At 35.5% G+C, this 60,118-nt stretch overlaps 3 protein-coding genes, 1 non-coding gene and 1 pseudogene across 4 annotated transcripts; 1 reads left to right on the top strand and 4 right to left on the bottom strand.

The window, feature by feature from the left end:
- Nucleotides 1-18,793: 18,793 nt before the first annotated feature.
- LOC110719534 lies at nucleotides 18,794-29,068 on the bottom strand (annotated as a pseudogene).
- A 4,743-nt stretch (nucleotides 29,069-33,811) lies between these two features.
- LOC110719208 lies at nucleotides 33,812-34,546 on the bottom strand. Its single transcript, XM_021898108.1, has one exon. It carries the CDS (start codon nucleotides 34,544-34,546, stop codon nucleotides 33,812-33,814), a length of 735 nt encoding a protein of 244 aa, XP_021753800.1.
- A 3,876-nt stretch (nucleotides 34,547-38,422) lies between these two features.
- Nucleotides 38,423-38,495, bottom strand: TRNAA-CGC. Its single transcript has one exon. It is a non-coding gene; the product is annotated as a tRNA-Ala (tRNA).
- A 1,370-nt stretch (nucleotides 38,496-39,865) lies between these two features.
- On the bottom strand, nucleotides 39,866-45,106 carry LOC110719206 (zinc finger MYM-type protein 1-like). Its single transcript, XM_021898107.1, has 5 exons — nucleotides 45,055-45,106; nucleotides 42,631-42,743; nucleotides 42,316-42,439; nucleotides 40,675-41,829; nucleotides 39,866-40,614 (listed from the first exon to the last, which is right to left on the bottom strand). The coding sequence occupies exons 1-5, from the start codon at nucleotides 45,104-45,106 to the stop codon at nucleotides 39,866-39,868; spliced, it is 2,193 nt and encodes a 730-aa protein (XP_021753799.1).
- Nucleotides 45,107-46,477: 1,371 nt separating this feature from the next.
- Nucleotides 46,478-49,904, top strand: LOC110719205. Its single transcript, XM_021898106.1, has 7 exons — nucleotides 46,478-46,636; nucleotides 46,904-46,990; nucleotides 47,202-47,423; nucleotides 47,827-47,985; nucleotides 48,068-48,118; nucleotides 48,293-48,439; nucleotides 48,553-49,904. The coding sequence occupies exons 1-7, from the start codon at nucleotides 46,478-46,480 to the stop codon at nucleotides 48,952-48,954; spliced, it is 1,227 nt and encodes a 408-aa protein (XP_021753798.1). The 3' UTR covers nucleotides 48,955-49,904.
- Nucleotides 49,905-60,118: the final 10,214 nt, after the last annotated feature.

Genomic DNA, 60,118 nt, shown 5'->3' with positions numbered 1-60,118 from the left:
ATTCTAAATCATCCCTCAAGAACAGCTTATTAGTAATTTATTTGAATGTGATTATTCGATAAAATGATCAAATTTGACATCTTATTTGATTGAGTCATAGGGGTGTAAGTGTGCTAATAAGATTGTCATAATAAGATAGTCAATAAACGAACAACTTAATTAGGCTTAAGCTCGACTAAATCTTGCTAGTACGTTTATGTTCATTTATAATAAAGGAATCAAGCTTAGCTGAAACAATTTTAGGAGCTCATTAATAAATGGGCTTGAATGCCTGAGCTTGATCGAACATGAATATGAACATGGTTATACTCAGCTTGTTCATATGTATAAGCTCATGAACAAATTGTTTATTTATGTATGTTCATGTATGTATGTTCATGAACAAAATTGTCTGATTTACAAGATAAAACTTGTTTAATCAACTTATTCACAATTGTTGTTATTTTTAATTTAGTTGGTTTAACAAATAAAATGTAAACTATTATTTTTTTTTTTAATTTGGAATTGATTATTATGTTTAAGGAAAATTTGCTTAAAATAATCCCAACTATTAACGATGTGTGCAAAATAATACAACCTCAACTATTTGATATCAGCGCCAACCATCAAAGAAGGCATCTTAAGGAATATTCCGTCCATATTCATTATTATATATTTTTTTAATTATAATTTTTTTAAATGAAATATTTTTTTTTCAAAATGCATTTTACGTTAATAATTTTCTCCTACCCAAATTAACAATGCCCCGCCCCTTTGTTAGGCTAATATTAATTTCTGTAAAGAAAAAAATTTCTACAATCAAACAAAAGTAAATAGGGTATTTAAATGCTTTATTATATTGATATAATTAGTTTCAAAAAATATTTTAAAAACCAAAATTAACACAATATTTCCTTTTTTTACACTTACAACATACCTTTTTTTGACATGCTAAGCTATTTGAAAAAGTGATTAGACTATATATATGTAAGCGGACAAAGTATGCTATAAATTAAATTTAAATCGTAGCAACTTAACACTTTCTTTTTTAAATAACACTTTCTTCTTATTGGTGATAAAAATTTGTTAATTAATTTGTCTGTTTATCTAGTCTAATATCTCTCTTAAAGTGTGTGTCATGTCAAAGTAGTGTGTTATTGTAAATAAAAATAGAGGAATTATGTATTCTGAATTTTTTTTATTAATAATTAATATAAAAATAGTATAATAATAAATATGGACGAATTATTTCTCGAGATACCTTCTTTGATGGATGGTATACCATTTTGCACATATACTACAAAAGGTGACACTGCTAAAAGCAAATAGTTGAAGTTGTATTATGTTGCACACACCGCTAATAGTTGAGATTATTTTAAACCAATTTTTCTATGTTTAATCATGAGATTTTTAAATGTTATAAGTGCAATTAGTACGTGTTCGTTTATAATTTATAATACAAATCGATCGGTTATATATGAACTCGGCTAAATTAATAAATGAGTTATCACAAACTCTAGCTATAATCTTGTGATTAATACAAAAAATAAAACCAAGATTGAATAATAGATTGTTGAGTTCAATTGAATGTATAGGTTCACCTAAGTTAAATAAACATGAGCATTTATAGGGTAGTAGTACTTGACTCAATTTGGCTTGAATATATACTTCATGAATTCCTTTTGAAGCTGCAATTTAATATATACTTCATACCTTACTTAATTAGGGTTGCAATTATTATCCGTAAGTCAATGCAAGCAACTTATTATTAATTTTAAGTACTGGGAAAGGTCTTTTATGATTTTTATAACCGTTACACGTCATGACGTCTTGCATAATCATTAAGTAATATTACTATTATTAGAATAATTACATGTGTTACTGGAAATGGAACTTAGAATAAAATTAGAAAGGAATATATTCTGGAAAGTGGGAAGAATATTGGCTGTCGACATACTTTTTTTTTTTTTTTTTTTTTTTTTTTTTTGTGTATTTTATTTATTTGCACAAGAATATCCAACCACTGATTTTAAACATTTAATTAAATATTGTGTATTTAGCCTAAGCCACTTTCTTGTACGAGTAATACAATACTAGTAATATGTCATACTTCTAATGTGACTCCTATATCTTAAATATACGTTGATAATTAATTTCATTCAAATAAATATCAAGCAAGACTTGATTTCATGATAAGGGTTTGATCTCATGAATTGAAGGCTATGGAATTACATTTCACAAGAAGGGGTAATTTGGAGTGCGACTTTTCCTTATCCTCCTCCCTTAGTACATCAATGAGTGTAACATGCAAATTTTTAATTAGATTGACCTTAAGGTACCTGAGTTAGTAGAATATTTTGCCTTAGCTAGCCTTTTTAAAAATAACGTGATAGTTTCAAATTAAGATCGAAGTACCATCATTATTGATTTACTAATAAAGTTGATCTATTACTGATATTGTGAAGATACAAATATCGATCGAGACAGACCTAGTTAATAGGATCCCACAACAATATAACCCGTACATACATCTCCTTACCTCGCATGCATATGACTCACGATGATCAGAGTTAAGTTTTGGAATAATATCGTTAAAAGCTAAAATAAGAACTTTCAGAAACGGAAGCAGCAACAATCTAATTTTGACTTTTGTTGTCAATGACTTTGAATTTTAAATATTTTGGATTTAGTTTTGTGGGATTATTTAGAGTTCTTGGCATTTATTTTGAAGATATATACATACATAAATTAAATTAGTACTAGTATGTGATACATACATCCATCGTTGTCCGTAGAGAAAAGTGAAGGCAAGAAACTGAGTGGAGCACATGGAGTGGAGGAATGAGGTCTTAAAGCAACCCTGGTCTAGCCTTTTCATTTTGGTATGTACATGTTAGTAGATGAGTACGTATCCACGAAATTTGGATGATACCAACAATGTTTGTGGTCCTATTGCTTGTTATACAAATTTCTACAATGTGAATTCATTGACAACCTTGCAAATATATTGGGGGTGAAGCAAGATTATTCTTTTTATTTGGAAAACTTTTAGGATTTAGCTAGAACTAGAATTAATGCGGACTGGTCGCATAATATTAGAACAAGTCAAATTTTAAATTAGTTTTATAAATTTATTGCAATTGAAATTAGAACCACCAAATAATACCAATGATAAAACATCTCATGTTAAATGAGGGTGATTTCTGTTCATATGTTTTACACTTTTATACACTTGTTTGAACTAAACTGTTAACTTACCTAAACTATTACCTAAACTAATTTGAATGAAGTTATTAGAGCTTATATTATTTGTTGATCGAATTTGTGTAATTTTTGAAACTTAATTTTTCAAAACTAATATAATTTGAGCTTATACCTCGTATTAAAACTTATTTTTCCTAAAATTAGTGGAATTAAGCTGAAAAACAAGGCTTTAATTTGATCAATACGATGTTTTTTGCTACAACAATAATGACCAGATTTAGCTTGAGCATTAATAACCAATATAATAACCCATATATTATTTAAAATGTAAAAATGTTGAACATCGAACATATTGTACATGTTTAGGCAGCGCAGTTTGTTTAGCTATTCTAAGTCATTGTAAGCGAGCTCAAGAAAAGATACAAGCAAAGATATAGTTGTTTTTTCTATTTATCTCATTTCAAAGCGTGTTTTTATAAAACTGAACGTATCTATTAATGATGTACGAGTACAGTTAATCGAAATAAAACCCAACTATTCTTTTCTCTTACCACCTAAATACATATACTCACTCAAGTCATGACGACGTGTTCCACCATACGAGTCCCGTTAATCCACATTATTTTCTTGGTATAGAGAGAGTTAAAAGGTCAAATGATGTAGACGGACACCGCGAATCCACCGTATAACATTCCCCACAGGCCACAGGCCACAGTCTCTACTACTATACCCCTCTTTGTATAAACTTGTGTCTTTATTTTCTTTTACATAAATTTGTATGAAAGTTACAAGAAGAAGAAAACATAGATATTTTGTCACGGATAAGACAAGCCACATTGTTAATTGGGACCCAACTAACACACCCCCCTGGAGTTTGCCCTTTTCTACGTCGTGGCCATCTCACATGCATGCACAACCCTTTAAATTTAAAATTATTAGGTCTACGTAATTCCATCACAATATTAATGTTACTCTTTTGGCTTTTTTCTTGACACTTGCCACCCATGCATATGACTAACAATAGTTTCTAAAGGAATAGTTTCTGTAATATAATTGTGTATCTTTCCATATTCCAAAAAAAACAAAAAAAAAAAAAAAAAAAAAAACCTTACACTACTATTTTTGTTTGGTGGTTTAGTCGTCAATTATATTATTTAGAGTTATGGTCCAATGATATTGTTTTTGGTATATTTATAGACATTGTAGGATTACATAAATAAAAATGCTCAAGACTAATTCAGGAAATTTCGTGTTAACGAAGCAACATACGAGAACAGAAAGTCACATACACATTAGTTTAATGAGCAACAACTGCTGACTTCATATTATAAATGAAAGGATCTAGCAGTTAAATATAATAAGGGATTGTATACTAGAGACAATATTACTATATTTGGGATCGGAATTGGGATTGTATGAGGTACATTAGAAAGAATATTAATTGTTTTTTATTCTAATATATAAAATTTGAATTCTTGTATGATTATCCTTATTTTTTATGATTACTCAATTAACAACATCACTTAGCTGAAACGTACAGAATTCAAACTCGTATATATGATTTGTGAGGTAAAATAATAAGAATAGATATACTGTGAAATATTAATCGAGAATATTTCCTTAACTGTATTCATGGCTCTTGGCCGAAATTTATAATAGTGATACGAGATAATTATGGCAAGAATATTAGCAATATTATCTACCCAACATAAGTCTATTTTCTGCCAACTAAGAGTCCTAACCAAATCATAATCATATCATATCAAATCTTCCTCATATATCTCATAACCCCCCCCCCAAGTTGGAGCGTTGTGGGGATCTAAAATGCCCAACTTGGACAATAGAAAGTCAAATTGTCGCTTGCCAAGCGCCTTCGTAAAAATATCTGCCAACTGGGAATTTGTAGGCACATATGATGAAGCAATAATACCATCTGTAATGGCATCTCTCACATAATGATAGTCAACTTCGATGTGTTTGGTTCTTTCATGAAAAACCGGATTTTTAAGCAATGTGTAGAGCTGACTGACTAACACAAAACAATGGAATGGCTTTCGGATGATGCGCTCCCAAGCTCAATAATAATCCTTTTAACCACTTCAGCTCACAAGTGACTGCTGCCATTGAACGATATTCTGCCTCTGCTGACGACGTAGAAACTCTGGGTTGTTTCTTTGTCTTCCATGAAATGGGAGATTTGCCGAGGAACACTAATCAACCTGTCAATGATCCTCGAGTGAGTGGGCAAGTAGCCTAATCTGAGTCACACCACCCCTGAAGAGACAAGTCACTGTTTGCCCGAAGCAAAATCCCTTGCCCGGGAGTGCCCTTCAAGTATCGAACCACACGCAAGGCTGCATCCTAATGCTCTGTGCGCGGATTCTGCATAAATTGAGATAAAATGTGCACGGAATAGGCAAGATCAAGCCGTGTCACTGCAAGATAAACCAACTGACCAATGAGTCGACGGTATGCTTCCGGATCCGCAAGGTAATCACCAGTCGCATGTCCCAATCTGTGATGTTGTTATGTTGGAAACCCACGAGGCTTTGCACCTGTCAAGCCAGCCTCATAAATAATGTCAAGCGTATATTAACGCTGACACATAAATAAACCTATCGCACTTTGTGCAACCTCAATGCCAAGAAAATATTTCAAGGGCCCTACATCTTTCATTTTAAAACAATCACCCAAATAGGCTTTAAAAGCCAATAACGCAACGGAATTATTGCCAGAAATAATCAAATCATCAACATAGACTAGTACATTAATCTGAACATGGCCCTTAGTAAATGTAAACAAGGAATAATCAGAGTAGGATTGAAGAAATCCATACCTTTTCAGAGCCGTAATAAGCTTTGCAAACCAACACCGCAGAGCTTGCTTCAAACCATATAATGACTTCCGCAATCTGCACACCAATTTCGGATTAGAGCTTTCGAACCCTAGGGGCAACTTCATTTACACCTCTTCTTCCGGATCATCATGTAAAAACGCATTATGTACATCCATCTGATGCAGTTCCCAATTCTTTGAGGAGGCTATTGCCAAGAAAGCTCGGATAGTCGTCATTTTTATCGGAGCAAAAGTCTCATTGTAATCAATGCCTTCTGTTTGATGATTGCTGAAGATCACCAATCGAGACTTTAATCTTTCTACATCACCATTAGACAAATACTTGGCCTAGTCTTATAGACCCATCGACTATCAAGTGCACTTTTTCCGGATGGTAACTCCTCCAATGTCCAAGTCCCGTTATCTTCTAAGGCTCGGATTTCTTCTTGCATCAATTTCCTCCACCCTTCATGTTTCATAGCCTCCTTAAAAGACTTCGGATCATGACCTGAAATTACGGCTACCAAGAATTTACGATAACTGACAGAAAAATTATCACAATTAATATAGTGTGCTATAGGATACGGGATACCTGATTTTTGATGTGGAAGCGGTGTTGGCGTAGATGGACTTTTTGCAATTACAGTATGAGTAACATAATCTCGTAAGAGTACAGAAGGAGTTTTCACTCGCAAACCCCGAACCAAATTCTGCGCATCACTAAAACCAGAGTGATCAATGAGCTGTGCGGACTGCTGACCGTTAGGTGGCTTGGTGCACTGTACGGACTGCTGGTTGCTGTGAGACGCACTGGCCTGCAGTGTGTCTTGCTGCTGCTATGGCTGCTCGAGGGTCTGCGGCTGCCCTTGATGCTGCTGTAGTGGCTGGTGCGACCTAACGGGCTGGGCAGTAGCAGGGCCCTGTTGATTCCCCCAATTGTCTAATGCAACCCCTTCATCATAGAAATCATCATCAACTACCACATCGTCATACATTGGGACTACATTTTCCGGCTCAATATTCACCTTATTTGCATCAATAAATGGGATTACATCCTCAAAAAACTTCACATCTCGTGACACAAAAAATTCCCGCTTGTCAAGATCATATAAGTTCCACCCTTTTTTGCCAAACGGATACCCCAAAAAAACATAGTTTCTACTTCGACTCTCGAACTTATCTCCCTTCGTTTTTTAATTGTGAGAAAAACAAAAGCAACCAAAGGTGCGGATGGCAGTGTAAGAGAGGGGAAAGCCAAATAATATTTCAAATGGTGTTTTATTGTGTAGCAAAGGAGATGGGGTACGATTAATGAGGAGTGCGGCCGCAAGAACACACTCTCCCCAAAAATAAATTGGTAGGTGAGCTTGAAATCGTAAGGCACGGGCTACATTTAATATGTATTTATGTTTACGCTTGACTCTATCATTTTTTTGCGGTGTCCCAACACATGATGTGTAAAACAATATGCCGGTAACGGAAAAATAATGACGTAAACAATTAAATTCCGTACCATTATCACTTTGAACAATTTTTATCGTTTGGGAAAATTGACGATCAACCATAGAAATAAAACTCATTAAAATACGGAAGACTTCCGTTTTATCATCCAACAAAAACACCCACACAGCACGAGAAAAATCATCAATAATAGTTAAAAAATAACGAGCCCTACAAGACGAAGGATGCCTATAGGAACCCCATAAAATCACAATGTAATTTTTCAAACATATTACTTGCTCTACTATCACTCAATGGAAATTTGTCTCTAGGATGTTTAGCATGAAAACAAACTTCACAATTTTTATTCAAACTACCCTTAGAATCAACGACAGGAGGAAGTAACTTTACTACATTCTCTGAAGGGTGCCCCATCTGTTTGTGCCATAACTCCAAAGTTGAAATTGCTCCATTAACCGAAACATGTTGCACCGAGTCAGCTTCTTTGAAGTAGTAAAGTCCATCTTGCCTAACTCCCGTTCCAATCAGCATCCCCATTTGGTCCTGTATAGCACACAAAGAAGAGTTAAATTTGACATTACAATTTTAATCTTCAATTGATTGTGAAATCGAAAGAAAATTGCTACTCAATTGCAGAACATATAAAACATGTTTAAGAGTGATTGAGGCCGACAATCGAATTGACCCTTCCTTCTTAGCGAGCACGGTTCCACCATTGGGAAGACCAACAGGACAATGAATAATACTAGTTACATCAAATAACCAAGTCTCATCTCCGGTCATATGATGTGTCGTGCCGGTGTCAATGATCCACCTTTTAGAATTAAACTCACCATTCAAACGATTGTCCAGAACCTTCGTGTTACCGAAGAATCCCGCAATTACTTTCCACTGATCCGGGGTAAAAATTTGATTAGATAAGTTGGACTCCGAAGCACTGCTGCCATTGTTCGAAGATCCACTGTTGTTGCTGTTTGCGGCATTCTCTCTAACAGAGCCACGCCCCCTACCTTGCGTGCTCCCCCTGCCACGGCCAGCCCCATCAGACTTGGGCCGATCAAACCAACCTTCGGGATATCCGTGAATCTCATAGCATCCACTGACATCATGTCCGCGTTTCTTGCAGTGCGAGCAAACTGGTAAACCCCAACAATCCGAGGCTTCATGACCAGGTCGCTGACATTTAGAACACACCGGCACTACTAGAAATAGACCTTTTTCCGACGGACTGTTTCCGACGGACACAAATTTCCGTCGGAAATCTCATATATTCCTTTCTCCTCATTTCTCTTCTCCTTCCTAATTTCGTAATCTCTCTCCTTCCTTCTTTCTCCTTCCTTCTTTGATCTCTTCTCCTTCTCCTTTCTCTTCTCTCTTTTCGATCTTTTTCTCTTCCCTCTCCTCCTTTTCTCTTCTCTCTCATCATCCGTCCCTGCCGCCGGTCGTCGCTGCCCCCACCACTACGCTCGATGCTGCCCCGCTTTGCCGTCAACACCGAGAAACACATAGGAAATTCGGACCCAGCAACACCGAGAAACACCTAGGAAATTCGGACCCAGAAACACCGAGCAACACCCAGCAACACAGGCCAAAATCGAGCTTCGTTCATTTGCAGATTCAGCCCAGCTTCGCTCGTTTGCAGATTAAGCCCAGATTCGTTTTTGTTGTTTCCGATTTGTATTCTGTTTGTTTTTTTTAATTAATTTGCATAGATGTGGTATTTTTTTAATAATTTTTGTTGTTCCGATTTGTATTTGTTCGTCTGCTCCAATTTGTATATAATACGATTTTTTTTGTTCCGATTTGCATTCTGATTTGTATATTGTTTCAATTTGTATAGATCTGTTTTTTTTTTCAATATTTTTCATTTTTTTTATTCCGATTCGTATTCGGAAAAATGGGTTGGAGGTATGGTGGTTACGGTGGGTGATCTGGTGGGGTGTGTGGGGGTACTGGGTACTGGTTGGGTACGGTTTTAGGTGGGGTGGTGGTGGGTGGGTATGGTTGGTGGGTGATGGGGTTAGTTGTGGTGGTCTAGTGGGGTGGGGTGGTCTAGCTGGGTGGGTTGGCCTGGATGGGTTTGAGGTGGATAGGGCTGGTGGTGGGTGGGGCTTTTTTTTTTATTATTATTATTAAAAGTTCCGACGGAACTTTCCGTCGGAAGGAAGTAGATTCCGACGGAATATTCCGTCGAAAAAGGTAAATTCCGACGGAAAGTTCCGTCGGAAGAGGTATATTCCGACGAAATCTTTTCCGTCGGACTGTTGATTAAAGTCACAAACAGCGCCGACGGAAATTAATCAGTCGGAATTTCCGTAGGAAACTAGCCTTCCGACAGAAATTTCGTCGGAAAAGGTCGAATTTCCGACAAAGTGTTTTACGATAGACTCATTCCGACGAAATTCCGTCGGAAAGCTAGTTTTCGACGGAATTTCCGATGATTCCGACGGATTTTTTTCGTCGGAATCAAGGTGTTTTCTTGTAGTGCGGTCTGTCATTACCTCTGCCATGCCCACGGCTAGCACCTGTATTGGCGTTGAGAGCAAAGCCAACTGCCTCGGTTTGCTTCTCGTCAGGAACTGCTTTGGCGAGCCTAACTCGCTCTTCTTGAACAGCTAATTGATATGCTCTGTCGATAGATGGCAGGGGATCTTGAGCAAGTATGTTAGCACGTAATTGGGCATAATACCAGGAGTATAGCCCCATTAAAAATTCGTGAAGCTTAGCCGTCTCTCGTCTCTTGGCTTGCAATTCTCCTGCGGTACAATTCGAGCAGCAAGAATAAGAAATCAGGGGTTCGTGACGAAAAAGTTGCTCCCACAAAGCATTCAATTTCCTATAATAGGTTGAAATAGACATGGATTTTGTTTGTTCACACTTCGCAATAGAGGATTTTAACTGATGAATTCGCGGACCATTAACGAGAGCAAAATGTTGTGCAAGATGGTCCCAAAGCTTCTTTGCTTCACAATATTTTGTCAAGGTAGCCTTGACCTCTAGATCAATCGTGTTAGTTATCCAAGATAAACATAGCATTAATGGTGTTCCAGTCCGATTGAGTACAAGGGGGAGTCAAACCGGTTATCGTCCCATCCAAAAATTCAAATTTTCGCTGTGCCTTTAAAGCCATACGAATATCAGCAGCCCAATCATCATAATTATCGCCCTTAAGACGAGTCGGGGTTAAAAAATCACCTGGTCGATCTTGCGAATCTAGGTAAAACGGGAAATTTGGTTCAATTTTTGATGGGTGGTGGAGGTGGTGGTGGCAGTGTATCACCGGCCATTGTTATACTTCACTGTGAAAAAAATTATAGCTCCAATATATGTGAAATATTAATCGAGAATATTTCCTTAATTGTATTCATGGCTCTTGGCCGAAATATATAATAGTGATACAAGATAATTATGGCAAGAATATTAGCAATATTATCTGCCTAACATAAGTCTATCTTCTGCCAACTAAGAATCCTAATTAAATCATAATCATATCATATCAAATCTTCCTCATATATCTCATAACATATACTTACAACTAACATCATTATTCTCTTTAAATTATTCTAATTCATAAGTAGTCGTCGCATAAATTTATATACTCCATTAATTATTTTGAATTATATTTTAATATAAACTCTTTTCAATGCTATAAAAATTAAAAACTTTTAAATTTTAACCACGTAGAAAGTGAAATATGTTGAGTTATGCAGTTCATTTAATATAATCTAGGCCTCGTTATGGGAATTAATTGCCTATAGAAAGTTACAATGTATGGGAAATTTTATTGCTTAGGAAATACTAAAATTGCGTTTTTGTTGACATATAGGAAAATGTATTTCCCATGAATTAACTTCCTATGTTTTGTTTGGTTAAATTTATGTAATACTCATATATATCATTATAACTTTAACTATTTTCCCAAAATTTTAAGAGCAATAATGTAATTTCAGCCAAAATACACGTGGGAAGTTTGATTGACCAAGGTAAGGCGTGGAAATTATTAATTCCCATGTTTTGTAGGAATTTCCACTTCCCAAATTTTTACTTTTAAATGTTAACCAAACAATTATCCTTAAATACATTTCCCATGAATTTGTATTTCCCCCATTATTGAAATGCAACCAAACAAGGCTAAGTCATCTACTGGAAAACTTCATGTACAAATAAAATATATATTGACATAACACATTTATATTTTCTATATAAACTCTACTTATCTTTTTACTTTATAAACTCTACATTGTATGACATGACTATTCTATGTGATATTCCTAAGTCATTCTAAACTAGCCTTGCAAGTTAAAAAACTAACTTAGCTTTTCATTATGGGTAGCAAATTAACCTCCAATCAAGGTGGAATAACTCTCTTATAAGCTGATTTAATAAGGTCTGAAGCTCAATAAATCGAAACTTCAAAGCTAAAAGCTACTTAAAACTACTACCAAGTGCCAAACCTGCCATAAATCGATAACCAAAAGCTATTAATTGTAATAATTCTACCTATATAAATATTCAATTTTATAGCTCGTAGATAGTTTTTCAAATAATTAACAGGGCACACCGCGCGCTTAATCGTTATCAACATGGAATGATTCTCATACATGATTTTTACGATGCAACGGAAATATCTCACTAATATTCAGTAGGTGTGACCTGTCTTTCAAAAAAAAGTAGGTGTGACCTACCATCCTACAATTATTTGCTATCATAAGTCTTATGATCCGTTATTATAGGCAAAACAACCTAATTTCTTGTTTGTATCTCACTTTTTTTTTAATTTTTTTTTATATTGTTTTTTTATAGGTTTAAATTAGCAATTGCGCCTTCAAAAATATTTAACTTGCCTAGCCAAAACATTTTATTTTCGTTCTTGATTTTGGGTGATATTTGTACGCAATATGATCTCTTTGTTTGATATCTCATGTTTTCCTATGATAAACGTGCAAGAAAAACCATTGCCCACTTAGTTGCTAGAAGGGACACTAATGATAGTTCTGAATTAATTTATATGAACTCTTTTTCATAAGGTGTGACTACTTTAATGGACCTTGATTTGCAATAATAATTCCTACTAACATTTCCTGTCAAACTAAACTTGCCTTACCAAAACAAAAAATTTTCTTTTTTGAAATAGAAGTATGCCAAATAAAACGATGATAATAGAACAATTTAAAATATTAAGCTAAGGATGTGTTTTATTTGGCAAGTACTTCATCTTGTGAATAACCAATTCATGTTGGGCCTGTATGTTGCTTCACTCTCTTCCAATGAATTTTTATGTGTGCAAGCCTACTGGAAATTTGATACAAGTATATAAGATCATATTGATCCTAGTCTATTGTTGGTCACTAATAACTTAATTAAGTCAACTGAAGAGGTAAACTGATTTACATATGAATCTCACATTAAAGTCAACTCCACAACGTTATAAGATGAAACTTTTATGAGATTTAGGGCGATTTTAATGTTGTATGTAATACACCCGTTGTACATAAGACATAACAAGGTCTAAAAATGGTATTAAAGACATAACAAGGTCTAAAAATGGTATCTAGCTTACCAAACTAATTGAAATCAATGATGTGTAATCCATAAGATGAAGTACTTGCCAAACATAAATTGGTAATAGTTTGAGTTTCTAGATTTATAGTGTAAATGAGAATTTAAAGTTCTAATCTTGTCTTATTTGAATATTTCTAGTCTAATTTCATCTATTGGTATTTGAGGTCTCGTGTTTTAGAGGTGAGGGATGGTGATCGGAACACGAGTTATTTCCACCACAAGGCTTCTCAGAGATAAAAGAAAAATAGGATTAAAGGCTTGTTCGATTGTGATGGTGAGTGGCAGAAGGATGAGAAAAAGATTGAAAAAATTGTTTGTGATTACTACTTGCATTTATTCACAACCTCTGAGCCGAATGAGTCTGACATTCAAGAAGTCTTGCAACATGTGACATCAGTTGTTTCGGATGAGCTTAATGGTGAATTGACTAGATCATACACGAAAGGTGAGATTTTTGGAGCGCTCCAATAGATGCATCCTTGCAAGGCCCAGGGCCAGACGGTATGCACGCTAATTTTTATCAAAAATTTTGGCATATTGTTGGAGATGGTGTAGCTAATTTTGTAAGTAGTATTTTACAGGGTTCTTCTTCCCTGAACCCTGTTAATACTACTAATATTGTGTTAATTCCGAAAGTCAAAACCCCCAATGATATGACTGAATTTAGGCCGGCCTATCAGTTTGTGTAATGTCGTATATAAGCTTGTGTCGAAGGTTATTGTTCTTCGTCTGAAATCTATTCTCCCGGAAGTCATTACAGAAAATCACAGTGCCTTTGTACCAGGGAGACTTATTATTGATAATGCTCTCATTGCACTCGAATTATTTCACACTATGAAGAAGAGAAGCAGGAGTAGAAGATGAACGATTGCTCTAAAACTTGATATGAACAAAGCGTATGATCGTGTAGAGTGGGGTTTTTTGAGAAAGTTGTTGCTGACTATGGGTTTTGACGGAAGGTAGGTGAATTTGGTGATGAACTGTGCCTCTTTTGTTACGTATTCTTTCATTGTTAATGGGAGAATATGTGGTCCGGTGTCTCCTACTACGGGGCTTCGACAAGGGGATCCTTTCTCCCCGTACTTGTTTATTTTGGTAGTCGATGCTTTTTCTCACATGCTTGTTAACAAAGTGCAGAGAGGTGAGATTCATGGAGCAAAAGCAAGTCAAAGTGGTCTTGTGGTTTCACATCTTTTGTTTGCAGCTTACTTTTTGCTAGAGCCAACCAAAGGGAATGCGAAGTTATAGTTGATGTTCTCAACAAATATGAAGTAGCATCTGGGCAGAAAATTAATTATTAGAAGTCGGAGGGTTCATTAAGAAAAGGTGTGAGCGACGAACAAAAATGTGAGATTATGGGTACTTTGAACATGAGACAGGTTGAAAGACATGCAAAATATCTGGGAATTCCTACTGTGGTAGCACGTTAAAAAAAACTATTTTTATAGTTCTTATTGGTAGAATCTGGAAGAAATTGTAGGGATGGAAGGAGAAACTCCTCTCTAGAGCCGAAAAGGAGGTTTTGCTGAAAGCGGTTATACAAGCCATCTCAACTTACTTGATGGGGGTTTATAAATTCCCATGCTTGGTTTTACAGTCAATCCGTTCTGTTATGGCGAGGTTCTTTTGGGGAAGGAAGGGGGATGCTTGTAAAATGCATTGGAAGTTGTTGAATTGACTACCTTAATATTTTGATGATTGACTTACATAAAACAAACTCTGACTAATGATGTTTATAAGTCTTGGTTGAACAGAAAGATTCAGGTACAAAACTACATGTTCGGAGTAGGAACAAAAGAGTTTGGAAGACTTGACGTTATTTGCAAGCTTTCAAGATATCCTCACAAGCTCCAAATACTTAGTATATTATTGTACGTACTTGAGAAGCAAAAGTTTTGGAAGGAACTAATAAGAAACTCGAATTTCCTGAAGGAACCTGGAGTTCCTGAAGGAACTCGACGTATGACTCAGAAACGATTTTTACGAGAGATTTAAAACGGTTTTCAAAGTCCTTGATTTAAGGAAAAGATAAAATCAGTTTGAAAAGATTTGTTTTACAAATAAATAAAATCTAAATAATTCTTTAATTTAAAAGATAAGTTTATTTTAAATTAATTAATTGTTTAAATATCTTTTAATAGATAAATATTTATCTTTTTAATAAATATTCTTTTAAACTGATTTTGACGGAGTATTTTTCAGTTGCCTAAAATTGTGGATTCACGTTGAACTTGGGAGACAAGTCAGTGAAGCATGTTTCTCCACTCCCTCAACGTACATCCTAACTTCCCAGTTAAGGTGAACGTGGGATTGAGGGGGAAGTGGGAACATGATTGAGGCTTAATTAATCTCCCTATAAAAAGCATTCAACGTTGCTATTTTAAAGTGTGGAAAAACAATTGAAGCTTTCTGAGTGTTAAAGTTTTCTAAGTGTTTTGAAACCAGAGTTCCTTCCATCCTTGAGTCTCTCAAGTGCATTAGGAAATCCTATAATTACTTTGTAATTGGGATTTTGGGGTTGTGAGAGTTGTAAGTGTGAGGCTTGAGAGAGTTCTTCACATTGTACAAGTGATTCGGAGCAGAATCACAAAGAGTGAGAAACTGCGATTGAGGGATCGTAGTTGGGTAACTTGAGTTCCTCACGGAACTTGAGTTTAGGCAGAATATTAGCGATTGTAATTCATCTTTACATAGTGAAATTATTCATTGTCTATCTCGAGTGTCTTCTCTCTTAGTAGATAGTTTAATTCCGCAAAATTTTCTATAGTCTACAATTCACCCCCCCCTCTTATAGTAGACATTGTTCTATCAGAAGTCTTGGGATTATATGTGTTCGCCTAAGCGCCTAGGGGGGATGGGATTTAAGGATCTCGCGATCTTTAATGATGCCCTCCTTGGTAAGCAAGCGTGGCGTTTAGTGCATAATGAGAACTCCTTGCTCAACAGAATTCTCAAGGCGAAATATCATCCAAACAAGTCATTTCTTGATGAGTATATGAGATATGGGGGGAGCTACTCTTGGAGTAGTATTTGGGGTGAGAAGGCGCTCCTCAAGGAGGGGGTTGTATGGCGCATTAGGAACGGCTCGAAGGTGAACATATGGCGAGATCCTTGGTTAGCAGGTGCAGAGGGTAGGTTTGTATTAAGTGTTGAAGTGGAAGGATTGCAGCAAGTTTCGGACTTGATAAACATGGAGAGCATGGAGTGGAATTACGAACTGATATCTTCAGTTTTCAATGCCAGGGATCAACAATGCATATTATCAATTCCCATCAGTCCGAGACTGCCTAATGATGCTATCACATAGGCGTTTTCTAAGGATGGGCTGTATTCAACGATGACTGCTTATATGTTGGGGAAGGGCTGCAATTTTGATAATTTTCATCTCGTTTGGGTGGAGATTTGGGGTCTAGAGGTCTCTCCAAAGGCGCACCACTTCCTTTGGAGATTGTGTACCAACACTCTTCCAACTCGTGCCCTGCTTAGACACCGTCATTTGATTGAAAGTGCAAGCTGTCCGTGGTGTGGGGGCTCTGATGAGAGCAGCTCTCATGTGCTTTTTTAGTATCTGAGGGTGCAGGAGCTACGGGAAGAAGGTGGTTGCTCGGGTTTAATAGCAGATTTACTTGTGCGGTGGAGAGAAACTAATGCCAAGCTCAAGCAGAAGGCAGCCTATTTAGCCTGGATCATATGGGCCGAGCGAAATGCTTGGGTTTTTGATGGTAAATGCACGCCAAATGCCCTGCTTCTCATCAGATTGGAGAGGTTAGTGGAGGAGCACGATAATTACAGCAAGAGAGTTTATGCAACCCCTCTGCAGAAGTAAAAGAGAAGCCCGTCAAACTGGATTGCTCCACCAGAAGGCCGTATAAAATTAAATGCTGACGCAAGTTTGGCTTGTAAAGGCTGGGTTGGATTGGGGACAGTAGCTCGCAATCACAGAGCAGTTGTTCTTTTTGCTGCAACTAGGAGAATTAGGGCTCCGGAAATCGCCGAAGGGAAAGCTCTTGCGATGGCAATCACTGGCGCTGCAATATGGCTACGAGGATGTAATTTTGGAGTCGGATTGCCAAGTGTTAATTAATCGTCTCTCCAAAGCTGCGGTTTATTTCTCTGATTTTGATAGTGTCTTACAGGATGTTGTCTTTGAGTTGTAATTTCAATAACTTTGAGTGGTCTCATGTAAAAAGAGGTGGGAATTCTGTCGCTCACCATCTCGTAAAAGTAGTATCGTTTGGAATTGAACAAGTCTGGTCAATCCTATGGAGATTTCTCCCTATGTACTCTCGAACACTTTGTCCCTTGATTAATAAATTGTTTGGAGCGCATTCCCCAAAAAAAAAAAAAAAAAAAAAAAAAAGGTAAGCAACAACTAACAACTATATAGACAGAATATATTATGAATAATAATAAAGAAAAAATAAAATTAAAAGGAGGACAAAGAGCGTAATAGATTAGAGAATTAATCAAATAAAATACACAATTCTTGATTAAGGTGAACTTTCATTAAATTATTGTAAGACAAGTTACACTTAGTCAGTTACCCTAAAAATATTTAAAATTATCCTTATAACTAAAAAAATTCTCATTTTCCTAACATAAATTTTACTCTTAAAAAAATACTTACAATGTACTTGTATTAGATTAATTATATTAGGCTTCATAGCATGTATCTATTAGAAATTAATCAATAAAATACAATCAAAGTCGTTACAAATTAAAAGTATGTAAACCTTAAAGGGATAAAAATTGCCTTTAAATTGACCAATAAAATTAACGTAAGCCCTCCTTATGCAAGATTTATTGATAAAATAAAAATATAACAAATAAGAGATTAATCAAATAAAATAAGTAGTCTTGATTTTAGGGAGTTTGTCTCCTAAATTATGGGTAGAAAATATATTTGCTTAAATTGAAGTTGCAATCATTGTTTAACATATGCACTAGTTGAGCAGTTGCATAGGTTCATATCCGGAAAAGAGGTAGTAGTACTGTTGAATTAATACCCTACGTTAGTTTTGTTTCAATCCCCCCACCCCACCCTGCGGTCAACTAACACTCTCCGGGGTGGCAGGGTATCTGTTCAAAACATAATGCCATTACAGCCCCAGGAAATCGGGTTGCCTTAAGCACCCGATAAACAGCTGCTCATGCACCTGGTTGCAAGAACGGCCTTGCCTTCATGGTCAGGACTTCTGGATAGACAGCTGCGAACCTGGTTGCAAGAATGCCTTCATGGTCAGGACTTATGGATAGACAGTGCGAACCTGGTCACAAGAATGGCCTTGCCTTCACGGTCAGGACTTACAAATAGCACGACCAAACCTAACCCAAAATGACCTAAATAGTGGCTGCATTAAGCATTCCCCATTCAAGGAAGTGCAGACTGATGTGACCAGAGCAGCTCCTGCAAAACAGGATGGAAAACTCATTCCCTGGGTGAATCCTATAAGTCAAGTCTGCTGATAAGTTTGTTGCAGAAGACAAATACTTCAGTGCAATTAACAAAGACTTTCATTCCCAGGACTCAGCAACCAGATGAGCCACACAATGGCGTAGTAAAAAATGCTAAAAATCGGATATCAGCTAGCTCTACTGCACACCTAATGTTTCACAATTGAGTTATCTTCATCTGCTGTTCTCGGTAATTTTAAGACAAATTCCTGAAAAATTTCCATTCTCCAGAAATTGAGTCAACACAAATAATCAGCTCAATGATGTTACTAATGTACAAGATGAAAAGCACATGACCTGAAGGAATTTGCTCATCTCGATTAGGATGATTACACGTATAATAAGTAGTTTCCTGTACACGGCTCATCGTGAAAAGTATACATAATCAGTTAAAGATTTAATTTAGAAACATAGGCAGACCATACATACATTCTGGTCACAGCCTCCTAGGCAATATATTATATAGGATTAAAGGGAGCACTCTCCCAGCATTTCTCTGTCAGGATTTGGAAGTTGGAGGATTAGTAGTCAATTAGTGATTTACTAAATATACTACATATCACTATTATGTAATTACATCGAATGTTAATCAAGGGTCTACTTTCCTTGAATTGATTCCTCAGGCTATGCAGTTGCATATGAGAGCAAGGCCAGATGGGTTCCCCCCTTGTCCATAAATTCTTGAGATTGCCTCTCTTTCTTCCAAGCATCAATAATGTTCCTGGCATTCATGCAAATCATATTAGACGGTAAAAAGGGATGTTTCTGTGTGTGAGTTCTTCCATCATAATTAACTGTTTACAGTCTCTACACGATTGTACCACTAACACTGAATTTTTTTTCTACGGTTGAGAGCTTTATCGACTAAGTTGATTGTTTGGTTATAGCATAATCATAACAAATGACTGGTGTGGATTATTGATTCAAACCATATACTGCTTTAAATCCCAAACTAAGTGGCAGTCTTTTAAGCAGAAAAGGCCTTTAAGGTGCATCAGGAAACATACCTAAAGTAAAAGGGTAAATATACAGCAAGGCAGGTTGGCTATGTCCATCCATCAAATTTAGAGCCACATACGTAATGAGAAGACCTGTCAATAATGTTCGAAAAGCTTCACATAAGAAACAGCAACTCAAGGAAGATCAATGATACAAAACTGTCAGGAGTAAAAAATGTGGATCAGAGCTGAACTTATGCACCATGTTTTAACTAACAAACTAACAAAGATGAGTGAGTAATGGGAACAAGATAAGGTAAACAGGTTTGTTTACCTAATCCATAAGCAATCATCGTCCACAAGAAGTATCCAACTCGAAGACTCTTCTTCGCCAACCAGTCATACCTGTCAAACAGATATGAATATATACAATCAGTTGACTTATTAAAATTCCATGAGGTTGCTTGAAACTTCTACACTTTTTTTCTACCAGAACTCGTGCCTTACCTAGTTGAACGAGCTTAGGCTGGCAGGCCCTCATCACTAACAGTATAAAAATAAATTAGGGGATAATTGGGTGGGTAGAGAAATGTATCAAGAACTATGAAAAACCTTGGGAAGAGCAATATTCTTTACTACCTGAGTGAAAAAGCTACTAGCAATCCTGGCAAAAGGATGTCACCAAAACCAATGATGCTATAACCACCCCATGGGTCAGATATGCGTGGAACCTTCAGCAGCATCGGAATACCATCCTCCCCACTCTTGTCACCGCGGGCTACCTAAATTGTTTTTTAAAAAATGAAAAAAAAAAAGGCATTAAATTTAAAATTAATGTATACATTTTAGTGAACCTTTTGAGCCAAACAGTGGTAGATAAAGCTTACTTACCACAATCATCACACTCTCATGAAATACTTCTTCGACAGAAAAACCCAAAATAAGTCTTACAAGAAGGCACAGGAGAGAAGAATCGTACCCACCTGGTTCACATAACATAGATAGTAAACATACATCATCATACATTTGTTCATGATTGTCAAAGAAAGCACTCCCAAGCTAGGTTGCATAAGAACGGGTATGAAATTGGCTACAGATACAAAACGGTTACATAATACGCTATTTAAAAAATAGAGGATACTGGTATGACTAATTAAGTACTCCCTCCGTTTTTTTTTTTTTTTCCTTTATAGGCTAGAGATGAGATTGAGCGGAGTTTTAGGTGGTTTAATAAAATAAAATGTTAGTGGGGTAGATGAAGTTATTATTTTATTGAAAAGTAAAGTGGTGTGAGAGGGAGTGAGGACCATTGGAGGAGTGAGAAATGATAAAGTAAGAAAGAGTGGGGACATTAGTGGATAAAGATATATTATTAAATTGTAAGATATTTCCAAAAATGGAACTCTAGCTTATAAAAAAACGAATGAAAATAGTAACTCTAGCTTATAAAAAAAACGGAGGGAGTATGATATAAATATATTCTTAAAAAGAAGATTTTATGAAATTCTCAATATTATTTGATATATTTAAATTTATATATTCAAAGAAGATAAAGAAAATTATTTAAAATCCATCAAAATGAATTCATTAAAAACAAAGTTTGTTAAGAAAAAGTATAAAATAAAATCAAATACCCCGTACCAATTTCTAAAAAAAAATACCCAGTACCAATAAGGATACGGGTGTGTAACAGGTGTCCAGTACGGGTATGATCATCAATTGAACTATCCATGCTTCCTAGCTCTCAAGTATTCAAATGAGACAATTACGAAAACAGCATGATTATATCCATGATTCCAAGCTACAATTTCAAAACTTCAGTGCAGCATCACAATAGCTGTTCAGATTGGGTCAGGATCCGCTCTTCCCCAGCTTCAAATAGTTTCTGCCAGGTTGAGCTTTTTCATAGCTAAAGGTCTAGTAGTATAGGAAAGCTATGTTCTTCCATGAACTTATTTTCATTTTCGGGAAGAGGATAGCAGGAATAAGCACCAAATTCGCATGCACTCCCACCGTCCCTATCTGTTTCCCTATTGCATAGTTTGGGGTCAAACTTTAAAAACTTTAACAAATCCTCACTAACCTATAAGAAATAATATAATCAAGTGGGATCTTGTTAGATTCGTTACAGTGCTTACTTTAAGAATATCAAATTTCTATAATTTTTGTACGTATATAATTGGAGATATTTATGTTTTAAGACGTATCTTGAGGACCGTTAAAAGTCAAATGGGGCAAATAATTAGGGACAGAGTGAGTTTAAAAAGGAAATTTTGATTTGAATAATCCAACCTTTACGCGATTTATTTTTGATAATTCGACCTTTTGATTATACATGAATAATCCAAGCTTTATATCTCATTCTATTTTATCAGGCCAAACCGGTCACCAACCTACAACACCAGGTTACCTTGCCACGTGTCGTGTTTTGATTCGTCTAAACATATATATTTTTATTTTTAAATTTTTAAATCTTAATTTTTTTTACTTTTAAAAAAAATGATTTTTTTATTTCAATTTTCTCCCTTCCTCCATTTAATCCGGCCACCATGGTCCTCACCACCTTCTTTCCAGCCACCCTCCCTTACCACCCACCCTGCCTTTCCGGCCACAACCCACTTGAACCGGCCACAACCCCACCCGAAAACGGCCACAACCCACCTGAAACCGGCCACAACCCCACCCCGGAACCAGACACCACCAAAACCCCCACCCTGAAACCCCTACCACAAACACCGACACCGCCCAAAACCCTCTCCCCTCTCACCGGCACCGTTCGAAATTCCCTCCCCTTACACTAGCGCAACGAGCAACCCTCTCCCTTATCACGCTACTACCCTCCTCCGGCAGCAACCGCAAGCAGCCGCCACAAATCGTCCCCGCTGCTCTCTCACCAGCGCCACCAACTGCACTTCATTTCGCAACCCCTCGCGCAGCAGAACCGCCCACCAGCAGTCACCAATTCGAACAAGAAAAACCGCAGCCCACGGCACTGCGGGGTTGGGTGGTTGACGGGGAGATCGAGCAGGAAGGCAGAGAGGAAAGGGAAGGGCGGGAAGAGTACATGGGTGGCAGAGGGGAAATGGGGGATGGCTGGGAGGAGGAGAGAGAAAGGGTTTTTATTTTTATTATTTTTTCTTTATTTTTTTTTAAATTGAAAAGAAAAGAAAAAAAAAATTACTTGAAGAATAGGTAACCGGTCATCTTGGCCTAATAAAAAAGAATAGGATATAAAGCTTGGATTATTCATGTATAATCAAAAGGTCGGATTATTAAAAAATAAACCGCATAAAGGTTGGATTATTCAAATCAAATTTTCCTTTAAAAAAGGATTTCAGGATTATAAGTTGCGCAGAGCAACTATTTTTCTCCTTTACTGCCACAAGGTACCTCAACAGTCAACCCAATTTCTGAATTTAAAAAACTTGCAAGCTCAGGAAATTTTTTGCAAGATAATAAACAACTACTAGTAGAAGATCCAGGACATGTTAGAAACAATTAGAAAGCACAAGTTAACAGTTTTTAGCCCATAATTCTACCTAGTCAAGAACGTTTCAGATTGAGTACATAATTATTACATTTCATTAAGATTTTCTTTTTTTAATTGAGGATCACTATATTTGTTTCGGTTGTGGGGGCACATCCAAATACTGCAACCCTAAACTTCAACCCTGATATGCTGCTCACCCTTAGCAGGCAAAGAGAAGTTTAGTCCAAAAATAGAATCAGTTTCAAAGTACAATAATTTTCTATAGAGTAAGGGTAAAATATCACATTTTTCATTGTCCGGATTTTACTTTAAATCTGCTAAAACACCCTGAACAGATGCTCAATTATTGGTAACTTACTTCTAAAACCAACAGACAACAATCCCCAAGCTCTCATATAGACAACTAAGATAGCATCTGAGTAATTTCTCTCAACAATTTGTTTTTTTTTTTTTTTTTTTTTTGTTTAAAAAAAGATGAGAGGACAAGGGAGGGGTTCATTACCTTGCGATTTGGAATCCGAACAATTTGAATAACTGTCATTATCAAAGAGATTCCCTGAGTCGTCACAAAAACGATTATAAAGTCAATACTTGAATAAAATTATAAATGGCAAATGTATATCCAAAAAAGCTTTATACAAGATGTAACAGTACAGTGTTTCATCCTTACAAGTATATCTTGACCAATCCACGCAAATCGGAGATCTCGATAAACTCCCCAAAGGACAGCACATGTGATGCAGAACGGTGAAACAGCTAAAGTAAGATACGAGACAGCTCCATGAAAAGGTACTTTAACTTGAACCATCTGCAATGTAGAATTGTTACAAAATTTATGTGATAATTAGACATTATGAATTTGTACATTACATAGTCCCTTAAGTTTCTTTGAGTGAGTTACAGTTACTGCTTGCACGCACTTTAAGGAGAAAGAGGGTATAAGAGTGGGTACAAGTGGTAGAAAAATGTATAAAAATATCATAGTTTAGTTGAATATATGCATGCGACCATGTGGGTACCTTTGTGTAGAGTAGGGAGAGGTGAAAACAGAACAGCTCAAAGAAATCAAAGGAACAGATGAAAACGGAAGCGCAACCAACTTGAAGGAGTGGAGGGGATATTTCTGAAGCATCACAGTACTATAAATGTTAATTCTTAGCAGATTATCTGAGTTGGCAAGTTTGATGAAATAAGTTCTGGCAGATGCAATGAATAATCCTATAAGTTGTACTTTTTGTGGCTATAATAGATCAGCAAACACACATTGATGAGAATTAACACTAAGCCTCTTATACCCTAAGCAAAGTAATGATGGTGTTACATGAATAACTGCCAAAGTATTACATCACTCAGATTGTTTTTTGTGGCATTCAGCTTTCACTAGGAACAAAACTAGAAGCAAACGGAGCATATATACCTTGAAAGTAAAGCAACCAAGCATGTTTGTAAGCCCTGAAAAACAAAAAGAACAAAACAAAGCTTTTAAGAAGTAATGGAAGTAGCTGGCAAGATGTTTAGAGTACTGAAGTGGTAGGTCTGCTTCTAATAGCCAAAATCTGAGAAAGGTGATTTGTTTCTATCGGGCAGATTAGGAAGTATATATCAAAAATCAATATAAAGGATGGGAAAAAGTTGTGAAAAAAATTCTAACCTCTGCACCACCAATGCAAAAAAGCACCACCAATAGCTCAATGAGCCAAGAAGCATCAGTTTGTAAAGGATAATGAGAAAGCATGAAGCTACAACTACAAACAGCAGAGCCGATGTTCTGCTGATGTTCACAATACCACCAGAGCCCATGTTTGAGAGATCATCTGAAGCATCCTAAGAAATAAATTTGCAAGAAACAATCAGCAGCTAACCATAAATAAAAGGAGATACTTTGATATTGATTTTTCAATAATACCTGCATGCCCATTCATATCACCCCCCTACACCAAGATAACAACATTACAAAATAAAACTGAATAATAGATTATTAAAGAGACTTACTTCTAATAGTTTTTCATGTTCAGCAGCTGCTTCTCTGGCAGTCCAAGCTGACCAATATGATGCACACAGGATGGTGCCAACTGCCATCAACCATAAGAACACTTCGGCAATGTCAACCACTGGTCGTCGTGGAGAGTACAGCTGCACAGACACTGAACAAAGGAGACAAATTTTTAGAAACACATTACAGAGAGATTATCATGTGGTGTGATTCAAGTCAACACTGAGATGTGATGATATATTTAAAGCAAGTACATCAAGTTAGGATAAAGAAAGTATTCAACTAGAAATCTCATCAGTCATCATAGTAGGAGCGTGAGTGGGAAAGCTAACCTGAAGAACCATTTGACAACAGTTTCTCCAACGTTTTACCAGCTTCTTGAGGGAGCATAACCGCAGGGATATGGATATTGAGATCAGTCTCATCAGGTTCACAAACCATTTTGTAATGTTCTACAAACAAGTAGAATAGCTGATTTTATAATCCATTCCAAATTAAATTATATGTATGTGTATTAGTGTATATACATATGTATGCGTATATACATAATACATATACACATACAAACACAATATGTGTGTGTGTGTATGTATACAATTATGTTTTGCATTTCAAGGAAAAAGATTTCATAGTAGTATATTAACACAGGAAAAAGTTGGGATGTCAAAAGAACGCCAATATTGTGTATTAAGCTACACTTTATTTTTATTTTTATTTTGACAGCCAATTAAGCCGCACTTGGTCACAGAAGATTGACTGAAAATGGCCTGACTATAAATGGTGCTCTGATGAGCTTGTTTAAGATTCATGGTGTCACAAAAATTCTCAGAGAAATAGATTACTGCAACATGTATGGTACTAAATACACAACTATGGATTCACTTTATACATTTGGAAATTAAATGAGACACAGTGTCACCAAAGACTAGAAGGCTGATACTAAAGATAAGTCATTAAAACCATAATCGTTCTAGTTTTGCAGTACATAGATCATCTTTCAATTCCTTTGTCCAAGTCCACTGCTTTGAACAATTACTACTCATATAAGCCTATAGATACAGTGTCTTCCGCATTTTTCCTATTTCTTGCCTAACTGTCAGATACTATATCCTTTGTCTTTCTAAAAATTCAAAAACACAATACCTCTAAAAAGTGTGTAACATCTTACAAAGGATTATCCAGGAGAAAAGTAATAAAATACAAACAGTGAAGTCCAAAATGATTACACATAGTCTTACGGGAAATGTAGGGACCATAATCTTAGAGCATCTGTCATAATACATGGGTTAGCAAAGGCGACTAATCACTTCTTCAAAACCACAACCCTCTTTGTCCTACATTTCATTTACACTTTTTGCCGTGGAGTAAATAATGTTTCCCCTCAGATTAGTAAGAGACTCGGAGTTTAGTTTTTTCAAAAATAGTAGTTTATCCATAACACATTGTCTTACTTATTGTTACCATTTCTGACATCCAAGGAATGTATATGGAAAAACAAATTTAGTTAAAGTTTTGTTGATTGTTGCCAAAAAAAGTGATAAGAGATAGATAGTTAATTCCGAAAAAAAGAACATCTAACAACGTAACAAGGTTCATAGTCCATTCTTTTCAAATCCTGTACCCATCACTAAGAATTCATAAAGTCATAATAAAATTTCAACAGGAAGAACCCCTTGAAGCCAGAATCCTCACATTCCAGAACATTACTTGATAGTGTCCCAATCACTGTAAAACAGATTCTCTTCAAAAAAAAAAAAAATCCCTTAGCATTATGACAGGGTTCCCAACACATAGTAATCCCTCTTCGCACAATGTTGTGTCACAAATTCCAAAACTTGCAAACAATATAGGATAGAGGGAAGTAAGCTGTTTACATTCTGAATTTACATAGGCAACCAAGAAAACATCAATGCTTATTGCTTAACATCTGTTACCTTTGATGTATATTAATCAAACAATTGTAATGGCATATAGGCATGGGCAACCTAAAACATAAATGAGCTTATTATGACAACCTAACAACTTGCGGGGACTTCTGGGAATGATAAGATTATTTATCTAGAGGCTCATTAACCGACAACTAACTGCTCATTAACAGACAAAAGTTCACTCTTCACAGCCATTTATCCGCTGACTATTCATAATCAACACAGCTATAAAGCAATGCGAATTAAGTTTACTGAAAATTACCATTTTGATCATTTACCATTAAAACTGCTGAGGCACCAGCAGCTTCTGCAATGTTCGCTTTGGTGGTGAATCTGCAGTGACCTCGGTGTACCATAATCACATCTCCGGCAAGCTACCATACAATTCATGAATGAGCAGAAAATAGAAGGGAGATATATGCAATCTCAATTCACTTCACAAAAGTTCATAGATGGCAAACTTTATTTTTGGCTTAGTGCAACAATCAGGAGGATCAGAAAGAACTAGGCGCGAGTTTTTAGCGTTCTCCTCCTTCGAAACGATCCTCTTACCAAATCTTGCACTAACACCAACAAATTCTTGATCATTTTTGTTATCGACTAATGTTTGCACTTTCACCTAAGCAAGGAGGCCATCACCACAAAATCACCAATCATACTTATAGAGCAAACAAGTCACTAGCTAAAGAATTACTCCTAGCAGTCTAGCACATACTGAATTATCCTAGCTAACAGTACAAAACAAGTAAATTTTTAACCATCAGCATTCAGAAGAAGTACTCACTGGTGGATGCCAACTAACTTAGTTTGATTGAAATGGTACGAAAACCTAAGATCGAATCTTGCCTACATCATGTTTTTTTTATTGGAATCTAAAGGAAATAAGCATGGAGGTTTTTGGTTCGCGACATCCTAATTTTGGAATAAAAAAAACTTTTTGACACAAATATCAAAATTGCCCTTTGCCATTTCTGGCTCCCTTTACACCCAAAATCCCTCCCAACTAGTCCCAACTCTCCCAAGCATAGAATAATACAATTATACAAATAATTCAGATAGTATAAATTATCAAACATTTTTAATCATAATAATATTCCTCAAACTTATATTCCAACAAAACATTAAATTATACCCAGATGAAAATCAAATTATGAAATTGCAAACATTAACTTAAATAAACAGTACAATTAAGAAATACCCAGATGAAATTACAACAAAATAGAAAGTGGGTACTAGAGAATTATAAGTTTACCAGAATAAAATCATTCTCACACCCAGGTTTTTTGGGAGCTTTATCATCATGATGAACAATGTCCCCAGCTTTAACACTCACTACTAGAGTACAAAGTAAGAGAGACAAGCTTAATCTGTGAAACTTCATCAGTGTTTTGATTTGATACTATGTTGTCTTCTGCAGAAAAAACCTCGGAGCATCAACTGATGAACCAACAGAAATGGCAACTATAGCAGAAGCAAAGTTTTTATCTTTTAATAAGTTTCTTTAATGGGGAAGAAGAAGAATTTGAAGCTCCTAATAATTGACAAAGTGGTATAAAAAATTGAAAATGGCCAAACAATATGTACTTTACTCTTTCTTTCTTTTTTTTCCTTTTTTTTTTCTCCTGTTTTCTGCAAAAGTGTTGGTTTTGTCAAGAACGCTTTTTTTTTTTTTTTTGTTTTTTTGAGAAATGTCAAGAACGCTAAATTGAAAGGTGGAAGATAAAATTATGCCTTTTCATCTGAAATAAATCTTCTTGCTTTCAAATATTCGTGGGTCAAATTCTTTATCGTTTTCAATCAACTAAGACTTTTATCCCTTCAAAAAAAAAAAACATATATATTAAAAAATTAGGTGTACAGTAATTTATTATGTCGGGAAGAAAAAGAAAAGAAATTTGTTTTGTGACGTTATGGGATAATTTTGTAAGAATAAAGGGATGTTTGGATTGGGAGAGATGTATTATTAGGGTAATAAAAGTCAAACTAAGAAAATGAAAGTGAAAATAGGAAAGGAGGAGATAGTGATGGTGTGATTGTAAGGAAAATTATATAGTGATGGTGTAGTATGAGGTGAAGAAAGAGTAACTAATACCCTCATTTTGGGGGTAATAGTTACATTAGGGGGAGGGTGGGTAACTATTACCCTCATCATTATGAAGGTAATAATTCCTCATCTCTCTCTTTTCCTCATGGCACAATTACTTTATTTCATTTGTAAACACCATACCTCCTACAACACCACCTCCAATTACTTATGTTTTTTCAAGTTTGACTTTTATTATCCCGTTAATATATTACCCCCAATCCAAGCAAGGCCTAAAAGTAACTGAGTAATAAGGGTTACTTTTATAGGACTAAGGGTAATTTTTGTAATAATATGGGTAATTTTTAGTATATAATAACTGGATGTATATTAAAATTTACACTCATAGCATGCAAAGACTTTTGAAAAAAAAAAACACTATTTCGTAAGATCGATTTTTGCATCTTACAAATCATGAATTTGAAGAATTAAACGATTCTTTTTGGAACGACCAATTGACCAAACAAGACAAAGCATGTGGACATTTTCTTACTTTGTCACGTGTAGACCTGATTAAAAATTTAATGATAAAAACTTCTTAATTATCTTTAGGTTTGAACTTATGAATAATTCTGTCTTTAATAGCTTAGCTCGAGTTGTTATGACTTTGATAATAATAATAATTTAACTCTTCTATGCTTCTAATAGCTTCATTTGAGTCGTCATTGATGACTGTAGCTCAGTTATTTTAAACACAAAAAAAGCCATATAACAATCTAGGAAAGGTAGAATGTTAGTTGTTAATACTATACTTTATTTACTTGAAGATATTTGTGTTTAGACTATAAGCAAACAAAATAAGAACACATAAAAAGGTAATATTGGGATGCGTTGATCGATATAGTGCTTCAAATTAAAACACCCAATTTGGATCTCGTTGACTTGCATGCATGGTATGTGAGATGGTAGTCCACGCACGAGGTGCATTGTAGATTTGTAGCCCATAAATCCGGAAACTGAAGGCATACATACAACTGATACAAGTATTAATTTCCTAGCTTGAGTTTTTTAGGCTCATACTTTAGGCCTAGTCAATACAAATATTTTTGGCAGTACGGGCAGTAGTATATAAATTGCTTGCTAGTGCTAGCTAGATAAAATCTAATTGATCGATATTGTGCACTCTATTAAGTGGAGATAACGTTCATGTACTATTTCTATATCATATACTTCCTCCGTTAACGATTATCTGCAACATTTATTAAAAATGGGTGCTAACGATTATCTGCAACAAAATGTTATCTTTCCTTTTTTAGTAACTTTTTTAGTGACAAAATTACCGTATCGCCCTTGTTAAAAACTAATTATATACTAACCTACTTTGTTACTCTAATTAAATATCTCTATTATCATCAAATCTAACCTGATGATTCCCACCAAAATTACCCTCACTTATTCCCTTTTCCAACCATTCATCAGATTCTCTTTATCTTCTCACCCACCCTCTTCAATACCTCCATTAATGACGTTGGTCAGCCCTTTACTTTTGGACATCGTTCCAGATTTCAACACTCTTTCTCTTCTCTTCTTTCAATCTGGTTTACCTCACTCTCTCTCTTCTCCCAAAAGCGATCTGTTTTACCTCTCTCTCTCCTCGTTGAAACCCTAATTTCTGTAGATCTTACACCATCTATGGTTGTGCATCTACTTTCTTCTTCCAAAAACCCAAAAAAATGAGTTCCCCAAACGAGAAGAAACTGGATCTGGACGTTGTTGCGACCTACAGGTGCCAGCGTCGTACTAGGAAGATGAGGTTGATTGGAACGCGTAGGGCTACTTACCTGGATATGCGCCGTATGTATGGTGTGGGTGCGAAGCTTGCTCCTTACGACTCTGATGAGGAAGGTGATGGGTCTAAGGTTGCAGATTTGGGCAACAAGGATGAGGATTCGAAGAAAAAAGGTCTTGATGTTAATGTTGTCACTACAAGAAAACAGCTTGATTCCGACGGAAAAAATCCGTCGAAAACATCGGAAATTCCGTCGGAAAATGGTCTTCCGACGAAATTCTGTCGGAATCAGTTTGTCGCAAAACCCTTTGTAGGAAATTCGACCTTTTCCGACGGAATATCCGTCGGAAGGCTGGTTTCCGATGGAATTTCCGACGGATTTATTTCTGTCGGCGCTTTTTTTACTTTAATTGAAATTCCGTCGCAGTTTTCTGACGGAAATTTCCGTCGGAGTTGGAGAGGTTTCCGACAGAAATTTCCGTCGGAAGAGGTATATTCCGACGGAAATTTCCGTCGGAAAAGTCAATTAAAAAAACAAAAAAAAAAACAGCTCCCACCACCCCATCACCAGCCACAAGCCCCCCTAACCCGTACCACCAGCCCACACCACCCACCACCACCACGTCCAACTCCTTTTCCCACACCACCCACCACCACCACGTCCAACCGAAAAACCCACCCACCACCCTAACCCGTATCCCTTCCCCACCACCCAAATACCACCACCGAAACCACCACCCACCTCGCCAGATCTACAAACCACCACCACCCACCTCGCTATTCCACACCCTCCCAAACCACCACTGAAACCACCCAAAACCACCACCGAAACCACCCAAAAAAAAATCAAAAAATTCCGACCAAAACTCGGATCTACCAACCACAACCTCGCCAACCCAGCCACCAAAATCCAAACTCCAACATCCCCCACCACCACCATAAATTTTCAAAAAAAAAAAAAAAAACCGAAAAAACAACAAAATTAATTAAAAAAAGAAAGATACATACCTTAATTCGACCATACAAAACCTCGAAATTGGGTTTACGAAGCCAAATTCGTCCATGAAAACTCTAGATCTAGAGTTTTCATGATCTAGAGTTTTCATGGACGAATTTGACTTGAAAACCTTGTGTTGTTGATGTTGGTGGCGAAAATGACGAAAATTTGTTGTTGTTGATGTCGGCGTTGGTGGTGTCGTCGAAAATGACGGAAAGAGAAGAAGAACGAGAAAGGAGGAGGGGCGTAGAGTAAGAGAAGGAGAAGGAGAGAAAAAGAAGACAAGGGGCGTAGAGGAAGAGAAGGAGAAGGAGAAAGGAAGAGAAGGAGGAGGAGAAAGGATTAGTAGAAGGAGAGAGGAAGAGAAGGAGGGAGAGAGAATCAGTAAAAGGGGCGTAGAGGAAGAGAAGGGGGAGGGTTTTAACTTTTAAGGGTTGGTTTTTTTTTTATATATATAATTATATTCCGACGGAATATTCCGTCGGAAATTTAATATTCCGACGAATACTCCGTCGAAAAGTTCCGACGGATTTTATTTCCGTCGGAAATTTATATTCCGACGGATTTCCTACGGAATAAAAATCCGTCGAAATTTCTGATTTTTCCGATAGAAATACGTGTCCGTCGGAAACTGTCCGTCGTAAATCGACCTATTTCTATTAGTGTGTAAAGGGCGAGGATGCTGAACGCCATTATGTAGCCCCTTCGCCGGGAAAACCCGAAGAGGAGGCGGTAGATCTGGGTCTACCGGAGTTGTCTCCGGCAAAAAAAGGGGGAGATCTGGGTCCCCTATTGACGAGGCTGTTGATGGTGGTAGGGATTACAACCCTTCCAACTGTGGCTCTAACTAAATTCGCAGCGTAACTCTTTTCTGACCCTTAAATTTTTTAATTCATTACAATCATTTACTCTCAGTCCTTGATTTGTTTGCTGGTTGTGATAATTAGCCTAATTTGCTTACTGGTTGTGATAATTAGCCTATGTTTGCTATGTTGCGCCTTATTGGTAGTAATTGTTGGCTGTTGTTGGTAATTTGTGGCTTGTGTTTACTAAATTGTGGGTTGTTGTTGATAAATGTGAGAATTGATGTTAAATTCTGTCGTTTTTTATTATTGGCCATTTGGTTGCTTCTATTTGGGAATTTGGGTGCTATGATTGTTGGATAATGTTGGCAATTTGTTGGCTATCCTGGTTTGTGATATTTATGGCTTGAGGTTGTTCATATCTGGGTTGTGGTTGTTCATATGTGGGTACTGCTTCTTCTGTTGGTTGTGCTTGATCATTTGTGGGTTCTCTTAATTTGTTGGCTATTTCTAGTTTGTGTTATGTATGGACTAAGCTTGAGGTTGTTCATAATTGGCACCAATGGCATTGGGGTTTGTGATATGATGAATGATGATGAACTTGTGGTCAATTGTGAATGGTGTTAGATGTTCTCAGTGAAATCCAATTAAGAGAACATATGTGCCTGCAGTTTAGTCCGTCCCGTTTTGTTCTCAATGTCAATGCTAATAGAGAACAACATTGTTGCCTACATGTATGTCCCTATATGAGTCCCATTATGAGATGTGTGTTCCTATCTGATCTAGGAGTCCCTCAATGTAGTGTCTGTGTGTGTGAAAAATCCAAGAGATGAAGGGACTCATTTGACCAAAATCCAATTTCATAAGTTGGAATTGCTCCAACAACTTCAACTGTGTGTTGTTGTTGAGGGAACCACTTATGCAATTTGTGTGATAAAGCAACACCCTGTGATGGATTTAAACTAGCGTTTGTGTCTGTGTATCACAGTTAAAAACATAATGTATACATAAACCCACCACAATTGATATCATCTCAAAAGGTTGTACATGTTCAAAATAAGCTAGTCAAGATTGCCTTACAATATTAACCTTGAATGTAAACAAAATACACCTAACCAATGAAACCCAAACAGTTGTCAAAATAAAAATACAAAAGACTACCTACTAGGTTTCCATTTGCTTCCTTGCTATTCATTGGTTATGTGTGGCAGTCTCACTGTCACCTTGCTCATGTGTATGAGTTGTGTTCAGTCTGCATCAACTTGCATGCCTTCATTATCTTCATTGCCTTCACCTGTTGATATGAATATAGTGTTGAGGTAATCAACAGCTTGTTGAACCACATTCCTGTCCACCTATAGTTGTTCTGGCAGCAAGCCAATTCTTTCCAGCCTTTTCTTCCCTTTGTGTGGTGGGGTAAAATTATTCCCCCCTAGATGCTTGAGTATTTCTTCCATGCAACATTGTAGTGTTATCCAACAGTGCTTGTTCAACACTAGATTGAACAAGTCATAAGCCTCTTTGACCTTATCTATGAGTTCCTCTAAGTTCTTAGGGAATGACTGGTATTGTATGTACTGTATGACATTAAACAACCCAAGATCTAACACATTTAGGTCTGGTGACTGAGCTGGCTGGTAAATGAACTGAATTGTGAACCCATTTGATTGACATGCAGCAATGAATTCCTCATTCTTAGGAATTTGATGAGGTCTGACATTATCCCACTGAATCCATATGTCCTTAAACAGATGGGGTGGCCATTTACTTTTTATGGCTGGAATTACATTGTTGAGAAGCATTGTCCTGATTGCCTCCTTGTTTAAATTCTGTGTTGCCTTTATTTCCACAGCTCCAGCCTCCCTGTTTTTGCTTTTTTTCTTTGCAGTGCTCTCATACACAAATGGAAAGATTCCATACTTTTCATCATGCACCACTAGTCCATGGGTGTCAAATATTGGCTTCATAATGACTACCATGAACATGCCTTTTACCTTGAATCTTTTGGATTGTTGGCACCTATATGGATATGGTTCATTTGGCAGGAGATTAGATAGAACCTCCTTGTTTCTGGGTTCAAGTAGAACCATTTTTCATCTATGTGTACTACTTGCTGCATGTCCTCAAACTGAGGGTCAGTATTCTTTGCAGCAGGCAGTAGATGACTTAAAACCCATTTTACTCTTGCTATCTTGTGGTTGGATGTCAGGGCTGGGTGATTTGTGCTTGTATGTGTTATGAGTCTCCCTTTTTTCTGTAACTTGTGGATGGTGACGTGAGATATTGAGAGTAGCTCCAATAGCTTCTCTCAGTTGTCCTCTTGTACAAAGGGACTGATTGCAGAAACTCATTTGTGTACTCTGTTGGTTTGCAACCTACTTTGCCAAGCTTCTTGCTTCTAACATCTATCACATTCCCCACTGCCATTTGGGATTTTGTGTCTTTAAATAACCTCTGAATGGTTGACCTGTGAAAATTGAACTTGACTGCTTGCTGTGATAAAAACTCTCTTGGCAATTCCCCACCTTCCAGCTGCAATAGAAAAGCATCAACAATTTCTCTTTTTTTGGAAACAGTAAGCTGTTTCCTGCCTTTGGGTTGCTGCATTGCTTCTTCATGTAACACATTGTCTTCAGTGTAGTGAGTCCCTTCCATGGTGCTTGAATCACTTTCTTCCATATTGCTTTCATCATTTAGCGTTTAATCAATGCTGAAAAAATCATGATCGAAAATTTCTGCCATGTTGCCTATTCTAATGTTGTTGAGTTCCACAGATGTCAGGGTAATGAAGTGGGGTGGCTGTTTTTTTTTTTTTTTTTTTTTTTTTTGTTGCTGTGTTGAAGCTGAACCAGAACAAGGAGATGAAGATGCTGCAACTGACTTAGCACTAATTACGTTTAGGATGATAGCTTAAGTCTGACTTTTGTGAAGAAACAATGGTGTAATATGGATATGGAACTTTAGGTTTGTATGTTTCATTTGAATGTTGTTTTCTGGCAAGATGTTTAAATACCCTCCTTTGAATGAAAAATTCAAGTGGAGGGAAAAATTTGGGGTGAAAACTGAATTTTTTAAATGGATGGTGAAATTTTAGGAGGGAAATTTTTTTTCCCCAAAATTTCAAATTCTCTCTCCTCTTTCTATGAAAAGTGGGCCCCCTTTCCCTCCTTTTTAATCAATTAATCACATGCCCCTCTATCCAATTACCCTCACCTAAACACCCACTAAAAGTTTTGCATTGGCCTCCGCGAAAGGTATGTTTGTTGCAGATAATCGTTAACGGAGGTAGTATATAAATAAACTGTGGTTCATTAAATGATGAAATAAAGAAATACAAATTTTAAACGGTATGGAGTAAAAGAAAGATTAATACATATCTCAAGCATACATTATTACGATCTAAGAACTTACCATGCATATATAATTAAAATAAAATGCTACCAATTCTATATGGATAGCATAATTAACCATTTGATCCCTCTCGTCGCTTATGCAATTGCAAACGAAGGTTACCTCATCTGTTGCGCACATTTAATCCTTCTCTTTGCTTGCATTAGAACCTTATTAAGGTAAAGCTTGGCTAGAGGCTCCACTTGTAACATTTTGGGTTTGTTGGGCTTGTAACGCCGCCATGACGACTCTACCTTGTTGAGAATAACTCATTTGTGTATTCACAGTACTGAAGCTTCCCATAAAAGCTTGGTTCCCAGTAGTAACTCTTCCTGATGACACTATCATGGTGCTCCGAGTAAGGTATTGTAGGCTTTGTACCCCAAATTGGCTTTGAACATTTTGCACCCCCAACCTCACGATTCGATCCTTGAGGAAGTATTGGAAATGAAAAGGCATTGGCATTTCCGTTTCCATTTATGCTTCCACTTCCCATTGTTAAGCCAATGTTATGTCCATAATAACTTGCATAACTCCTTAGAACAGGTTGAGCAGTGATTGCATTGTTTTGATGAGAGTTGATCAAATTGTCTCCTGAACTCAATGTTGCATTCATATTTCCATCTTCTGAGGCAATTCTTTCGCTGTTTATGGCTTGATTAGGAGGCATGATGGTAGGCAATGTTAGATAATTATTTGCAGTTGATGAACCTGCATTATTATTATCAGTCCCCTGGTCAGAAGAGATTGGCTCCTTTCCCTTTTGTCTCTTTCTGTTTTCAGCAGCAACAGCGTCAGTGACAGGAAGTTCACCCTCCTTTGGTAGTATGGCAACTCCATTATTTGAACTGGATCCCCATTCTGAAGACGCGCCTTCATAATTTTCAGCAGCCAACCCTGATGTTTCTCTCCTACGGTTAAAAATGTAAATGGGAGATCTCCTTCTCTTCATGGTTTGTTGTTGGCCAACCCTTGTCCCACTAGGAACGAAGGGACGATTGATATTATTCGTCCTTCTAGGAATGAAGGGATTGCTATTATTCGTCCTACTAGGAGTAAAGGAATTGATGTTACCCGTCCTACTAGGATTAAAAGAGGGCAATTTCAATTCGTTGTGCATCCACGCAATCAATTCCTCCCTAGTGGTATCAATTTCTTGTACCAACGATACCATATGCCTTCTCATTTCCAGAAACGCAGCATCTGATGTTTTCTGGTAAGATGTTTTCTTTGTTCTCCTCCTTCGAGATTTTCTCTCCTGAGTCTTGCTTGGCTGGTCTGGCTGTCGGTTCGAGTGATTTTCTTTTTCTTCAGAAGGATGTGATGCAAGGCTATGCAAGGTCAATTGAGCAATTTCCTCTGCGAAAAAAAAAGATCAGTAGCCGACTCTGGCTTAATTTGTTTTGATTCACTTGAAGAACTTGGCCTGGACTGATGATCAACACGAATTGAATCCAAATCATTTTCATTTCTTCCGAACTCCCAACTGTGCTGAAATTGTTCACCCTGATCACTCATTTTGTACCAACAATATCTGGTCGACCTCTCTTCAATTCAATGTAATCCTTGCTAAAAACAATTTTTTGTTAAGTACATTATCACGTATCAGTAATACTTATATGAAAGATACTAGAAAACATTGCATGATACAAGAATATCTATCTATTGTGTTGTTTCACGCGCCATAATCATAAATTAACATAATCAGTAACCTCTAACATGTACTAAATTCGAAATAAGAAATCGAATCTCTAGTAAGAATTACATTCAATAAATAGGATAACATGTTGAATTATTTATATCAACTAAACAGACCAGTGATGACTTCATGAATTCATCATGTCATACATACATATACATCCAAGTCACATATAATTTGATAAACAATAGATAAGAACAATACAATCATGAATCTTTAACACATGTATGTTAGTATAGTGGCAATTGATGAGCATCCATTAAGAACAAAATATGCAACTAAACATTCTAAAAGCCTGCTACGTTACAAATAAGAAAAACAAAAAATCAAAACATAAGTAAAGAACATTGATGATATTCTTACCTCTAAACAGTTGATGAACTAAACCAAAGAAGAATGACATATCCCTGTAGAAATTAGACAGATAAACCTGAATTTCTTGATGTATTTATCTAATTCTTAATGATACTCGAGATCGTTACATTTGGAAGTATAAGATTATAACCATTTAAGGTAATTAAAATTATCATATGTGAATTATTGGCCAAATTATACTCTGCATTATTGAAAAAAAAAAACTAAGTTAATGCAATGGTTGCCACATCGTTTGGACACATTGCATACATGGTAGAAAAAATAAAGGATTTGATTATGATCATATCGTATAAATTATGAAACAATAATAATGGATTGAATTAACAGCCTGGTTCATGTAATCCAGCATCCATTCTGATTTTGTTCATACGTACTGAAATTAGGGGAAGAAATCAAAGATAATCAATCTATTTATAATCTTCACATGTTCAACGTTACAAGATGTATTAAGATGGAGGGAAAAAGTAAGACCCTAAAAAATGTTGTTGATAATGATAAAATTTGGAGGTGCGGGGAATCGAACCCCGTGCCTCTCGCATGCGAAGCGAGCGCTCTACCATATGAGCTACACCCCCATATTGTTAAAAATTGTATGCAACAAATGTGATGGATACAAGGTATTCAACAAGAGCCTTGTACTCTTATTTGATTATTGGCATATTAAAATAAGTGTAAGTAATAAAGTAAATTACTCCATATAAAGTAGAAAATGAGCTGACTAAAATACCCGATACGATAATAGTTAGACTATAAAATTAGTTATTTTGATATTATTCAACAATAATTAACAACATTGCAATATAATAATCTCGGCTAATTAGCGACACTCAAAAAATTAGTCTGGCAACAATTTAATAAAAATACTAAGCCCATTGACACTCTGGTACAACCGTACAAAAATGATCACAGGCAACATTTAGCTCAAAAGATCTAATATTTTCCGATATTCAGCTTGCGAATGCCTAATCTAATTTATTTTCGTGGTTTTAGTTTTAATTTATTTCTTCCATTTGTTTTCCCTAACGGTTTCCCAATCTAGTGTTAGAAATAAAAAAAAAAATCCCAATCTAATGTTGTGTCAAAATAAATTACATATTCTAGTGTCCATTTAGATTCGGATACACAATGCTAGTATATTTCTTGGATTGGTGTGGTTAACTAAATAAAATATTTGACAACTCTTACTCTAATAGAAAAGGGTAGTTGTTTCTCTTGGTTTTCTCCCTCCTCCGCCAGTGGCGGATCCAGGATTTTCAAGATAGTGTGTCACCATCAATTATTGATCATTTGTGAAAGTACAATTTGTCACATCCCATCATCGTCCACCGACCGCATAAAATATCAAAATATAGTCAAAGCTTGAATAATGAACAAAAAAAAATACATAAAAAGTTCATTTCATAAAGTAATTCAAATTCATATTACAACTAAAAAAGTACTAATTTTATTACAATTGCTCTCGACGAGTTTTCATATTTTGATAACGATGTACAATATCATCCATGCTAACATTGTAAAACAAATCTCTTTCTAGATAAGTAATCAAACAATCATTCAACATTTGATCTCCCATGCTATTACGCAATTTATCTTTTACTTGCGTCATTCCAGAAAATACTCTTTCTACACTTGCCGTTGCAACGGGAAGAATCAACACTAACTTCAAAAGTAAGTAGACTCGATCATGAGTTTCAAACTTTCCCGTCTCAACAAGTTTCGTAGAAAGTTCACTTAGACTTTTCAAATTCCAAAATCTCTCATCATTTCGAACATCAACAATGAAATTTTCAAGTGAATGTTCAAAAAATAATAACTCAGAGCTTGAAAATTCATCGGGATAAAATTTGGCAAGTTGAACTAACTTTCTTTTGTCAAAAGAATGAAACCGATTTGCAAGATTAAAGCAAGACATACACACAAGTAATTCCTTACTTACCTCGGGAAATCAATTTTCAAGTTCTTGTAATTGAAGATCAATGACACTTAGGAAGACTTCAACTCTAAAATGATGAAGATTAGTCACTTGTGGACCTTTACCTCTATACATTCTTCTCCCAGGAACAATATACTGCCCCTCCATGTTTGGAACCTCAATGTCATATTTATCCATAAAAGAAGTGACTTTTTCCATATGTGAATCCCATCCTTCATCTCTTAACTTTTGCAAATTAGTCTTGGTTACATCAACCATGACCATTGCATTGACAATATCTTGATCATGTTTTTGCAATGCCACATTCAACGCATTTGTAATTCCAAATATATCAACCATCAAGTGTGCCACAAACACAAAATCAAATGACATCAACAAGTGTGTAATAGATTGTGCTTTATTCGAATCAAGTGTATCAGATACTTCTGCAATGGAATCAAGTGACAAAAGTATTGAAGGATATAAATCAAGCACATTCAAAATGGTTTTAAAATGAGATCCCCAACGAGTATCACAAGGTCTACATAAGCCACGTTCTTGATTTAAACCAGTTCCCAATTCAATTTCACCCAAGGACAATGCTTCTACAACCCCTTGACGTTGTTTTTCTCGAAGAAATTGTCTCCTCTTAGGTGAACCTCCCACAAAGTTCAAGAGAGGTGCAAGTACATCAATAAAAAGCCAACCACAATCTGAGTTTTTCTTAGCAAGAGCAACTTGTGTCAATTGAAGTTGGTGAGCAAAGCAATGAACAAAGTATGCTTGAGAACATTAATTCAAAATTAGAGTTTTAAGACCATTGATTGAACCTTGCATATTACTTGCCCCATCATAACCCTGACCTCGAACTTGAGAGAAAGTTAAAGAGTGTTCCATGAGTAATGACTCAATAGCAGCTTTTAGAGTCAAAGAACTAGTATTAGGAACATGCACAATACCAAGAAAACGCTCACACACTTCCCCCTTTTTATTAACAAATCTCAAGCAAAGTGCCATTTGTTCCTTATCGGAAACATCGGCAGATTCATCAGCAAGAATAGCAAAAAATCCACCGTCAAGTTCTTCCAATATTGCTTTAGTTGTTTCTTTTGCACAAGCATTGATTATATCTTTTTGGATACTTGGAGAAGTAAGTTGACAATTATCGGGGGCCATTTTAAAAACAACTTTGGAATACTCAAGATCATGGTTTGAAAGAAGAGTTAATAATGAAAGAAAGTTACCTCTAGACAATGAACTTTCCTTTTCATCATGACCACGAAAAGGCAACCCTTGGAACAATAGCCATCTGATGGTTTCAATTGAAGCTTCCAATCTCTTACGATAGGCACTCATGGTTTCCGCCGTTTGTTTTGATAAAGCGGTGGCAATGCTACTCATTTGATTCACGAATAAATTCATAGCAATCACAACATTATTGTGAGCACTCTTGTGTCCACCAACATGCTTTACAATTGTGTTTCTTCTATTCCAATATCTGAAACCTCCATTAACAAAAGCATCGACTCCTGCTGTGTTACTATCCTTAAATAGATAACAAATGAAACAAAAGGCATCATCTTTCTCAACACTATACTCAAGCCATGTTGGCCAAGTATCAAACCATTGAACACAAAATCGACGTTTTTTCGGCCCAAAATTTGTTTGAGGAAACACATGATCTTTAGGTTGACATGGCTTTCTTTGAATGTATGTTCTCCGCACTAAATCCCTATCATCGGGATGAAAATCACACATCCTTCTTCTTTTTCCGGGGTCTTGTGGAAGATTAATAATATCAAGTGCACTTAATCTTCCTTCACCAATTTGAGCACTAGGATCCGAACCACCTTGGTAAGAATATTGTCCATCTTCATTTTGAGGGAAATTGTGAGAGGGGGAAGAATTTTGTTCACTTGCATGATGTGAAGGAGTATTTGGTTCACTTTCTTGGGAATTTTGTTCATTTTCTTGTAGTGGAGGATTTGGTTCACGTTCTTGAGAAGGTAAATCATTTTATGGAGGAGGAGGATTTAGATTAGGCACTTTTTTAGTAAAAAAACTTAAAATGTCTCGAGTTGTTTTTCTTTTCATTCTAAAATTGAAGTTAAAGGGTGAATGAGATAAATCAATCTAAATGTTTGACTTATCCAAATTTCCCACAATGATAACCAACAAGAAAACTACTTTACACCACGATAAAGATGTATAAGCATAACATTTCTATTAATCCAACTATCACAAAAATAGCATATAATCAAAAACAGAATCATGAACATTGTAAGAAATTTCATACAAACAACTACCACCCATTTTCGTTAACCTTTCTTTTATAAAGTCAAATTATTATTAATCCATCATACTCTCTAATTACTTTTTTTTCTACCAACAAATCAACATCAACAAGTTATAAAACATGACTAAATCAACTAGTGTAAAGGGTTTGTCACAGGTAAAGTTGGCCTCTTTGAGTCTTTGATAACCAATTTTGCCCAATTTCACAGCCACCCCCTCCCCTTGACCCCTTCCCTGCACCACCACCGAAACCAGTAAGGCAGACAGTGAGACAGGCAGACAGGCAGTAAGCCAGTAAACCACCCTAATTCCCTAAAATAGCACAATTTACACAAATACACAATAGTTATAGGCTTATAGAACTACAATTAAATACACGGTTAACAAAAATAAATATACAAATACAAGTACGATTAACCCCCATTTCAATTTCTACTTCCATTAACAAAAAAATTCGTACACCATTTGTCAAATTGTCAAGAGTAAAGAGTTCAAGATCTAACCTGGCTGTAGGCAGTAGGCTGCTTCAATGAAGGAGCGAAGCTCAGCGTGAGGCGTGACTCAGAGCCTCTGAAAGAGTGAAAGTACGAAGCCCCTTCAATGGAGAATTTCGACCCTGCAATTATCAACTCATTTATCAACCCACAATTATCAAAATTCGAATGATTGACTCAATTATCAACCCACAATTACCAAAATTTGAAGAACCCTAAATAATTACAGAAAAAGAACTTAAACAAGATCTAACCTTTGACTCCTTTGAGATTGCTTCGGTGGAGAAGAAAAAGCTCAAACGCCCCTTCAATGGAGTTTTTGCGAGTAGCCGACTAGCCGAGTATGCTTGAATGCTTGAAGCTTCAATTCTTCAATGGAGCCATGGAGGAGAGAGTAGAGAGAGAGAGAGGGGATTAGGGGAAGCGTGGCTGTGTTGTAAGGGAATTAGGGGTTCTGGGTCTTTGGCCTTTGGGAGTGGAAAGATGCGTGAGTGAGTGTAATTGTTTTTTTTTTTTTTTTTTTCAAAATTAATAGTGTGTCACCGGACCCACTATGACACTAAGTGGGTCCGCCCCTGTCCTCCGCCCACCATTGCAAGCCAACAAAATTGACGATCTCGAATAGCCATTGCCAACACTACAATTCATCTGCTGAATTTTCGATTAAAAAAAATTGGTATGTTATAATTTCCCCAAATCTTAATTTATGCCTTCAATTTAAAATTATGCCCCAACTTGGATTATATGATGTTTTATTTTGTAACGTAATTTTATGTATGAACTCCCCCAAATCTGAAATTATATCCCACATTGTAAACTATTATATGTGGATTCATTACCGCTATCAACGAAACGTATATCAAACAAAGGAATTGAGAGGTGGAAGAAAAGCAATTACAGTGATCAATAATGGACTTAGTATGGGTACTTTGCCTAAAAAATACGAGTGGTGGAGCATCATTCAAATGGATGAATTGGTATTTGACTTATATACAGTGGGTGAATTGGGACAAAAGCAATCAACTATATGATCAATGGTGACTGCTGCTGTTCTAGAGTCACGCCTGGGCTCCCTGCTAATATCTATTTTTTTGCTTTTAGTTTGATTTCTGCTTTTGTAGGTTTTTTTTTTTTTTAGTTTTTTTAATTTTTAATTTTTTTATATTTTTTAAATTGCTTTCGGTAGTAGCAGCCTTCATGATTTGAAATTTTCTATCTCTGAGCAATCATGGAAGCCCCTTTTGATCTCACACAATGATATTCCTAGATGTTTCAATCATCTAGTTGTAACATAATTTCCTTTCCTTGTTAAAAAAATATAGGAGTTGAAGTTTGACTGTATAAACTTTGGTGCAACTTGACTTAATCTGATTTTATAAATATGAAGCTTCCTTTTCCAAAAAAAATAAAAAAGTAAAAAAATAATAAAAATAAAAGAAGTTGTAAACCCTAAATATATTTTAGTTAACCACACCAAACCAAAAAATATACTAGCTTTGTATATCGGAACCTACATGGACATTAGAATATGAAATTTATTTTGACACAACACTAGATTAGGAATTTTTTTTATTTCTAACACTAGATTGGGAAACCGTTGGTTTTTCCCACTTATTTTTTCAATCAATTCCGAAAAGATATAAATATTAATTTTTATTTAATTTCCCAACCTCTTATTTAGGAAATAATAAGTGGGGTGGGAAAAAAGTATAGCAAAATAAAGGGGTTGGAGTATTAATTGGAAAATTTATAGTATTAAGCATTTTGAATGAAAATAGTATGGTAGAGGGGGGTGTACCATGTGCATGGTACATCCGGAAGTACATTACATATAAATAAAAGAACATTGGGACAAATTTAATGTTCTTTTATTTATATGTAATGTTCTTTTTTTATGAAGCCTCGTTTATATGTAATGTTCTTTTTTTTATATGTATTGTAATGTTCATTTCACTCATTCATTTTCTCTCTCTTTAATACTCTCTCTCCTCTCCCTCTAACTTCTTCTTCCATTTTATTTCTTGATTTTTATAGTTTTTATGTGCTTAATTCATCACTCACAAACACATTTATACTAGATTTTACACTCCAAAATCCGAATTTCACAACCAAATTTTCGGATTTTTCATGATTTGAGAATTTTGGGTATTTTTTTTATTTTGGCTAAAAAACTTGCAATTGAGTGTTCAACTTGCTTGATTTCTACTATTAATTCACTTTACATGGGTTTTCTACTCATTTGAGGTATGACTTCTCTTCCTTTGTTTATCTTTGTTCTACTTATGAATATGAAACCCTAGGTTGTGCTTCAATAGTGAACTCTCTTTTTGCTTGTTATTTTTACATATATTTTGTGTTTTGTGATAATGTTTGTTGTTCATATAAAACTTTATTATCATGAAATTACTTGATTGTTTGAATTTTTGGCACTACCATTGTTGTTCATCATCTTCTTCCATGGGTTTGGGTAGTAGCATTTTTCCATTATTTATATGTAACGTTCTTTTTCAGAAAGATTATGTTCTTTTATACTTATATGTAATGTTATTTTATTTTTAAGTTATGTTCTTTTATTGTATGTAATGTTCTGTATTTTATATGTAACGTTCTTCTTGATGTACTCTATGTTCGTTTGTAATGTATAATAAATTATTATAACTACGATTTTTTTTTATTTATAAGTAATGTTCTTTTATTTATATGTAATGTTCTTTTATTTATAGGCAATGTTCTTTTATTTATATGTAATATTCTTCTATTTATAGGTAATGTTCTTTTATTCATAGGGTGATGTTCTTCCGGGTGTACCATGCGCATGGTACACCCGGGTGTACGAAACAATTATTGCATTTTAAAGATTTGTCGGAAAAAATAGATTTTTGGCTCCCTTGAGTTCAATTTTTCTAAAAAAATTGTCATTGGAGTCAATTTTTTTTTTTTTTTGTGCAAAATTGCTGGTACAATATTTTTATCAATTTGGTCAATTGTCAATTGGCCACATAATCTCGGCTAAATTACAAGTGATATTATTATTTGTTCAAATAACTAATAAAGCGATTTAGAGACAATTACATTTATATGAAGTGAATGTTATTGTTTCAGAAATTGTGTAATTGGCATTTTATTTTATTAAAAAAATACTTCAAGGTCAACATAATTCAAGGAACAAAATTGTCCCTTACATATGTAGAGATAGATTTAGAGAAATTACATTAATTTACTACATATTTATTATAGCGGTTAATAAGTCTTCCTTAATTTCATACGGATTACCTAATTTTCAACAACTGTCTAACATATTTGATAACCTTGATTTGAAAAACCATGCAATTTTGTTTGTCCATTTGTCAAGATATTCGCACCATGCATTATAAGACAAAATAAAGCCTAGAACTATGTGAATACTTTCCACTCAGTCATAACATTTACATTTGGATAGCTTGAACTTCTAAAATGAAATGTAATGATATTGTAACCGATTGGGACTTTAGGTTATTGATTACAATGTAATTTACAAATGATCAAATAATGATATTATTTCGGATTATTAAAAGTTAGAAACTGTTACCAATTGGGACTTTAGGTTCTTGATTACTTTCTTCTGTTTGAAATACATGTTAAATCAATAAATTAAAATTGACGATTAAAATAATGTGAATAGTGTAAAATTTCAAACTAATTAATATTACGGTTAAATCATCAATGCTTGTCCAAGCTAAGTAGCCTTCTTGATGAATACTCAGTAACTTTTTCTAGCTATATATACTCATATCATATATTTTTTTTTCATAATTATAAATTTTTCGAGTAGCTCTACAGATATTTTATTATATAGTTAGATCGTTTGTTAAATCAAATGGAGAAACATTTGTTAACGTTATTGGTTTTATTAATAGTACCATATTATAATTTTAACTTTGTACAAGGATCAGAAGTTAAACTGTCACAAGCTGAAAAACTAGCCATTAAAAGGCGACTCAAATTCATCAACAAACCAGCAATTAAAAGTTTTGTGGTGAGTACGTCCATCCTTGAGTTGCACTCTCAATGAATTACAAAATTCTTGCATCAAAGGTTCTTTTATCTAAAGATCATGATTTTATTAAATACATAAACTAAATTGTTAATTATTTTGTATTACCAAGGTTGGTGACTAATTTACGCTTCTTGCTTTTAAGCATTTTGTGTAAATATTAATTTTATTATAAAATCATGAAATCAAAGCTTATTTTGTGAAGTTATCTAACTCCATTTAATTTGTTTTGCTTGTTTAATTAATTAGACTCAACATGGTGATGTTTTGGACTGTGTGGAGGTTCATAAGCAACTTGCATTTGATCATCCTTTGCTAAAGAATCACTCTATACAGGTTTTGACTGTTTTCCTCTTCAACATTTATTATAATTACGGATTATTATTATTATTATTGTTATTATTATTATTTATTATTATTATTATTATTATTATTATTATTATTATCACGGATTATTATTATTATCTTTTTTTATTGCGATAAATCAATAAAGTTTGTTATGAAAATAACTCTAATAAAATTAACAAATTTTCAATCAAATGTGCAGATGAAACCTAATTTCAAGATTCCTAAGCGGGCAAAATTAAATGATAATTCATCCTCAATATTGAGTGTTTCTCAACTTCTACCAAGGAACATGAGATGTCCAAAAGGAACGGTGCTCATCAAAAGGATACAAGAGAAAGATCTTATGATGGAGATATCCTCATTTTCAACTTCAAATTCCTCCAAATTTGCTCACCCTAATGATGTTCAACTGGTCAATGAGGTGATTCTTTTACCAATTTTAAACTTTCTTGTTTAATTGTTACGGCCTATTTAATTTGGTATTGTGTATCTACGACAATTTATGAACAAATACACATATAATGAGTTTCCCTTGCAATTGATGCATAATTACTACTACATGCAAATAAATAAAACATTTTAATTCCCTTAATTTATGCATAACTGCATGCCAAATGGGCTGTTATGCCTTGTTTCCGGCAGCACTATTAGGCTAGTATTGTATTTTTACAAAATAACTGGTTTGCATTAATTTATTATGGACCACTAATATTAGAGACACCATGTGATAGTCCGTCTTCCTGCACAACCCATTGTCATGCCTAACAGACTAATACTACGGAGTAACAAGTTTATTTACTCAACCAAATTGTAATGCTTTGTAGATTGCGAGTATAGGGGTATCTACTCCAAACACAGGAGCAGCGGGGAAAATAAACCTATGGAGCCTAGATGATGTAAAACCAGACCAACTTAGTGATGCTACTTTCTATGTTAGAAGCGGCGATGGTTTAAATGTTAACGCTATAGTAGCAGGATGGGCGGTAAGTGCTACTCCCTCCGTCCCATTAGATTATCATATCCCCTTGTTAACTACTTGCATCTCTACAAATGAAATTTTTGCAGGTGAATCCATATCTAAATCCCAACTCTCCTACACTATACACTTATTGGACGGTGAGATATACGGGCCATATCATCTTTTATACATCAATAGCAACAATTGATTATATTGTATTGGATTAATTACACAAGTAATTAATAACACGACTTTTATGATTATATTGTATTACATTATTAGATTAATTACACAAGTAATTGATAATGCGACTCTTATTATTACAATTACAGATAGATAGCGGGAAGAGCACATGTTGTAACAATGCACTATGTCCAGGTTTCGTACAAACTAGTCAAAAAGTCACCCTTGGCCAAGCTTTAAGTCCGGTATCAAAAAGATTAGGTCATCAATATTTTCTAGACCTTTCAGTACAACAGGTAACTATTCGATCATTAAATATCCCAACTATTATTGATTAACTTAAAATCGTGTCACTTATACGTTACGTACGACTCTCTATGTTATTAATTGTTTATATCAATTTACATAGGATGTAAGAACGAAGAATTGGTTTCTCCTAAACGGAGAAGAAACCGTCGGATATTGGCCAAAGGAGTTGTTTACAAGCCTAGCCAACGGAGCGACACAAGCGGGTTGGGGAGGAGAAATAAAAAGCCCGATCATAGAGCCGACTCCGGCCATGGGAAGCGGTCATTTCTCTAAGGAAAATTTTTCAGTTGCATGCCTTATGAAGTGGCTAGAGTTGCGAGCACCACAAGGTTTTCCTGATGAAAAAGCTATTGAATATTATATGACAAGGCCTGAATGTTACGATATTTGGTATAGAAAATCTCCTGGTACAAATGAAAATCATGATAGATATGATGATGATGAATCTTCAAATTGGAAAAATTTTATTTATTTTGGTGGACCTCCTGGCTGCAAGCATTGAAATACAACATAATGTATGATTAAACTTTATTTTTCTTCTTTGATTAGAGTGGTGCAGTGATAATAATAATAATAATAAAACTAAGAATGTTTGAGAATGCTATTTTGACATAGGCAATTGGCCGGGAAGGATTTTCATACAATCACACTTAATTATCAGTGGCAGATCCAAGAATTGAGTCTGGTGAGATTAAATAATCTAAGTATCATTAACAATAATAAAAAAAATAAAATAAAAAATCAGAAAATGATGTAGGAAGAATAAAACCGTAAGAACTACGGCGTACATAAAATGAGCTAAAAGTGAATCTATACTATACTATATACTAGCCTAAAAACTAGTTAATAAATGAAATCAATACTAATAAACTAAAGTAATTCCCAAAATAATTTGTAGATTATAAGTGTCAACACCACATAAAATATTTTCCTCCCAAAAATATTGTGTTTTTTTGTCGTCATGTTTATCATTAAAAAAATAAATAATTTCGAGTTAGTTTTTTTTGTTTTTTTTTTTTGGACAACACTTTCAAGTTAGTTTTAAAGCTTGATATAAAAGCAATAAATAAATAGAAATTAATTTTGGGTGAAAAATAAGATAGAAAATTTCAATTTTAACATACACAATCCTATGTTCCATTTGACCGAATTAAAAAAAAGGTTGGTTACATATTGATAATTTCAGTTATTAATCGACTACATAAATTTATTATTCATATTATGAATAAAAATAATCCAACCATTTATTAATTGAAAAAGTCGAGCAGCTTGGGCATTAACTACTCCTTAGTAAAATATTAATTGCATCTATTGATGTGTGATTTTGATGTCCATTCACAATTATTTCCAATTTTGAAAAGATTTACCCAAAAATCTTACCTTAAACAAAAAAAAGTAATCTCCTTTCAAAAAAAAAAAAAAACAAAAAAAACTAATCTTACCAAAAAAAAAAATATAACAATCTTTCTTTCCCCAATGTTTATTTCTGTCATTTCTTACAATTATAAGTTATTCAATATTTACTTCTTAATAGCTTTGTTACAAGTATAGTACCCGTGCTATTACACGGTTTAAATGTTCAAATATTAACTCTCACAAAATTTAATCTCTTACTTATTATATTAAAAGCTTTTAGTGTATAATAATTTTAGTCACAATAACGTGTACCCATCTAATCATTTATCATGGCACTCCGATCCGTATCATATTTTCAATTCGATGTTGAATAAAATGGTTTAGAAATAGTTATATGATAGAGGTTTACAACCTTTACAAATATCTTGGTCATATTTTACCTATTTAAATCTAGTCATGCACATTCACATATCTTATATATTACCCTTCAATCCTTCATGTGCTCTTTTGTTTTAATTAATATATATAACAAAACATACGCTATCGTCCCATAATATAGTCATGGACTTTTTAAAAATAAAAAATTAGGTGTACAATATTAAATATATTGGTTGAAAATTCGCCCTAAAAAAATAGATCAAAAGTTATCCAAAATAAATCAGGGTCATTCTGACATATATAAAAGTTATATATGCTTTATTGATAAGGATAGAATATTTAAATTATTAAAAACAAAATATGAGCGAGTAATACTTTTACCCTTATAAAACTTATTATCCCATTGTCTATTTACTTCAAAATCAAATCAGGTTAAACATTACCCAAAATAACTTAAAAGTACATTATCCTATCATTGTTTTTTTTTAGTGTTTCGAGAGCCAAATTCGATGTACACTACTATTATTGTAAATCCGATTTACACAAAAGTGTTTATAATATAGTTGACTTATTTATTAATAAATTTTATCAAGTCTAAGAAAGCATACAAAAAAGTATTTTTAAATAATTAATACATCTATAAACCTAGACCTGGTAATTCTTACCCAGATCCGATGATCCGACCCAAATGATCCAACCCGTGACCTGAAATCGACCTAAAAAATCGACCCAAAACCCAAAATTGACCCTACTCGATCACTACTAGACTGAAAAATGGAGTTGACCCGACACCCGAACTGACCCTACCCAATTGTACCAGACTCGAAGTTGACCCAATACCCGAAATGACCCAACTCGAAATTGACCCGACCTAAAGTTGACTCGAAGTGTTTAACCTAAATAGACCCGATACTTGAAATGTCCTGAATTAAAATTACCTTATAATTGAACTATAAATGTCTAGTGCCAAAAATGACTCAACATTTTCATCTCCAACCGTAGCCAAGCTCATAAATTGAATTGATAGTTCTCATTATAATAATAACAAAATATAAAATTATCGATTTAAGTTTGATCCACAAATGATTCTGGCCTGACCTGAATATGACACGAACATATTCGACCCGAAAATGATATGACCCAAACAGACCCGACCCGAAGTTGACCAGACCCAAACTCGACCCGATACCTAACCAGAATCATATCCGAAACCCAAATTGACCCGACCCGACATGTACCCAACCCGAATGTTAGCTGATCCGAAATGACCCGACCCAGACTCGACCCGAATGACTCGTTTGTTAGGTCATAAACCTATACTAAAACCTATACTAAAAGTGAATTTCAGGATAATACATGTCATTCCCTTGTTAACAAATTCTTTTCCAAATTTGTGTTTTTAAACATATTTCCTATTTTTATCATTGTGGCTCAGTGATTGTCCAATCACATATTTTTTAGTAAAAGGATATCAAACAAACTTTAATGAATTATACTTGTATAAATTAGATTATAATGCGTTCAACTTTGCTAATATATCTATAAAAAAATGATATAGTACATAGTACTCCGTAATTAAATTGTATTTTTGCTTATACAATTTTTAATTATAAATTGCATTGTTTACGGTTAGATCAATATCAAGAATAAAAAAAATATAATAAATATGTAAGATATCTTACTACTATATATTTGAAAATAAAATACAATATTCATATGAATAAGAATATATTCCATAAAAAAAAAAAGAATAAGGATATATTATAATAATTGATTCTATTTTAGTATAATAATTGATAATATTATCTTGTACTATAATTAGTATAATAATTGATAATTACTATACTTTACTTTGGTCCTATATGAATATAATTTTAGTTATAATTTTAGTATAATATTATATGTAAATTTTCCTTAAAAAAAAAATATATTATATGCAAATTTTATGTGTAAAATTTATAGGAAATAAAAGGTCTTACAAAATTTAGTGAACTAATTTCTTAATTTAGGATAGTAGAAAAGGGCGGGAATATTTTTAATGACATGATGACATGTGGAGTTGTTGATTACTTGATTGTAGTGCCCACTGTTTATTTAGGATAGTGGAAAACGGCGGGAATATTTTTAATGACATGATGACATGTGGAGCTGTTGATTGTAGTGTTCCCTGTTTTAGTATAGTTATAGATAGATAGATAGATTTTTGTTGTGTCCAAAAAAAAAAAAAAAAAAAAAAAAAAAAAAAAAAACTTTGTTATTTTTGTAACTGTTATTTCCTTAAATTAAACAATTTTTTTTTTCTATACATATATATGCAGAATAGGAGGCAGTCCAATTTTTTGATGGTTTTAATATATGGTACAATAATGAGGATCCAAATTACAGGAAGTATGTTGATCATCTTAGCTTTGTTAGCGACGAATCCGGCACAAGGATTAGAAGCAACATCTTCGCAAGATGAAAATTCGATGGTTAAAAATCAACTTCATCTCATCAACAAGCCATCAATTAAAAGCTTCATGGTATGCTATATTTTTTATCAAAGATTAAGGAAACTTTAAATTAATGTACCCTCTAGGTTTTCCTTGGGAGGGTTTTGTTCTAGTTTCTACTAGGGTTTCCTTTTCTTGAGGATTTTTCTCGAATTTTCGAGTTTTAATCTCAGGTTTTTGTGCCTTTCGTTGTGCTAATCATTGATTATGGAAAATCAAGAAATAAACCTTTCGTTAATTGGTTCGAATAATGATGATGAAGCTATTGCTGCTTTATCGAAGGAGGGAGATACTGAAGAGGCAATTGAGTGGGATGATAATGGAGAAGAGGATGAGGATGCCCGGATTGAACTTGCGTTGGTAGGGAAAATCTGGACAAACCGCAACGTTAATGTTAACGCATTCATAACAACAATGAAAGATGTTTGGCAACCTAAGCATGGAGTCGAGATATCGAACATTGGCAAAAACATGTTCATGTTCCAATTTCACCATTGGAGGGATAAGTATAAGGTGTTGGAAGATCAACCTTGGCACTTTGATAGACATGCCCTGGTTCTTGGCGAGACGAATGATTCGACTAAGCCCTCTGATATACCCTTGCACGCTCTTCCTATGTGGGTAAGGGTTTATAACCTCCCATTAAAAGGGAGGTTAAACCTAAGCAATGTGGAGAAGATCGGAAATAAATTGGGAACCTTTGTGAAGATGGACAATGCTGCTCAAGTGGGAATTGATAAGTCAATTCGAATTCGTGTCCTTATTGATGTTCGCAAGCCCTTAGTCAAGTCTGTCAGATTGAAGATGCGAGGAGGTCTTGAGGAAAGCTTCGATGTGAGGTATGAAAAACCCCCTATTTTCTGCTTTTATTGTGGTAGAATGGGTCATGGTGTGAAGGACTATGAGGAGTGTAGGGAGATAGATGAACCTGAGGTCTCTTATGGGTCTTGGTTGAAAGCCTCCCCATGGAAGTATAATGCTGCTTATAAGAAGAGTGATGGTGGGCAGGAGGGTGTTAGTTGTGCTAGACCATTGTTCATTACCAAACCTAAGCAACCTGTCGATAAAAATACTACACGCACTCATGTTCATGAAGTTGTTAGCAAGCTTGAAGGTGTTGGCTTAAACAGTGGAAAGCATGATAATAAAATTGTGCAACAAAAATCTGATGAATTTTTCACATTTACTAGTGGTAAAAAGGATGAAATTCTGTTGTCAACTATCACAGCTAAGGGATCGAATAATAGTACAAAGAAATCTCAAGGGAAGGGATGGAAACGAAACCCAAGAGATGGTGATCTTAGTATGTCTACTGACTTGAAAATTGCAGGAGAAAAAAGAAGGGAGAGGAGTGAGGAATTGAGCACGGATGACTTGATGGATGCTGATATTAATGATAGAAGCAAAAAGAGAACCCACGTCTCCAATTCTGACCATGTGGCGAGCCCCACACAATGGGCTCTCGGTGACAAATGAGTTACATTTTATCATGGAACTGTAGGGGCCTGGGGAGCACCTCTGCAGTCAATGCCTTGAAACGAGTTGTGTTTCTTGAGAGCCCCCAACTGCTTTTTCTTTCGGAGACTAGATTGAAGAAGCATGAATTAGAAAAAGTAAAGAACAAGCTGAAATTTAATGTTGCTCTTACCGTGGAGTGTGTTGGTGAAGGGAGGAAAAGAAGTGGAGGCCTTGCTCTTTTGTGGAAAAATACTTTAGATGTTTCCATCCTTTCCTTCTCACAAAATCACATTGATGCTTGGGTTAACTCTCACACTCATGAAGGATGGAGATTCACAGGTATTTATGGTCACCCCGAGGACGAAAATAAATATAAGACGGGTATGCTGCTGAAGAACTTGATGGACTTCACTGATGATCCGTGGTGTTGCGGTGGGGACTTCAATCTCATGTTACTTTCAAGTGAGAAGCAAGGTGGTCGTGCCTTTAATAATGATGAAGCTGAAATTTTGAGAGATGCTATTCAGTTCTGCCAGTTGGAGGATATGGGGTACATGGGACATGATTTTACATGGACCAACAATAGAGGAGGCAGTGAGAATGTACAAGAGAGATTGGACCGGTTTTTTGCTAACCAAGCTTGGAAGAATAATTTCCCGGGCTCTTTTGTTACTCATCTTTCCAAGAGGCGCTCTGACCATCTTCCCATTTTACTTTGTGTGAAGGAAGCCCTTAGTACTCCAAAGAAGAAGAAGAAGAAGAAGAAGAAGGTTCAGCTTTACCGGTTTGAGGAGATGTGGCTTCGGGATGAGAATTGTGCCGAGATTGTTAGTCATGCGTGGGAAAGGGGTGGTGATATATGCTCGAAAATTGCTTTTACCTCGGAAAATTTGAGTGCTTGGAGTAGGGAGAAATTTGGGGATTTTGTGAAGGAATTAAAAGACTGTCAAGCAAGGATGGAGAATCTTATGAGTGAGGTTCAATCTGATGAGGTTATAGCCCAAATGAGAGCGTTGGATGATCGTATGGATGAATTGGAACGCCGTGAGGAGTTGTATTGGAAGCAGAGGAGCCGTCAAGAGTGGTTAAAAAATGGGGACAAAAACACAACTTTTTTCCACACTAAGGCTAAGCAAAGAGCGGAGAGAAATAATATAAATGCAATTTCCGATGAGGCCGGTAATGTTTATAAAGATGAAGAGCAAATTTCGGCTGTTTTTGTGGATTACTTCACTGATCTTTTTGCCTCGAATAGCCACATTGAAGTAGCACCGGTCATTGCCAAAGTAGAGGAAAAGGTGACAGATAGACATCGTACTACTCTTGCTGCCCCGTCCACCGCCGATGAGGTCCGTGTTGCTCTCTTCCAGATGCACCCCACCAAAGCGCCTGGTCCCGATGGCATGTCAGCTATCCTTTTTCCAGAAATTTTGGGAGATAGTTGGTGTTGATGTTGTTGGGAAAGTACTTGATATTCTTAATAATGGTGGTACCATAGGTTCGATTAATCAGACTCACATTGTGCTTATCCCGAAAAAGAAATTATGTGTGTCTCCTGTTGATTATAGGCCTATCAGTTTGTGTAATGTATTATACAAAGTTGTCACTAAGGTGCTTGCAAATAGGTTGAAATTGGTTCTCCCCTCAATTATTCATGAGTCACAGAGTGGATTTGTTCCGGGTCGATTAATCACATATAATGTGTTGGTTGTTTATGAGTGCTTTCATTACCTCCGGAAGAAGAAAAAAGGGAAAAAAGGGTACTTGGGCTTGAAACTTGATATGAGCAAAGCCTACGATCGGGTGGAATGGAGTTTTTTTGGAGAAAATAATGCTGAAATTGGGCTTACCGATTAACTATGTGGTCTTGGTTATGAATTGTGTTACGACTGCTTCTTTTGATGTCCTTGTGAACGGTCAACCTTCGAAATCCTTTAAGCCTAGCCGGGGGCTACGGCAAGGTGATCCACTATCACCTTTCCTTTTTATTATTTGTGCGGAAGGTTTATCTGCTCTGATTAGGGATGCTGAAAATAGGAGACTTATCCATGGGGTTAAAATTGGTCGGAATGTCAATCCGATTTCTCATTTATTTTTTGCAGATGATAGTCTTTTGTTTGTGCGGGCAAATGAAGAAGAGGTGGAAAATGTGCTTGGAATTCTTTCAACCTACGAAGTTGCTTCTGGTCAGAAACTGAATATGGATAAATCTGAGGTGTCCTTTAGCCGAAACATTGAGCAAGAACGGAAAAATATTCTTCAGATGAAGTTATCTTTTAAGGCAGTCGAGGGTCATGATAAATATTTAGGGCTCCCAACATATATTGGTAGCTCTAAAAAACAGGTTTTTCAAAACATTCAGGATCGTATCTGGAAAAAATTGAAGGGTTGGAAAGAAATTTTTTTATCTCAAGCCGGGAGGGAAGTTTTAATTAAGTCAATAGCTCAAGCGATCCCTACTTATTCTATGCAATGTTTCACCATCCCGGTGAGCATACTCAATGAAGTTGAAAGATTGTGCCGGAATTTCTTTTGGGGTCAAAAAGGGGAAGAACGGAAGATGAGCTGGGTGGCTTGGGATAAGTTGTATGTTCCAAAAAGTCACGGTGGCCTTGGGTTCCGCAATATGAGAGCTTTTAATAGAGCCCTTCTCGCAAAGCAGGCTTGGTGAATTCTTACCAAGGAGGACTCGTTAATGTCAAAGGTCCTCAAAGGCAAGTACTTTCCTAACTCTTCCTTTATGGATGCGAAAATTGCATCACATTCGAGCTATACATGGAGATCGATTATGAGTGCAAGGGATGTGCTTTTAAAAGGTACTAGGAAGAATGTGGGAAATGGTGCTACTATTGATGTTTGGAAGGATCCTTGGGTGCCTAGTCTTCCGAATTTTCGTGTGGTGAGCAGAAGGAACTCAAATGATGATAATCCGTCCACTGTCCGTGACCTGATGGTTGACAGAAGCTGGAATGTGGCTGTTCTGAACTCTAACTTTTCAGCTCTTGAAGTGAAGGAAATTGTCAACATCCCAATTCCCTTATTTGATAGCTCAGATTCGTGGTCTTGGCATTGGTAAAAAAATGGATGCTTTTATGTGAAGTCTGCTTACAACTTGTTGAGTACGGAGCATGCTCAATCGAAAGCCTCCAATTCCAATCCCCCAATTGCTTTTGACTGGAAGTGCATCTGGAATTCAGACCTCCCCCCAAAGATTAAAAATTTCTGCTGGCGCGCTATCAGGGGAGCCCTTGCTGCTCGTGTTTCTCTGCTACATAGAGGTATGAGTGTTGATTCTGTTTGTCCTATGTGTGGGGATGCTCAAGAGACTATCTTGCATATGTTGGTGTTTTGTGAGGAGGCAAAGCTTTTGTGGTACCTATCTCCTTTGCGTCTGGAAGTTGGGAAGTATAATGGCAGCACTTTTGCGGAGTGGTGTGGTGGGGTGCGCTTGATTTTCAAGGATCACTCGTGGTGGAATGTCTTCTGGAGCACTTTGTGGGGTGTGTGGCTGCGTAGAACTGACTGGATTTTCGCAGGGAAGAAGAGAGAGATAACTGAAGTTCTACACAAAGCAATTAGCATTGTTGGTGAGTTTGATTCTGCAAATGATCATGGTTGCAGCCACTCTGTTTCTGAACCCCTGGAGTGCAAATGGAAATCTCCTCCTGAGGGAGTTATAAAAGTGAATTCTGATGCGGCTATCTTTAAGTCGAGAATGGTGGGGCTTGGAGGGGTTATGCGTGATAGTGTGGGGGATGTTGTTGCTGCTACGTGTTTGCAGGTTGCAGGAAGCTTCGATGTGGATGTGGTGGAGGCAATGGCAATGCGGCATGCTTTAGTAATTGCAATGGAGTCTGGCTTTTTGAGAGTGTGCCTCGAGACAGACAATATCAAGCTCCATTATGGCTTGAGTAAGCAGAAGGAAGATCTTACTGCCTTTGGTTTAATTACCAAGGATATTCTTAAGCTTGCTAATTCTTGCCATGAATGCTCATTTGCTTTTGTGAAGAGAACAGGAAATCAGGTTGCTCATAGTCTTGCTAAGCTTAGTAGTAAGTTTGTTTCTCTTAGAGTTTGGTTGGAAGAGTATCCCATTGAGATACATGAGGTTGTAATGGCCGATTTAGGCCTTTCTTCTACTTAATTGTTTCTGTGCTTGGGTTGGGCAAAAAAAAAAATAAATAAATTAATGTAGCATGCATTTATTAAGATTATACATTGGGAGAAATAATAATAATTTATGAGATTTTGAATTTATTTTAGGTTTTTTTTTTTTTTTTTTTTTTTTTTTTTTTTTTTGTTGGAAAAAACCGGCAATTTATTTTAGTTATATGAATACGACTTTGATAATTTTTTTGGCGTTTAATTTTTGTTATTGACTAGACCAAGCATGGTGACGTTGTGGATTGTGTGGAGATTAGTAAACAATTTGCATTTGATCATCCGTTACTTCAAAATCACTCAATTCAGGTTTGTTCACTTCTTTTACAACTTAGTTTGACTCACATTATTGCAGTGTCAAAGGCGTGTTCTTTTTACTTCGATTTTGGTTAGTTATAACCTATTAAAATTAATTTGAATCTACTAATTTTTTTTATTAATTGAAACTGATTTTGTTGATCTAATGGAATTTTTCGTTACATGTTGATTAAAATTGATTTTTAGCTACATGTAATTTATTTTAAGAATGATGAGTTGAAGGGCCGAATATGTACTAATTCCTCAGTTTTACATATAGATGAAACCGAATTTCATGATCTCTAAGCAAACAACGTTAATTCGTCGTTCTTCAGCGACATTAACGCCTTCTCAACTTCTACCGAAATACATGAGATGTCCAAGAGGAAGTGTTCCTATTAGAAGGATCCAAGAGGAAGATCTAGCAATGCAGAAATTCTCATCATTATTCGGAATGAAATTTTCGACTACCAATTTCACCAAGTCTGTCTCCCTTAACGCTAATGATTTGCTTCCTGGACACCAAGTAAGTGAAATCATGTCACAATATTTTTATACAACTTTTCACCCTAAAATTGCATTGAAATGTAGTAAAACTCATTGTTCTTTACCTTCAATTCATTTATTCCCTCCGTTACTAAAATAGTTGCATCATTTGCGTTTTCTTCATGGTCTCTAATGCATTAATGAATAAAAATTATGAAACGTTTAAATTTTGAAAATACATATTAAAACGCTTTTAACAAGACCTATAATTTCTTAATGGGCACTAATTTAAAAGTTGGTCGGGCCACATGGGGCACCTATTTTAATAATGAAAAAATACGTAACACGTTTATATGTATCTATAACCTGAAAAGAATTGATAGAGTATAAAACATATTCATGAGCCTCAACCATCAGCTTAACCTTTTGGTTGAGTTGGTCCATTAACATGGTATCAGAGCCAGCATAGAGCCCATGCTCCATCTACATTTGGGCTCTCATGTGAAGGGAAGTGATAGAGTATAAAACATATTTTTGGGCTACTCGTGTCTAGAACGAATGTCATATATAAAGATAAAACAATTTAATTGGACATTTCATATCTTATTTTTTAATCCTCTCGCTCGATTTTTTTTTTTTTTCGTTGGCAGATTGCAACTCTTGTAGCAGCAACCAAAAACTTAGGAGCAATTGGCGTAATTAACGTGTGGAATCTTAATTAAATATATACTCCGTACTTGTTTGGATAATCACTTTTATTATCTCAAAATAAGTTATTGTAAATTCGTCTGACCTTAATAGTTTTTGATGGATTTTTTTTTTTTTTTTTTTTGTTTCAACTTAAACATTCCAGGTGAATCCAAGCGTATTTGGTCAAAATAATACTCGATTTTATGCCTACTGGACCGTAAGTAATCCAACAACTAATATTGTTTTTTCTAACTAATCCGGATTCACGCATTAACACCCTTAATTACCACTTACCAAACGAGCCATATAAGTCCCGTAATTTGTTCACCAGTTCCAAATTTTGCAGAA

The sequence above is a fragment of the Chenopodium quinoa genome, unplaced genomic scaffold (genome assembly GCF_001683475.1).
Source record: "Chenopodium quinoa cultivar QQ74 unplaced genomic scaffold, ASM168347v1, whole genome shotgun sequence".
NCBI classification, from domain to species: Eukaryota; Viridiplantae; Streptophyta; class Magnoliopsida; order Caryophyllales; family Amaranthaceae; genus Chenopodium; species Chenopodium quinoa.
Note: the sequence above shows the minus strand (reverse complement) of the source record. Positions and strands in the feature narration are given on the sequence as shown.

Coding starts and splice junctions, on each gene's coding strand:
- LOC110719208 (XM_021898108.1), bottom strand. CDS start 34,546: ATGGTTCTACTTGAACCCAGAAACAAGGAGGTTCTATCTAATCTCCTG.
- LOC110719206 (XM_021898107.1), bottom strand. CDS start 45,106: ATGGAAAAATGCTACTACCCAAACCCATGGAAGAAGATGATGAACAAC. Junction 42,744..45,054: donor GAAGATGATGAACAACAATG/GTAGTGCCAAAA, acceptor TGATAATTGCAG/GGTCGAAATTCTCCATTGAA. Junction 40,615..40,674: donor TCAGGGTTATGATGGGGCAA/GTAATATGCAAG, acceptor AATGTTCTCAAG/CATACTTTGTTCATTGCTTT.
- LOC110719205 (XM_021898106.1), top strand. CDS start 46,478: ATGGAGAAACATTTGTTAACGTTATTGGTTTTATTAATAGTACCATAT. Junction 46,991..47,201: donor TAAAGAATCACTCTATACAG/GTTTTGACTGTT, acceptor TCAAATGTGCAG/ATGAAACCTAATTTCAAGAT. Junction 48,119..48,292: donor CACTATACACTTATTGGACG/GTGAGATATACG, acceptor TTACAATTACAG/ATAGATAGCGGGAAGAGCAC.